Source organism: Gambusia affinis, linkage group LG12 (assembly GCF_019740435.1).
Source record: "Gambusia affinis linkage group LG12, SWU_Gaff_1.0, whole genome shotgun sequence".
Lineage (NCBI taxonomy): Eukaryota > Metazoa > Chordata > Actinopteri > Cyprinodontiformes > Poeciliidae > Gambusia > Gambusia affinis.
This window is the reverse complement of record NC_057879.1, coordinates 3,212,605-3,275,531: the sequence shown is the minus strand read 5'-3', so window position 1 is coordinate 3,275,531 and position 62,927 is coordinate 3,212,605. Positions and strand designations below refer to the sequence as shown.

The 62,927-nt window shown below is 39.5% G+C and overlaps 5 protein-coding genes across 6 annotated transcripts in view; 3 read left to right on the top strand and 2 right to left on the bottom strand.

The window, feature by feature from the left end:
• Positions 1-6,011, top strand: part of wu:fc46h12 (uncharacterized protein LOC568958 homolog) — a 6,301-nt gene extending 290 nt beyond the window's left edge. Inside the window, exons 2-6 of the mRNA XM_044133121.1 lie at positions 1,573-1,745; positions 1,907-2,015; positions 2,577-2,687; positions 3,542-3,620; positions 3,720-6,011. Of these exons, the coding sequence (XP_043989056.1) occupies positions 1,642-1,745; positions 1,907-2,015; positions 2,577-2,687; positions 3,542-3,620; positions 3,720-3,811 (495 nt within the window). The 5' untranslated portion in view covers positions 1,573-1,641 and the 3' untranslated portion in view covers positions 3,812-6,011. The remainder of the gene's footprint in view (positions 1-1,572; positions 1,746-1,906; positions 2,016-2,576; positions 2,688-3,541; positions 3,621-3,719) is intronic.
• A 964-nt stretch (positions 6,012-6,975) lies between these two features.
• Positions 6,976-12,938, bottom strand: LOC122840603 (Y+L amino acid transporter 2). Its single transcript, XM_044133122.1, has 8 exons — positions 12,857-12,938; positions 12,259-12,755; positions 9,953-10,078; positions 9,737-9,881; positions 8,704-8,827; positions 7,941-8,044; positions 7,748-7,844; positions 6,976-7,641 (listed from the first exon to the last, which is right to left on the bottom strand). Exons 1-8 carry the CDS (start codon positions 12,919-12,921, stop codon positions 7,393-7,395), a joined length of 1,407 nt encoding a protein of 468 aa, XP_043989057.1. The 5' UTR covers positions 12,922-12,938; the 3' UTR covers positions 6,976-7,392.
• Positions 12,939-13,823: 885 nt separating this feature from the next.
• LOC122840600 (receptor-interacting serine/threonine-protein kinase 2-like) lies at positions 13,824-32,419 on the bottom strand. Its single transcript, XM_044133120.1, has 11 exons — positions 31,740-32,419; positions 30,193-30,346; positions 28,713-28,868; positions 28,462-28,619; positions 27,029-27,078; positions 26,773-26,934; positions 25,293-25,378; positions 22,997-23,104; positions 20,429-20,528; positions 19,797-19,973; positions 13,824-18,541 (listed from the first exon to the last, which is right to left on the bottom strand). The coding sequence occupies exons 1-11, from the start codon at positions 31,934-31,936 to the stop codon at positions 18,144-18,146; spliced, it is 1,746 nt and encodes a 581-aa protein (XP_043989055.1). The 5' UTR covers positions 31,937-32,419; the 3' UTR covers positions 13,824-18,143.
• A 1,165-nt stretch (positions 32,420-33,584) lies between these two features.
• LOC122840599 (sorting nexin-16-like) lies at positions 33,585-38,627 on the top strand. 2 transcript variants are annotated; one of them, XM_044133119.1, is made up of 7 exons: positions 33,585-33,922; positions 34,015-34,274; positions 35,878-35,964; positions 37,166-37,314; positions 37,388-37,457; positions 37,533-37,669; positions 37,772-38,627. In XM_044133119.1, exons 2-7 carry the CDS (start codon positions 34,056-34,058, stop codon positions 37,911-37,913), a joined length of 804 nt encoding a protein of 267 aa, XP_043989054.1. In that variant the 5' UTR covers positions 33,585-33,922; positions 34,015-34,055; the 3' UTR covers positions 37,914-38,627. The 2 variants fall into 2 exon arrangements, with proteins under 2 accessions (XP_043989054.1, XP_043989053.1); XM_044133118.1 differs by having other exon boundaries at positions 33,585-34,274.
• Positions 38,628-52,060: 13,433 nt separating this feature from the next.
• asip2b (agouti signaling protein, nonagouti homolog (mouse) 2b) lies at positions 52,061-58,466 on the top strand. Its single transcript, XM_044133117.1, has 4 exons — positions 52,061-52,197; positions 52,303-52,422; positions 55,738-55,808; positions 56,626-58,466. The coding sequence occupies exons 2-4, from the start codon at positions 52,314-52,316 to the stop codon at positions 56,791-56,793; spliced, it is 348 nt and encodes a 115-aa protein (XP_043989052.1). The 5' UTR covers positions 52,061-52,197; positions 52,303-52,313; the 3' UTR covers positions 56,794-58,466.
• Positions 58,467-62,927: the final 4,461 nt, after the last annotated feature.

Here is a 62,927-nt window from a genome sequence, read left to right as displayed (position 1 = left end):
TTTCCTGACATATACTACATTGTGGGGACCAACTGTTCTTTGTGGGGACCAAAGCCTGGTCTCCACAAGGGGAAACGCTGTTTTTGGGTCAGGGGTCAGATTTAGGACTAAGGCGTGAATTGAGTTTTTATTAGGGTTAGGTATGTAATGGGTTAGGGCGTAGAAATGAATGGAAGTCAATGGAAAGTCCCCACAAAGATAGCTTCACAAACGTGTGTGTGTGTGGGTGTGTGTGTGTGTTTGGCTTTGAAAATCTCTCCCAATCTATTAGTAAGTGACCAGAACGTGTTTTTCTCTCTCCAGACAGTCGGGGTGTTTGGCATCAGCTGACTCGTCCTCACAGCGTCAGAATTCAGATCTACGACTGTGAATCCAGGATTGTTGTGGGGACCAGAACTGATTTCCGACCAGGACTTGAATTCATGAGATTAGTTAGACGACTGCGTTTCAAAAAAGAAAAAAACAAAAACAAAAACTCAACAGCGTATTTCAGCAGTGTGGTGAATAGATTATGTGAACATGCACACTGACTGGTTTGTTTCCCACAAGAAAAAAAAAAAAGAATGTTTTTTTTGTTTTGTTTTTTGATAATTCCACGTGAGTTTGATCAAAGTTGCACTACAGGAACGATTTGCAAGTGTTTAAACTTTAGCTTTAATAACATAAAGCTACATAATTTTTCAAGTTTAATCAGTAATATTTTTTTATAACAAATTTATGTCAGATCATGATTTCTTGGTTAATGTCAAGTTGTCATAAAGACATTTTGAATAATGTCAACTCTGTGTTAAAAGTGTCATGATTTCCAGAATGACACATTTTTTTTCCAAGTATTTTTACCATTTGGTCACATGATAACAACAAACTGTACAAGGTCTTTTGCATTTGAATTCAGCCCTTAAACAGAATCTAGTGCAACCAGTTGCCTTCAGAAGTCACCTGATTGACGAAGGGAATACGTTCCATCTCCAATGTGGAAACACGGTGGTGGCAGCATCATGCTTTGAGGATTCAGCAGGTCCGAGTTGGTGCTAAGATGGGCGAAGCTAAATCCAGGACAAACTAAGACGAAAAAGTGTTGAAGGATGAAAAAGATTTGAAAATTGTGACTGGGCAATGATGTCACAATATGGCGACAGTTTTAAAACATGTATTTTAAAAAATGTAAGTTACATACTGCAGCTTAAACATTTGGTATGAGGTGTTTGTCCTGACATGCTGTGTTTAGGCGCATTTCAACCAAACATACCAACATTTCTATTGCTGCAGGCACTCCTGATATTTGATGCAAATAACACAACATTCAACATCTTCCACTTTCTTTTATAAATACATTCTGTAAACCTAAGTTCTTTCCTCGTGTTTTCCGTTGTTCCACCAGCACCTGACCTCTGGGCTAACAGCATTAGCTCCCCTTTTGACCTTTTTCTTCTGATCAGTTCCACATTAGGTGTGAATTGGTTGCAGCCAAGGTCACGTCCTGCTTTCCCACGTGTTTTTTTTTTTTTTTTTTTTCATTTCAGGCTTGTAGAAATCCCCGTAACTCGTTCGGGTTCTGCCTCTCGTTTCCAGTTTGTTTCCTGTGACCCAGCTGCCTTCAGGTCCGTCTGACCCGAGGACTCGGAGACAGAGAGCCTCACCATGGACTCCAGACTCGTCTTCTTCTTCTTCGCCTCGGCTCTGGTTGCGGCGGCGGCAGTGACCGCCTCTCTGTCCGGCAGCACTGCGCAATGCAAAATCAAATGGTGAGGCTGATTATTTTTCTAGATTCGGGTGGAAATGTTTTAAGGATTAATCCAGAGTTGTTTGCAGCGCTGCTCCACCCTTCCGTCTCCTTCCAGAAATGAAGCTCTGATCGATTTAACGCCGTCGTTGCGTTTTCTCATCACCGTTCTCTGCTCGGCAGGTTGTTTGGCATCGACTGCGGGAACGTCAGCGGCCGGCTGGTGAACCAGATCCAGACCTGGCAGGTGAAGGGAAGCTGTCTGGATGAAGGGGAGAAGTGCTCCTACGAGGTCAGAACCTTCTCATTTAGCACATCGTTCAATCAGAACGCACCGAGTAGAGTTTTCTTTCCTTTACGTGAGGAGATCCACGCTGTGTGCTACGATCAAAATAACGATCGGACTCATGAAATCAACCGTTTCTGATCAGTCAGACTGATTAGACAACAAAGTTCACAACCTGCAGGTTGTGAGTTCAATTCCAGCTTCCTCTCTGGATTTATACTTAGCTACAAATAGATGGATAATTCACAAAATTAGGCGACCTTAAAAGGCCGCACTGGATTTTATTTAGGGGTAAAATACAACGGCTTGACCTGACGTTGATTTCAGGTGCTTTCACAGATGACATAAGAAATGAAATTAGCAAATTATTTTAGCCCTTGGAGAAAAAAAATTAGTTTGTTTTGGGGATTTTTTTTTTTTTTAGCAACGTTCTGGGGGAACAAAAACTTATCTGCACAGGATCACTATGCAGAATCACACCGACATTCTCACCACGACACCTGAAGGCCTTTGGCTTTGACTGCAGATGTGAAAATGTGCAGACCGGACTGACCGCAGCCCTGTCAGCTTGTGTCCACAGCTCCGTATCTGATCAAGGCCACTCACACGTCTCCCAGAACCAAGACGCTGAACGTCCTCCAGTTTCTCCTGGAGCAGTCCACCATCTGCAGAGTGACGGTAAGCGCGGCGGGAAACTTGGCGGATAAATCGACCAGTTTATTTGCTTGACTTATCGATTTTCATTGTTAATCGGCAAACACGTTCAAGCGAAAAGGGAGCCGGAAGAAGGAAGAATCTTGCAGAAACGTCCCTGTTTCTCAACAAAACACGTTTTTGTGGTCGTATGCATTTAATGAACTCACAATGTCATCGTGTTAACTCAGAGTATAACCTTTTTTTTTTTTTTTAAATGAAGAGATATATTTAAGGTGATTCTGATTAAAGCTAAGCCCATTGAAAAGCATCAGTTTTTATTTAGTTAGCTGTAATGACCTTGATTCGGGTCATTACAGTCGAATCAAGGTCGGCTGTAATGACCTTGGTTCATTACAGCCTTGGTGGATGTTGCTTGTCATACTTTTTTGGAAATGAGGTTCAGACTGGAGCAAAAATGTGATCAATTGCCTTAAAAAAATGTTTAACACATTATAACCTTTATAATGAAATAATCAAAATTAACGCTGTTAAGAGTCTTTGCCTCACTTTTAACATGACAGGAGAGTGCGTTGGTCTCGGTTCCGCTGACCTTATTCTGAATAAAGATGGCCGGATGTTATCTGCTGCAGGAAAGCTATTAACTGCTTACAGCCTTTTTAACAGAACCCGGCTTCTGAAATTCAGAACTACCCGCATCCAGGCCCGTCTAACTTTTCCCCCACAGTCGACTGAAGCGGGACGTCAAAACTGATGTTTCGGTTCCAGTCACACCGAACAGTATTCGGTGCGGTCACTGAAGCCGTGTCTGATGCGGTAAATCAACGGTCCTCCTGAGATTCCTCAGTCAGCTGCTCCCGATGTTTTCTGCTCAACAGGGCGAGGCGACGTCCGAGGGCTCCAAAGACCCGGCCGGCAACGCCACCAACTTCTGCAGCCTGCAGAACCTCGTCAACGGTGACTGAAGCGCGTCTCCTCAGACAGAAATCTGCCTGCTTGTTTTCACTCCTGCTGAGGAATCCGGTGATAAGACGCTGGGTTTCTTCTGTGTTTCAGGAAGCAAGCTGACTGACGCCGCAGGATACAAACAGTTCAGCAACAAGTGGATCTGTCCGGGGTTTGACTCGGCCGTCTGCAGCTTCTCTTAAGACAAGAAGAGACGGATGAGATTTTTTATTGTTTGTACAATTTTCTTTTTCTAGAAGTCTTGTGTATTTGTATTCAGGTCTGTATTTTGCAGAACTTTCACTGCAACATGTTTGGTGTGTTTCTCACATGGAGGCTAATGCTCTGCCTTAGATGGAGAGATTTCATGGACAGCAATTTTGGAAGTCCAAGTGCAACTTAGATCTGCACTTTGACTGGTCCGTTCTATCAAATAGCCATTGTCGCTCTGGCTGAAGGTTTATGGTTGAATGTAGCTGCAGATGAGACCGGTCTCAGCTCCAGTCTCAAGTCTTTTGCAGAATCTAACAGGGTTTCCTATTTTCAGTATTTATCTTCACTTACTGTATCTTCTTTCATTCATTAACTCAGACCAGCTTCCTTACACATACTGAATAACAGCATGATGCTGCCACCACCACGTTTCGATCTGATCAGAACACATGCATCCATATGTTTCGTCTCCCACGGCTTGTGTAAAACATTATATATTCTTTTGGCTTTTTTTTTTTTTTTAAATAAAGTTTTTTTTTGCAGAACTGAATTCCTGCATGATTGAGGGGGCTGCATGCATGCTTTTTCTATTTATCTGTCTATATATATATGTGTGTGATTTTTATATGTAAAGAATTATGAATCCTCTTTCTTTTAACTTCACAATGATGTTCTAGTTTATGTTTGTCTCATATAAAATCCCAATAAAACACATCTAAGCAGAATGATTACCACTTTTGCAAATAAAGGAATTGAAAATATACAGTAAATATTTAGTGAATAAAGTATTAAATTGACAGATATTTCAAATAAAAAAATTTGTTTCTTTTTCTTATTATTTTTAGCCATTTTCACCACCCGTACACAAACAACACATCGCACAAAGAGCAAGTCAGGTCAGACATTAATTTCTGCCCACACATAGAGTGCAGCAATATTCTGAATATAGTCTGATTAATAAAGCAGACACAGTCCACTCAAGACAAAATACACCCGTCTGAAAATACAAAATGCTTCTTCCTTTTAATGACAAAATGTTGCAGGTTTTTGGAGGTAGCATACAGCTAAAGTCACACTGTTGTCCTGGAAGACACTCAGCAACTGAAAATAGATACATATTGAGCTGGTAAGGTGCTTTACTTCGTTCTGTTCCTAATATCTTAAACACATTTTGAACCTATAAATTATTCCTATAGTAACAGCTGTACAACACACACAAACACGTAATGATTTAATTGTGTGAGGACCAGGCTTTTCAGCTCAACCAGCGCCCTCTGCTGGGCGGAAATTTGAATGCAGCCGCACGCTTAAGAATTCTTTAGTCAGTTTTTAAATTACTAATTAGTGTAGCATTAATCAATTAATGCTATTAATGTTACTAAAGATCTGTTGTTGTAGTTTCAATCTTCCGGACCACTCAAGTCTTCTGGTTCTGCTCTGCGTCCCCAGAACCAGAACCAAACACAGAGAAGCAGCATTCAGCTTCTATGCTCCATATATCTGGAACAAGCTTCCAGAAAACTGCAAAACTGCTGAAACACTTAGATTCTTTAAGTCAAAGCTGAATTCCCATTTGTTTAGAGCTGCTTTTGATTAATAATAATAACGATTCTTTAATGAGTAAGTAGGATGTAAAATTGCACCTGAAAATTAAACTATCTGATGTGTTTCTGCCAGACAGATGACTGAATTCTGTCCCTTTCTGTACGAAGCGTTTCAACACGTGTGCTTTAGCGACACATTTGTTTCAAATGTTTCCTTGTAATCCTCACAGAAGATATTCTCGGAGCATACAAAAGTTGAGAAAGAAAATAAATCATCACCACGTTGAAGTCGCTCCTTCTCAGCGAGTCTTTTAAGATTTTAGGCCCTTTTTTTTGTTTTTTGTAAATGCAGGCCTGACGTAAGAAGTAATTCCCACCAACACGTCACGCTGTCCACACAGAGCCCAGGAAGCAGCCGGATGAATGGAGTGGTCCAGGCGCGTCTCACTGTGTTTTGCCGCTTCCCGGCGTTCCTGTTTCAGTGTCGAACTCAGTCAGGCAGCAGTAGAGCAACATCTGTGTGTATTTGGTGACAGAGGCTTGGAGAGAGAGAGACACAGAAAGTTAAGAAAATGTCAGAAACATTTAAGGCATGAATGATCCGAGTATAATCAAAGTGTGGCAAATGTGTAACAAATATGCAAACTGTCAAAAAATTGAATTTCTCTGTTAGCAAAACAAAATTTTCTTTTGTCTTGTTTATTTGTATTGCAGGTCTGTATTTTGCAGAACTTTAACATGTTTGGTATTTCCAGAAGGCTAATGCTCTGCCTTAGATGGAGATTTCATGGACAGCAATGACTCTGGTTGCAACTTAGATCTGCAATTTTGCCCTGGTCCTATCAAATAGCCATTGTCGCTCTGGCTGAAGGTTTATGGTTGAATGTAGCAGCAGATGAGACCATCTCAGCTCCAGTCTCAAGTCTTTTGCAGAATCTAACAGGGTTTCCTATTTTTCAGTATTTCAAATTACTGTATCTTCTTTCATTCATTAACTCAGACCAGCTTCCTTACACACTGAATAACAGCATGATGCTGCCACCACCACGTTTGATCTGATCAGAACACATGCATCCAAATAGAGCAGACTTATGTAAAACATTATATATTCACAACTGTTTTTTTTTTTTAAATAAAGTTTTTTTTGCAGAACTGAATTCCTGCATGATTGAAACAAATCTCAGAAAATCAGTCTATATATATATATATATATATATATATATATATATATATATATATATATATATATATATATATATATATATATATATATATATATATATATATATATATATATATATATATATATATATATATATATATATATATATATATATATATATATATATATATATATATATATATATATATATATATATATAATGGGTATGTTATGAATCCTCTTTCTTTTAACTTACAATGATGAGTTTATGTTTGTCTCATAAAAATCAATAAAACCCATCTAAGCAGAATGATTAATGATTCTTTTCTTATTATTTTAGCCATTTTACATCGGTCAGACATTGCCCACACATACAGTGCAACAATATTCTGAATATAGTCTGACTAACAGTCCACTCAAGACCTGCAACACCTTCCTAGTACAGTATTTGTTTCCTGTAGAACTTTGTCAACCTCTCACATCACTGTGGAGGATTCCTGATCCTTTGGCCGAACCACTGCAACTTCTCTTTCATTCTGTTAAATATCTGAAACTGTCTTTGATCGTTGTCATGTTGATAGCACAATTTTTGCCTAGCATCAAATAGCCTCACATCTCCCCTTGTACGTGACGTCACACTCTTAAGGAAAGTGGCCACTCTGACAAAAAGACCTATGTGCGCGCAAACTCCTGTAAAACTTGTCAAAAAACAGACAGACGTCTAAAATCTCTTTTATTTAGTTGGTTTCATGTGTGCGACACAAATATTTGTGTCGGCTATACTAACAGACAAGAATGCAAACTAAACTTATTTCATCGTAGACAACGATGGATTGCAGCCATCAGTTGGATCGATTGCCAACCATTATTTGTGGATTTGCAGTAACACTTTGTACAAGGTAAGAAGATTAACGTTCATACTTAAGTAAGTAAGATCAGTAAGATGCAAACAAGTACGGCGTACCTTGACTGGTCTGTGTCTCTCTGGCTGTTTGATGCGCAGGTAGATGAGGCCGGCCACAGACAGACCGACATAAAACCAGTAACTGAAGCTGAAGTAGTTGATGAGCTGGAACACATCCTCCACACACAGGAAAATCAGACCCATGAGCCCCTGAAGCCACAGTTAAAATAACATTCAGTTGTCTTTTTTTTTTTTCTTCAGCATTTTTGATCAGGTGTTCATTTGTTTGGATGCAACATGGTGGTGTGCTCCTCACGTTGAACAGCAGCGCCGGTACGGGTGTGTAGCGGTTCAGGTGGATCAGGCTCAGGCTGTCCGGGAGGTGGCCCTCTCTAGCCCCGACAAAGAACAGCCTGCGTTCCACAAACGGGAGGATTAGCAGAGCATACTGCTGGTTCCTTTGACCGCATGAACTCAATGCGAGCACCTTCTCCATGCTTTCTGAGTACCGTGAAGCAGCAATGACGGAAGCGTTGAGTCCTCCGTAGCAGGACATGGCCACCGATATCGGGATGATCCAGTTGAACGAACCGAGCACTGCGTTTCCAAACGTCTGTGGGGGCAATGAGGGACGGAAAACTGATACTCCAATAATACACATTGTACCATTTTTCCCAGTAGGATAAGCCAAGAACATTTCAGTTCTTTCAAAAAAGATCCTACTTTTACTAATCAAACAACAGATATACCATTTAGTGTTTTTCAATTAAGAAAACAGAACAATCTACTCCCTTCTACCTAGTATTATCCCCATTAGCTAAACTAACTTCAATAAAAAAAAAAAAAAAAAAAACATATGGTAGCTTTCTACCAGGCTGACATTTTTATAGGACAATTTGGGATCATATTCCACAGGAAAATAGGGCTGTGAAACCCTAAAAGTTACCCTAAACTTCAAAGATCAGCACCGACTCCGTTTTCTTCATGGCCTTTGTTAATGTCCACAACCTTAACAGGAGCAAATCTTATTCACCCTCTGTGATTGGCGGCATCCTGAGAACTCTAATGTAAACCCTTTAGTGTTAGAGGTCTGAGTCATGCAGAAAAACAACAATGAAACATGAACCGTCCATCCAAAATGTCAGTAAGACTCGCAGCCTGGACACCTCTATAAAAATGTCCTGGTTGCCCCACCGCATTCATCCCTAACTAGAGCAGCTTTATATTTAGCATCAGTGGGACTTATCTCTCGGATGACTGTTTGCTTCTTACCACAGCAACAGCGTCGCTGGCCAGCAGGGACGGCATGTCTAGAACTACATAGTATGCGGCGTTGGTCAACAGATAGATGATGGTCACAATGGGCATGGAGACGGCGATGGCCAGAGGGAGATTCCTGCAACAGAGCCACAGAAACTGATGTACAGAAAAGTACTGTAATACATGACACAACTTGGACTTAGTCGCAGCTTTCTAGGTCTCAGCTTCTACTGAGCTCTATATATATATATGTTTAATAGTGATGCATGACTTATTAGAGGAATAGATTGTTCAGTCTGGTTAGGTTTTGTTGAAGGCATTGCAAGTGATAATTTTGCCGTCTGTTGTGGAAAGATTTCACATTGCAGTGGCTGTTAAAAAAGTGAAGATATCCCTGGTTTTTATGGACCCCTGCAATTCAAAGCGACTCAAACTGGTGACGTTCATATCAACGCTACGCCGGTGGAAATCGACCATCTACGCTTTCACAAGAAACCACTTTTGTTTTTTTTGCACCGTTTGCTCGACCAAATGATCCGCGTTATGACACAAAAGACCCTCCATCCATGAGTTTTTCACGTGTACGCTTTCACACCTCTGGGTGTTAGTGAGAACGTTCACTCAGAGACTCGGATTCAGAAAGTCCCGGTGTGAGAGACTCCGGTCGCTGGAGTCGTGCAAATGTTACGGTTTCTTTGAAAACCGGCTACTTGTAAACGGCGCCTCGGGTTGCAAGATGACTATTATTAGCACTGAACAAAACAGCCACTGTAGAGTTGCAGCATTGCTGTTATTGTATGCTGTAAATACCTCTTGCCAAGTCAAAGAGATTGCTACCAATCTCTCTGAATTTAGAAGGAAATTGCTGGTGATCCGGCATATTGATGCAGCCAACAGCCTTGACGCTGATGTTCTGAGAAGCCCAACTAACTTAGCAACCGTTTCTTGTTAAAGGGATCGTCTGCCAGGGATTTCAGTTTGAGTTGAAGCAAAATGACGACAAACATGAGCTGTTCCTAAATGATCCTGGGCATGCTCAGTTTACCTCTCAGGATTCTTAATTTCCTCCGTGACGAAGTTGAGTGTGTCCCAGCCTGAGTAGGAGAACAGAGCTGAGTAGAGAGCCAAAGCTATGGCTCCGGAATCGGTTGAGGACCCCTCGAACGGACGCTCAAAGCTATTTACGTCTCCTACAGGAAAAAAGCCAAAGATTAAAGCAGGTGATTTCTCGGATGCTTTCCTGCTTTTGGTTTTTACTTACCCGACACTATTTTCATGAGTCCAACGATGATTATGAGGAAGAGGGCCATGAGCTTTGCATATGTGAAGATGTCCTGGACCAGAGTCCCCCACTTCACATAAGCACAGTTTATGAAGATCAATATACCTGGAGAAGCAAAAGAACACAATAAGTCACCCTCATAGCCAAGATGTTAAACTTGCATCACTTTGGTTTCTATACTAAATAATTGCCTATGGGGGAATGAAAATTAACTGTTCTGCAACCAGCCTACGGTCTGTTTGAGTAAAACGAATATTGTTTTTGTTTTCTTCTACGATCTACTGACAACATGTCTCCGAAATTCTAAGCAAAAATTTTGTATTTATTTGCAGAAAATGAGAAATGGTTAAAACAACGACAAAGATGCAGCGCTTTCAGACCTTAATTAACGCAAAGAAAACAAGTGAATATTAATTTAGAAACAACAATACTAATGTTTTAACTCAGGAAGAGTTCAAAAGTCAATACTGGACGGAGTAACCAAGAAGTTTTCAATGAGGTTCAGTGCAGCGGTCTCTTAATTTTTTCCCAGAGCCGTACATTAGCTGTGGATTTGTGTCACTGTTATCTCTATCGCAACATTATCTAGAACCGGATCTAAGCAGGAGAGCAAAGAAAAATTAAAAATATGAAGAACAGAACCAATAGAAGTTGGTAGAAGGGAAGAAGAGGTCAATGTAAAGCAAATCCTCCTGTAGTTACTAAATGACATTTGGTGGGGGGGCCATCTAAGGTGATGGTGTCCCGATTCAGGCCCGGCTGTCAGAAGCCTGAGAATGTGAGTCTGCAGCGGGTGGCAGCGAGTATGATGTTACGAAAACAGAAACCTTTTTCCTGGTAGAGCGGCTGATGACGCTATTATCCTGTAGCCTAAATACTGCTTCTGCTTCCTGGGGTCTCCAAAGCACAAAACCAGGCTGTTAGACACACGGTGGCGTTCTGCAGGACAGAGGCTGCAACACGTACGACCGAGTCTGCCTAATGAAGCCGCAACTCTGACCGAAAGCTTGTGTGTATCGTTTTACATCGAGCAAATTGAAACCAGTGCAACAATTACTGGAAAGAAGCTCAACTCAAGATGTCCTTTGACCCAGGATTATATGAAGCAACAGGAATCTTATATTTAAGCTGAGGAACAATCCATACCTGAGAGACAAGACAACAGAATTCATGCAACAGCTGTTGTTTGTGAGCATAAAGTTCTTCCTCACTGAATGATCTCTGTACGACTCCACACTGTGTCTTATGACACTCTCTTACCGGTTTGTTCTGCCGTTGATCCTCACATCTCCCATTAAAACACGTTTGTCTCTGGGACGTAGAACCCAGAGACAAACGAGACAAACATCCTGATTGACCATCATGATGGTCAATCCCGTTACACCAACATGTTTCTTCTGACTAAAAGTAAAATTAACACTTTTAGACTGACCGGAGTCAGCTGGTTGTTCAACAATAATTGATTATATTTTTTTTTGCCAGTGGCATCTTCTCCTGAGTGTTCATTACCCAATAAATGTATACATGATCACAGCATGATACTTTGACCTTTTTGAATTCTACACCTAAAAATTAACCAGAGTATGAAGAAACTAAGACTGCCACTATGACGAATGAAAGGTAAACTGAAACTAAATAATATTTACTAAATAATGACTAATAAAAACTAGCAAACACTCTCTAAAAATGTATTAAATCTAACAGAATCAGACAAACAAAAAGTAGTTTTATAGTTGTGACTATAATAGTCACAACTATAATAGAAAAGCCAAAACTGTTACAACACTGCTTCCAGCCTGACTCAGTTGTAGCTCGTCATGAGAGAATAACTATCGTAAACACCAGTGGAAACATGCAAAAAGTTAGTTTTGAATGCTGTAATAACAATAGAAGCTTTTCTATTAAATTTTAAGAATAATACGGTTAATTTTTCAACAGGCATCTTTGTTGAAATGTATATTTATGTTGCTTTTTTAGCCTTTATACATTGTAATTTGATCTTTCGTCCTTGCATGAATGGCGCGCTGGGCAAGACCCTTCTTCTTCTCCAAACCCAATCCCCACTCGCCCCCTGTCCACCCAAATATTACACAATAAATCAAATTCACGGAAATGAAAACCAGGCAGCAAACAAAACTTCAACTTTGTGATGTTTATGACCATCACAAAGTTTTTGCACCTACTCAAAACACACCATCATCTCATGCAGAAGAGCGACAGAAGGATTTGCTCAGGGAGCAGCTGACAGATGAGCGGTATTTTCAAAGTCACGCACACATCCTTACAGAGGCACAGGATCTCTATCGGCTGGCAGGTCACCAGGTAGAAAGCGAATGTCAGCGATATCGCCGCCTGGCTGGCCGGCTCGATCAGCAGGATGGACGTCCACAGACGAATGAAAGCCAGGAAGCCACCGAACGACTCCAGGATGTAGGCGTAGCTGGCTCCGGATTTGGGGATGGTGGTGCCGAGCTCGGCGTAGCAAAGGGCTCCGAACACCGAGAACACGCCGCCAAGGGCCCAGATCAGCAGGGACAGCCCAAAGGAGCCGCTGTACATCAGAACCCCCTTGGGCGAGACAAAGATCCCGGAGCCTATCATGTTGCCCACTATGAGGCAGATCCCGTTGATGAGGGAAATCTCCCTCCTCATCTGCATCTTCTCCCGCTGCCCGCCATTTGGAGTCTTCAGGTCTTCCACGGACGCCGCCGGGGAACTCGGGCATATCGTCTGAGACATGACACCGATGGTCTGCCTTAAATCCCCCATCTGTGCTTCAGTCCTGATGTTGAGGTAAAGGAGCAACAGTTAGATAATGGAAGCTGTTTGCGTCAAACAACAAAACTGCAGAATAACAACGTGAGGCCAATGCCAGCAACTTACGGACAAGTCATAAAGCAGGTCGTTGAGGTAGAAACACAGAGTACACATGCAACAACTACAAACATTTAGACTAACAAGTCAGCTCACCTTGTTTATGAGATATGAGCGTTTTCTTGTCCTGGGTCAGCGCGACCTCTCCAAGTCTCCAGTTGGACACGAGTTAGATCAGAACTGAGAGGCAGCGACAGTCGGACGATGTTGCAATGTCTGCAAGCCTGCACAAACACAACTTGTGTTTTCCAAGCACTGGCCAAAGCACATGTTCACGCCCCCCCTCACCCACCTCCATGCCTCCAGTGTGCTATTTTCAGAGAAGCAGCTCCTGCCTTCAGGGAGCCTTTCAGGGCGAACCGAGCCGCCTCTGAGCCCAAATACAGCCCAGACAATGACCAGACCGGTGTCAAAGGTCGGGCGACTTGTTGGTAAGAGAGGGTGTTATGATCAAGGATGGCTTTAGACACAGACCTGAACACAAGCATGCTAGAGGCCAGGTAAGTGTAATGTAAAGAGACTTACGAAGGTCTTTATGTTCTTGATAAGTCACGAGTGTAGAACTGGAGTCCGATCTCCAACTTTCCATTCATCAGAAAAATGATTGAAAAAAACAGTTTGAACAGTTAACGATGACCAGCAAAGTACTCATTGGAAAGTACTGTGGAAGACCCGCGGTGCTGGTTCTGTCGGACCTCAGCGCAGGATTTGATTGTAGCCGCGCTTCCGTTACAAAGGTGCACAAAACTTTGCCAGTAGTTTGGTATTTGTTTAATGTAAGAAAAATTTGCAATTGCCGTGTTTCTGTTAAATAAGAGACACGACTAAAATCATGTGATTAAATTTGTCAACACAATAAGTCATTAAAAAAAAACATCCTCCAACGGTTTCCTGTCGCCGACTTCTTCAACATCTGGTTGTTGAAGAAAATTTGAAAAAATAAATAAACGAAATCAAGCAAAACAGCAGGCAGAGCTAAAAACAGAATATTTATTTGAATTAAGTAAATGATATTGCATTTGGAAAAAAAAAAAAAATGTCTCGGTTGCAGTTGCAGCTACCTAAACATTTCCTGACCGACGACCACGGATACGAACAGGTCAGTTCTGCAAAAAGACAACTCTGCTCCCTTTTGACAAAAACACGCAACTTCACAAATACTTAAAATAATGCAGTTATCACAGAACAGTATAAAATATAGAACAACATATAGGAGTTATCAAATTTGTCACATTTTATTCCTCGACTTTGCTTGATATGTGTGCGAAGAGCTTTTCCACGTTGTTCACTTTTATTAGAGTCGAGACCACAAGCAGAACATGAGGCACAGTTTTCAAAGACAAGGCAATACATGTCCACCGTATGGAAGCATATGGACCTTTCCTGGTCCTTATCTTGGCATTTTAACAATGATTCTGGGGTGACATTGCTTTTTAAGAATGGGACACCTTATAATCTTTATTTATTTATTTATTTATTTATTTAACGTATTGTGATCGAGTCTTGGCATCAAAATACGAAGACATTGTCTGTATTTATTCCCAGAAATGTGACCAAGACGATTCTTATTCCGTCATGACAGAATGTGTGGAAGAAAGTTGAAAATTCTCCCAGCAGTAACTGGAATTTAAGCACCTATTGGAGAAAACGAAGGCCACAATCACCACAGTAAGGCCCTTGATTAAAGTAAAAAAAAAAAAAAAATGGCCAAACACATCATGTTCGAAAAGTGCAAATTGTTGTTTAACTTCATACCATGAAGCTACAAAGTATTTTTTATTTTATTTTTTTAAATGGACTGGAAAATTATATTTAGCGGTGGGAAATCTCGTCTAGTTAAAACATTTTCAGCTCTACAGAAACGGATCGGGGCGAATCGCTGACCAGCTGCTGGGAAACAACCGATCATGCTCACCCACAGGAGCGCTACCAGGTTGCCGTGACGACAACACTTCAGCGGGGGAAGCTATAGGAAGACTCGAAGTTTACCGTTTTTTTTTTTTTGTTTTGTTTTGTTTAGTTTTTTTTTCCAGTGAGCTGATTAAAAATGAAACATCGTTTGAAGCTCATGTGTTATTTGCTTAAACAAGGATAAAACAGGAAGTGAACAGATTACAGTGAATTCTCCAGGAAACACACACAGACTGCTGCTTACAGTAGCAAAAACTAATTATAGAAGATTCTTACATTATCAGCATTAAATGTCAACCAAGTACCGGTAGTCATGTTTTTCAGCGATTTCTCTCTCTAACACACACACACACACACATACAAAGTGTGACTGAATGAGTCATTATATGATAATAATGAGAAACTGATGGAAACCTGATGGCATGATTTGGATTGTTATTACTTTTGCAGGTTCAGTTGTTTCAATAACACAATATATGAATATTGTTCATGGTTTAACAGATAAGATATGATATGATGAAGTGGTCAGTGATAGTTCTAGACTTTAAGCGACAGATTAATAGAAAAAAACAAAAAAGTTTGGTGACATCATCATCGTAGTCATAAGAAATCATGGGAAATGATCCAATTTTTTTCTCCCCCCTCCCCTTTTGTGCATTTACAATAAGATGCAGCAGCAGGAACATTTGGTCAAGAAAAGACTTTCAGATAAATTATACAATATAAACTCAAATCTGATATTTTTAAAAATCCAACCTTTAATTTCTTAATTTTAAGAAAATAATTTCCAACAAAGTTACGCTGTTGGTTTCCCTAACCATCCCTTTAAAGTCAATGCATCTCTTTTAAAGCCTCCAAGACCTTAGAAATTGCGATCCAAGTTTATTTTCAATATTGAATTCAAATAAATAAAAAAAAACATTGTTTATCCCAAAGGGAAATTAAATACCGTAACTTCATCCATGTGTCTTCAAAGTCGTGTTTATTTCCCATCGTGTGCTCAGATTAAAGGTTGGACTTTTCTACTATAATAAGATTTTTTTTTTTTTTTTGCTGCACAAAAGCTTTACTCATATTCGCAAATTTGTCTAAAAATATATTTTACCAGCCCTGATATAAAAATAAAGTGTCTATGAAAAGGAATTCCAAATTTTAGCAGAAGCACTGCAGCTTTGACACCGCTGAACATTTCTGCTGATTGCTGCTAATCACTTTCCAATAGAGGGAAATCTGTTGTATTTACAAAGGTGGCTGCTGTTTGGAGCTGCTACAGTAGAGGAAACGTTCAGAATCAGTTGGACTTTCTTCACAAGTGCCTTTTGGAATAATTACTGCTCTCGATATGGGAGATCTTTAGAAGAAAATTAATTCTGGAGGAGTTCAGAAAGGTGCAAAGCTACATAATTATAGGAATACTGAGTGAGGAAAAGCAAAAAAAAAAAAGAAAAAAAGACTGTTGATAATATATATTACTGGACTGGACGTCAAGCAACTATTAAGCACCGTTGCTAAGCACTGAGTCGGGAAAATGACCAAATCAATCAAAGAATCTGAAAAAGAGCTGCAACGTTTTGCTGTTAACTGTCAAAACAACGGCAACTAGATAAGATCTGGCAAGCAGGTCGGTAACAAGTTTTAATTGAAAACATTTTTTTTGTGAAAAAGTGGGAGGTAGGTCAGTCCTGCTAGCTTGACTTTGAAAACCTTAATATGTAGCTGTGCTGTGGAATTTGGTGCTTCGGTTCAGTGGACGTCAAAATAAGCCGATGTCTGACAGATCATCAGTAGAGCAGGAGTTTAAATGAGCCAGTTCTCATAATCACTTATCAATAAACAGAAAGCCTGAAAACATAAAACTGTAACTCACTGAATGGTTTAATGTTTGCACGTTCTTTTAGTGTGTAGTTCCTCATACACTTAAAAGTAATCTCTGCTCTGTCTGCTAGTGCCGGTTTTTTTTTTGGCTGGTTGCTATGGCAACAGGCGTGTGTGTGTGTGTGTGTGTGTGTGTGAGAAAAGCAGAATACGAGTAGTTTTGAATTGTTTTTCGGCGTCATTTTCCCTCTGCTGTCGTGCGCCGCAACCAGCTCTGGCTAAAGCTTCACCAAAGTTGGTTAAACCAATTTCTGTAAAATAGCTTTAGCTTCTAGCTGTAGCAGCTAATAGGCAGAGTCCAACCCAATAATATAGATCTTTGGTAATGGCTGATCATCTTGGCCCACTTTTAATATCAATCACTCACACACACACACACACCAACACATCTCTTCTTCTGGGTTTTATAATACAAGATTAATAATGACTGAAGATGAATCTGAACTTATGATAACGTGTCTACATATTTAGCCTCTGTATTCCAGACTGAACCCACACAGAGAGAGACTTGAGGGACGAATACTAACTGGACTGAAGCCTCAAAGAACAACCCAGAGAAATAAATACTACCTTCAGATACGACTGCTACTTCGATCTGATTAAATAAGAACCAACCAGGAGGTCTGTACACACTCTGAACACACACCAGTTAGACCCAAACAGCATTTGGTACTACTGCCGCTAATTACACCCTGTAATTACAGTTGCACCGATCCAATATATTGGTCCCAATATTGAAATAAATTCTACATCATGTATCTGTGACAATGTGTCCGATCTATAAAGACAGACCTATTCAGTCTAATTCCATTTTTTTGAGTCCGGAGCAACATCATGCTTTATTATAATTTTTTTTTTACATTGTTTTTAGAATTTCTGATTTCACTTTCTGAACCATTTGAAGGAAGATTTGTTTGATCTTATTGTTTTTGTCAGTATCAGTTTCTTTGTTATTTATTTTACATTGACTGTTTTACTCCTAATTGCAACTGACTGAACAAACAAAAGTTGTTTGTACATGTTTGACCAAAGCTTGTGAAGCAGTTTGTGTATTTAAGTGAACGGCACTGATGCACAGTTATCAAATGAACTCAAATTACTGAATTAAATTGTAATTCAGTATAATTTTTCCGTTTTAAGACAATTAAGCTGTTTTCCTGCATCAAGTCGACAAATACTAAACCTCAGATATCGGTACCGGTACCAGAAGTGAACAAAGTGGATCGGTGCGTCTCTACTTTTAAATCCACCTGAATCCTCTCCAGTCAAAGCTATTTTGAATACAATCCCTGATACAGTCTTACAGCCTTTTGGTTTCATGAAAACATCTCATTATCAGCGTGAATATTGGGTTGGTACCGGTAACCGGTCCCGCTCAGCCAGCTCTTCCCTTCTGACCTTCCCAGGTCAGGAAGTGAATATGAGGTGAATATGTTGAGGCCAGAGCCACGGAGTGTGAACTGTAGTGTCGTGCCGTCAACCTGAAGAGTTTCCGTTTGCTTTCCTGCCGCTAAAAGTTCCTGTAGTTGCTGTAGGACGTGGAGAAGGGCGGCACGCCGGGCACGGCGGCCGAGACGGCCGAGACGGGCGAGCCGATCTCGGGCGGGTACGGCTTCAGCCCTCCCTGGTTGTTCTCCACCAGCTTGCGCACGACGATCCGGCAGAAGTCCTCGTCGTGCTTGTGGCAGTTGTCCAGCAGCTGGCGGACCTTGGCGGTGCGCGTGGGCTGGTTGACCACCAGTTCGTAATCCTCGCGCATCAGCATGGAGCGGGCGAGCAGCGCGTCCAGGCTCTGGTTCAGACAAGCCTCCGTCATCTGGAGGACGATGTCCTCGCGCCGCGTGGAGATCCAGTGGGCGACGGGGCCCCGGGCGGGAGGGGGCTGGTGCAGGGGGGGAGAGCACTCGGCTGCCACACAGAAGAAGGAGGGGGAGATTTTCTGGTGAAATCAGGTGAATCTAAACGGTTATTTGACCCATTTTTGCCCTGTTGCTAATCCGACTAGGGCTGCACCGATAAACCGGCCAGGATTTGATTCCATCTGGGAGATCGGCCGATACTTACAGGGGAAACAAATCTTATCTTAACGTCCGCAAAGAAAATCCAACCACCTGACCCGGTGAGCTGCCAAACTCTAATTTAAGACTTTTTAAGACAATTAGGAACAACATTTAAGACCTATACGACGACAGAAAAGAGAATTGCAGGTTTTGTCTCAAATTCAATCTTCAAAAGCAAAAGTTGGGTTAATTGAATCAATTTAATTAATCGTTTCATGAAAATAATATCAATTATGTCTTCAAATTTTTACTCAAAAGTTTTGCCTGACAAACATACCGCAGGACTAAAGAACACACAGAATCTACAAGATTAAAGAGATAAACAATAAATTAAAACAAGCTCAATCATTTCCATTTGCATGATTTTTCGTTTCTCTCTATCTACCAACAACTGGATGATAAAGTCTTCAGTCTGCTGCTTCAGTCTCAACTAAATGTTTGTTCGAAGATTCTTTTCAAAAAAGACTTCATAATTCATTTTATTTGTCGTTCCTGTTTGTTTTATCGACTCATTTTGGTTATTTAAAATGTCTTCCAGCTCCAGTGTTAAATGTTCATTAGAATGTAAAGTTTATCGATCGTTCAGAATTTGTTCTCACATTATTACGAGGACAACAATATTATTGTCTATTTCAATAACTTCTGGGACAATTTATCACCCAGCAAAATGGGTTCTTGTGACGGGTGAAACCTGTTATTTCCATATTTCACAGCAACTTTTATTGGATTTTTCTTTAGAAGTTTAAGACATTTTAAGTCCTTTGTTTTAGATAAAAGGATTAAAGACATTCTAAGAGCGCACAGACAGCCTGCATCAATCTGTTGCTTACTTCGCAACTTTGTCGCTATATTTAACAGCCTTTTAGAAAAAAAGAAAAGAAAAAAAATCTGAATTGGGAGGTCAGGCTTTTTAAAGATTGTCCAGAAAACGTCAAGAGGTGCATCCCTGACTCTGACCATGTAAACAGAAAGCAACGCCTGGCAACGAGTAAAATAAACTACAAATGGGAGACAGTCTGAACATGCCTGAGAGCTTTCTCTCTCTCTCTCTCTCACACACACACACACACACACACACACACACACACTCTGACTGCCGATACCTTTCAGGCTGAGGTTCTGCATGGCTGCGTCGGCCTCTGTGGTGGGCATGACGGGAATGTTCAAGTCGTTCATGGGCTTGGCGCTCTGGAAGCCGTTGGGAATGCTGACCTCACAGGGATCTTTCAGAGACTGCGGATGCTCCAGGTTCGGAGCGATGAAGGAGGAGGGAAGGCTCTCTGCACGGGCGAGAGCAGAACCAGAGTCAGAACCCGCGCAGAACCCGGCCCGCGTGTTCACATTCGGCTCGGACAGAAGCGAGTTGATGCGATAGGCCGACACAAAGAAGTGGGCAAAGGTAAAACGGACAGAAAATGATACATGGTTTATCATTTTTAGAGATAAACATCTGAAAAGTGTGGCATGCGTTTATGTATCTACCAGTTTCAGGCTGCTATTTTTGCCCATTCTTTGTCGTCATGTTGCACAGAGAGAATATGTGACCATCGGTTCAGGTTCAGACTAATGTCTGGACTTTGACTGGGCCATCCTCCTAACACATGAATAATCCGTAGCTCTTCAGATGGTGAAATTCATGCTCTCCTTATCAGAAAAGGCCTAATGTTATAACCTTGTGTCGGGCCTATCACATAAAGACCTGAGCCAAAGCTTTCTGTTGACGTGAGATTGTTACGTTTAGAGGAAGCAGGACTGGTGCTGACGAGCGCGCCGGGTAGAGAGACGTTTTCTTCCTGGGGGGAGTACAAGCCAGAGCAGCAGGCCTGGGAGGCTCCCTGTTCAGATAGAGCAGCAGAAAGAGAAAAGGGTTTTAATTCACCATAAGTCAACTAATTACATAATAAATCACAACTGGCTCCATCATTTGCATCTGCATGATTTATCGTTTCTCCCTTCCTACCAAAACCAGGATGATTAAAGTCTTCAGTCTGGTGTTTCGGTCTCAAGAAGCTCCTTTTTTTTTTTAAAGTTCATTTTGTTTACAGAGACTTTACAGTTTATGCAACTTGTTGTTTCCGTTGGTTTAGTTTGGATATTTAAAAAGTTTTCCAGTTCCAGTGTTAGATGTTTGTTAGAATTGAAAGTTTATTGATCTTTATTGAGAATGTCTCCCTGCATTGTTATTAAGCCATTTCCATTATATTACTTGAAAACGGTCTTAAAACAACAATATTATCGTTTATCGCGAAAACGTCTGGGACGGCTCGTCATCCAACAGGTCTGGAATTGTTCATGTTTCACTTACAGTGAGGTAAAAAAAAAAAAAAAAAAACTCAGATTGTTTTCTATTGAAATACAGTAAATGATTCCCAAATCACAAACAGTTGATACAATAAAAGTCCAACTTGTTTCGTCTATTTCAATTTTTTGTTTATATATATTAGAGCAAATCAAATAAAGTGAAAAAGTATTTTTGAGTTAAAGCTGCTGTAACTTTTTAAAAAATTGCTGTCTGAAGAAAAGCACAATCCAAAAATGACCAATCAGAGCCAGGAGGAGGGTCTTAACGCTGTCAATCATCCTCATGTACCCACTGCTAAATGTGCTAACAGCGGAGAAACAGCGTTACAGGAAAAACAGCTTATCCACCGCCATCGGTCTTTATGCTAGGTAGCCCTAGCGTGTATGACAGGCTGTGCTAGCTACAGCGTAGCAGGGAAGGAGCAGCACCACACAGAGGGTAATTGACAGCACTAAGACCCGCCTCCTGGCTCCGATTGGTTCTTTCTGGTCAGCACTGGGACAAGAGAGAGGAGCTAGACGTTTTCACAGATTATCTGTTTCACACCCGACTGTCACAACATGGTGGCGGTTTCAACAAATATGGAAAATAAGCTGCTGCTTTAAAGTTTGAGTGGGATTTTAATTTCTTGAGTGAAGGAAGAGGCATCAAGATGAAATTCAATAATGTAACAAGTTGCACCGAAGCAGCGGAAGTGGATTAAAACATTACAGCATATTGACTCCTTGGTGTGAGCCTCAGCAGGAATCTGTTCTGAAGCTGAGCTGCTGCATTCATGAGAGACGAGACCAGCAGCTTTGAGTTGATAAGAAGAAGTCGGCTGTGTAAACTGTCCCGACCGCGGTGTGACCTGCACACACAGCTCACAGCAACAACATGGATTTTTACGGCGCATTAAACAAGACAGACCAGATAAGCTTCCACTCAAACAGTCTGAGCTGCAAGTGAAGCAACTGGATTACACTGGTACACTGGCACCGCTTCTGTCCGTCAGTGAGGGACGGACCTGGATACAGGCTTTCTGCCACTCACAGGGAATATTCATTTATCTGGTTTACTGTTTGTTATGTAGGGACAGGGGAAAAAAATATATATATATTTTTCTATAAACATTGAATATTTAGAGAAAACGCTCGACCCTAGGAGGACATTTAACCGTTAAGTAAAAAGTGAAGAACAACAGTAAATACAATAACATGATCGAAAATAGACAAAGTCTTCCAGACGACTTAAAACAACTGAGATATTTCAAAATGAGCAAAAACTGGTTCATCTTCGGCCAATCCTTAGTGAACATTTTAACATCAGTTATGATCTTAAGGTCGAAGGGCAAGAAGAGTTTACAATAGAAAAGGTTGTCATATGGAGAGAAAGAGCAGACAAACAGACAGACAGACAGACAGACAGACAGACAGACAGATTTGCCCTCAGTGGCCTTTATAATTCTGTGTTCATATTGTTTTTCTTATTTTTTTTATGGATCATACATATAAAAATAGATCAAAAGAGGAGGATGATGATGATGGTGATGATGATGATGATGATGATCACAGTTTTGTGGCCAATCACTGATCTTTAAATAGTCTGGGCTGCCGATTCAGATTTTTCATCTGAGAAAGTCACTAAAAAAAGGTGACAAGGTCACTAAGTTGGTAACAGTGGTCACATCTGCACCCGTGAACCCACCAAATACAGATGTGACCTGGTGGGCGGGGCCAACCGTCAGGTAGGCCTCTCTCATTGCAGAGCAAAGGGAAAACGGCTGATGGTTTCTCATGCAAGCGTCGGCCGATGCTTGCATGAAGGAAATCTGCTCCTGCAGTGTCAAGAGCTTCAAACAATAAAGCTCCACTTATTGACAGAAAGACGAGTCGCTGAATGAAAAATCCGGACCAAAACGTGAATCAAACATGCTCACGTGTGAAAATAAGCCGTTCTTTCTTTAAACATAACATCACCGCCTTTCCGTCAGACAGGTTTCCAGGACGGGTGGATACTAACCAAAGGCCACGGGGTGACGGGCTCCTTCAGGTCGTTCAGAGACGCGGCCTCGTTGCTCTTCTTACACATCGGAGGCTGAGCTGAGCAGCAGCCTGAACTCCGACTCAGCTGTGAGGGAACAGGAAGCACACGGAGACGTGACACACTGCAGACCTCAGTCACCGAATCCAGCAGAGGAAAGGAAGAACCGTGCAGACCAGTGGTGGGCAACTCCTGGTCCTGGAGGGCCGGTGTCCTGCAACTTTTAGATGCATCTTCAACACACCCGAGTCAAATAATGAGGTCATTAGCAGGACTCTGGAGAACCCGACTGATTCAGCTGTTGGATTCAAGAGTGTTGGACCAGGGAGACTCTAAGAGTTGCAGGACACTGGCCCTCCAGGACCAGGAGTGCCCAGCCCTGGTGTATCGGAAGGAGGAAACCAAAATTATAAAGCAGGCGAGTTTCCTGTCACCTAAACAAAGCTCCTTGTTTTAACCCCAGATCAAAAAAAAAAATAAAGGTTTTAGATCAACATGTTTCAAACCGCCACACATCAACCCATTTCTATTTTTAAGAGTGCGGCGACCTCCGCTTCCTCCTCCAGCTGTCCAATAGGACCCGGCGCTCTCACTGCTGTGCTCACACACACACACACAGACACACACACGCAGACACACACAGACACACACACACAGAAAGTAGAAAAGGAGAAGGATGTGTTGAGGGGGGATTTTTGGTTTCTCTGCCTCTGCTGGGCGTCACATTACAGCTCAAACTGTCCCAGATTACACAGTTTGCAATATTCAGTGTCTCTCTGTTCACCTGGGTCAGGAATCAGCATCAGGTGGTGAGAGGATGAAGATCCTCAACTGGAAAAATGACTTCATCCATCTGACTAATAATGTGTGTCATTTACTATGAACAGCGTTACATAAAGTTTTCATTTGAAGTATTTTTTTCCCTTTAGCCTTTTTACAGTTTGTCACATTACAACTAAATTCATAAACATTTTATATGGATTTTATGTGACACGCCAACTTAAATGATTAAATAAGTTTCTACTTCTTCTTTCCGTCCAGTTTCAGGTGTCTGATTGAATTCATGATGTCATTCTTCGCTTCTCACATTTGTCTGCTCTATCTTTCTGTTGTTCTTTGTATTTTGAGTATTTGTTGAAAAGGGACTGAATGTTTGGGATAAAGTGTGGGTTTATTCGTCACACCGTGATCAACGGATTATTGAACTGATTTAGTGTTTAGCGGCTAACTGGAGTAATGAAGCCAAAACTGTATAAAAGTATATATACACACATTTTGTATTTATAATGAAAAAACATATTATGTCTGTAAATATGTTCAAACCTAAACTCGTCAAGCGGGTTTTAACTCCACCTGGTTCAAGTTCTGTAGGAAAAAAAAAAAAAAAACCTCCTATGAATCACCTTTTGATGTCCAGTTATTAATGGGTTAATTAAATACATGTTTAATTTAGATCAATTAATTAATCATTTTTTAGATCAATCCTCCACTCTGCTGATGTTCAGGCCTGTAAATGTTACATGTTGATGTTAGAAGGATCCTTTAGCTGCAGATGCTTCCCGTGTCACTAAAGGAACACAGTTATTGCATTTTAGGCAATAAATGTTTATTTTCTTACTTAAAAAAGGGATTTAATTATTTGTTTACTTGCATTTTTATGTCTTTTTAATATTGTCTAAAACAAGCTTAAGGAGTCAAACAAAAAATCTGCAGTATGTGTTCATTTTTTATCCACATAATTGATTAATCACCAGAGTAATTGATCGAAAATTCGGTTACTAAAATAAATTTTTCGGTGAGCCTTATTTGAAAATAGTAATACGTTTCCCAAGAAAGTAATCCAGTTATTTTACTAATGACCTGTTTTCAAATGTTATCGAATGAAACTGTCTCTTTTGAAAGCTTTTGTTTTAATTTCACTTTTTTAACATCATCGAGCAAAAATGGTCTGAAACGCCACCGTCTCTGATTTGAAGCATTTTGTCGAATAATCAAACTTACTCTCTGAACATCTCATTTTGTTTAAAGTTATACATAGAAGTCTTTCTTCTGTTAAATTATATTCCTGCAAATTTCATCGTATGTAAAAGAAAATGATTTTTGCACTTGCACTCCTTCTGTCCAATAGCTGTATATGAAGAAATGACATGAAAACATTTCAAACATTTCACTGGCAACATGACAAACGTCACCGGCGCGTCCGTCATGAACTTCCACTGCAGTCCGTCCCTGTGCCTTTTAAAAACCCCATGAACACGTTAAAGAAGAGGCTGACCTTTGACTTCTTGATCTGCAGCACAGCCTCCAGGAAGTCGATTTCGTCGAACCGTCTCACCATCGGCTCCAGCTCGATCAAACACGCTGAAAATGAAACGGACGCATCAGTCGGCGCCGTGGAGAGACTTTTCCTTTATTTAGCTCAGATATTTTAAAATGTCTGCGTGTTCCAGTGTTAATGTTTGTTTGAAATTCAGGTTTATTGGTCTCTGAGAGGATGTACCTGCAGTATTATTCTGGTAGCATTATGTTACTTGGAAAGCTCTCAAAACAATATTATCGCTTATCGCAATAACTTCTGGGACAATTTATCGTCCAGCAATATTTCCCACTATAAACCTCGGTCAGATGTCGTTGCCTTCACTTCGTTATTGACCCGTCACACTCTGACTGAAGGACGTCATGCAGGGTTTGACCCAGAAAGCCGGAGGTAAAGGCACCGGGGCGGTCAGCAGGCAACCCTCTGTGTTTTTGAGTAAAAATTGTTTAAAGTTAAGAAAAAAAAATTGAAAGTATGACTGGAAAATTATCTGTCATTGGAATATATTATTATTAACACCTAAACACCAACCATAAAGTATATAAAAAAAAATACAGTTAAAATAAATATCAGTTGCTTCCTCCTTATTAAAGTGTCCAAAGTTTTGTTTTTTGTTTTTTTTCTCATTTAGTCTGATTAGGGGCACAAGTAAAGCCTGGCAGCCCACCAGGCTTATAAAACGAGCCTAAAAAAATAATCAAGTTTAGTTTCAGAGGAAATGCTGACAGGTATTTTTAAAATGTGGCAACATTTTCTCAACTACTTCAATTCCTTGAAGGCAATTACATCAGATTAAAGACAGGTGTAATTTTTTTTTGTTTTGTCTCATTTCTGTTTGGAGGAGAGATTGGTTACAAGCTGATGTTTCAGACTGACGGCTTGAATTGGGCTGATTTGAATGTCTTTTTAAATACCACGTGTTGTCTTTGGAACCCCACATGTCAAAATTAATCAAATAAATGAAAATAAAAAAGAATTGGTAACACTTTATTTGACGGGGTGTGCGTAACACTGACACTGAAAGTCCATTAAAAGTGCCACCTTTGCATTAAAGTGTCATTATTTACAAAATAATACAAAGTTGGCACTTCTAATGGACTTTTAATGCAACTTTTAAAGCAACTTTGCATTAAAAGCGTCATTATTTACCGAATGACACTTCATGACATCAGTCATAGACATTCATAAAGACTCTTTCATGTTCATGACAGATGCTATGTCATGTTTATGACAGTGTCTTATGCACACACCCTGTCAAATAAAGTGTTGCCACAAATTCTTACTCAGACAGGCCGATGTGTGACAGCATGTAACAGGAAGCTAGAACTTCATTTATGCTTAGTCAAGGCAAACTTTCACATGACTCCTGCTACTCAGCGAGATGAAGCGGATGTGACTCGGCGATGTGGAAAATGGGATGCTTTTCGCGCCGGCTTACTGAGGAAGGAGGGCCGCTCGTCGGGGTTGGAGGTCCAGCCGCTGGTCATCAGGCTGATGAGCGTGTCTCTGCTGGGGATGTCGGCGGCCAGGCTGTCCTGGCTGGTGTCGGGTCGCTTCCCGCGCAGCACGCCGAACATGATCTGCATGGGGTTGGTCACCTCTGAGCGCACAGAAGACGCAGCCACACGTTCAGCTCGCCGCCAGGGGAGTCACACATGTGGTTGCCATGGCGGCATGTGGAAATAATGACTCACCTTCGTATGGAATCTGCCTGGACAGGACCTCCCACATGATGATAGCGTAGCTGCGGGGGGGGCGGGGGGGGTCACAGAGAGAAACCGGTTAGGGAAACTGGGAGTCATCTCTGCTCTCAGCTGGTTTTCTGTTCTCCACTTTGGAGCAAGTTTAGGGAAGCGTGACGACTCACTGGCCCGCTTTGTTGCAGCAATCGAATTCTCTTGCTCAAAAGCAGCAGGGAACTCCCCTTCCCCCCCCCCCGCAGAGAAAAGTGAACTTTGTTCGTTTTTATAGCAATTATTTCCTCCCTCATAAACTCTGTGGCTGACAGCGTTACCAAATCCTCCCTCGTCACTTCTTTGTTCTTGACCTCACATGACAGCTCCGCTCCGCTCAGCGTTTCACTCCGACAGGCAGGGGATCCACCTTCCATAACTATGGCAAAAATCTGAGCTGCTCTCATGAGCAGCCGGAGCCTGTCGTTCTGATGTCTACCGCGCCCTGCCAGAGCTCGTAGATCTTTATCTGTTTCAGTTTGTGTCACAATCACCTTGTATTGTAAATTGTTCTTGTGTATCAGATCAACACAAAGCATTAGATTATTACACTGGTCAACAGTTAAAACTGTCTGGGCTTTTTCAATGTTTTGGGGTCATTTTTATGAGCTGGATCCAAAAATCACATTGGTTTTGGTCCACCTGGTCAACTTTCTGAACTACGGAGCAACATGAGCATCAAAATGCATGACCTGTTCTCACGTCTGGATCGGTTTCCTGAGAATCTGGATCAGTGAGTGACGAGCAGGAGGAGAGATTCTATCAGGCCAGGAAAGAGACGGAGAATTTCACACAATGAAGACGTAATGTTCACTTCACATGTACTTACCCTCATCAGTATTTATTATTCAATTTACAGAAATCCAAGTTTGTTAGAAAACTTTTTTTTTTTCTCCGAAAGCCTTTTTAGGATGAGAAATATTAATGAAAATGAACTGATACTGCCACAAAAATATCATCAATTTAGTCAAAAGATCAGATTTCTCTAAATCAGACCAGATTGAGAAGAGCAAGGAAAAAGAAGACTGAATGTGTTTTAGTTGTTCTTCAATGGTTTTTCTTCGTTATTTTTCCCTTTAATTTGACGTTCTGCACCAAATTAACAACAGCTGCATCTCCAGGTTTCGTTTTGTCAACAGAATCGTTCTCCTGCGGCAGTGCAGCTACGGCTGCCGAGGAAAAGAATCCTCTTTTTGCCCTCCAGCAAAATTACCGGATGTAAACCACAACACGTCTGTATAAACTACACATAAGTCGGAAGTTGTAGTAATGTGACAAAATGCAAAAATCAAAGTGTGTGAATAGTTTTCCAAAACACCATAAATTCCTAACCAGGCTAAGAAAGAATCATCAAGCCGACTGAGTCAACCGTAGCTCCAGCTCTGAAGCCTCACCTGTACATGTCATGCTTCACGTCGGCCCGCCGGGTCTTGGATGGATCGTACTCCTCGGGGGGCATGTAGATCACGGTGCCCTCCATCTCAGTGGGCTTGGACCCGGAGCCTTTACTCACAGACAGCTGCCGCCACTTGGACAGACCAAAGTCTGCGATCTGGAGAGAGGAAGAGCAAAGAGCGGCGAGAGTTTCAGAGCTCACCCGCTGCACAACTCTTCTGCCAGCGAAACCTCTGTGACAGCAGCAAACCTTCACGTGAAATTCTCCGTCCAGCAGAATGTTCTGCGTCTTCAGGTCGTGGTGTAACAGCGGCGGGGTCATGTTGTGGAGGAAGTTGACCCCCAGGGCGATCTCGTACAGAGTCCTCAGGCGCAGAGGCCAGGCGAGGACCGGGTACAGCTCCTTCTGTGGATGGAAAAGATTCAACGTTCCCTGATGAAATGTGATGCAAGAGCCCAAACCACAAAGCGAGAGAGAATCTAATGTGGATTAGCTCATGTGGGAATTCCCCAAGACTCAGTTGAACTCCTGATTTCTGGACTGTTTCAGAGTTTCACCAAAGACTGGAGGCGTCAGTGTTTCACTTTTATTTTCAGTTTCACTTACTGGCAAGCCAAGGCAAATAAAAAATAAAAAAAAAGATAAAAGGAAGGGCAGAGTTAATGACAGATGATAGTTGGAGCAGGAGAATAAAGAGTACAACCAACACAGTTACAAAAAATAGGAACTGTTACGCTAACTAGATAAGCTGAACTTCTGCAGTGCGGGACTTGTGGTACTTTCATATGGCACGTTGCCATAGTGATGGGAGAAGCAGAGCAGTTCAGAAATGAGAACAGTCACGGCTGGAAACCGTTCTGGTGCCACGTTCACTAAAGAAAAGGGCTAATGCTAATGCTAATCACACAACATTAACTGGTAGGCCTGTCGCAGTAAATCAGTGAATCACATAAAGTTAAAACCAACTCAATAATTTCCATTTGCTTGATTTATTGATTTTCTCTTTTCTATCTTCCTACTAAAAAACTGGATGATAAAACTCCTCAGTTTGGTATTTTGGTCTCAACTAGACTTTTGTTTCTGGAGGCCTATTTTGTTTACAGAGACCTCATAATTCATAACATTTGTTGTTTCTGTTGTTTGTTTTTGTGGTTATTTTTGGATATTTAAATCGTCTTCGAGTTCCAGGGTTAAATGCTCATTGTGATTTAAAGTTTATTGATATTTTTGAAAATGTGTTCTTGCATTATGGTCATTACCGTTACACTGCTTGAATAAAACAACAAAATTAGTGTTTATTGCAATAACTTCTGGGACAATTTATCCTCCAGCAAAATTTGTTATTGTGACAATATGTAGTCCAATATATAAACTGATCAATGCATCAAATTTAACTAAATGCGATACACTATTTATAAAATGTATTTATTTTTAAGTCGTTTATTTTAACAACTTTCTTGACCAGAAGCTCCATGTTGTCCTCACTGTCCCAGAAAAATACTAGAATTTCCTAATTTTCTAATACTCGAGTATCGTTTATGCTATTACGACTCTAGCAGCTCTAAAAGTCTTAGGGTACAGCAGTGAAGGGCCGGTTGTCCCGCGTGGCTTAAACGCATCGCTGCTCCAACGCAGCCGATTCTAACCCACCAAGTTCTGCTAACGAATCCCTCCTTCACCATCCAAACCAGAACCGGAGTCAGAGCTAGCCGGGACGCCGTGCGGTTACCTCGTGCAGCAGCTGGTCCAGAGAGCCGTTGCTCATGAACTCTGTCACTATGCAGAAGAACTCGGGCTCGTTGCAGATGCCAAAGATCTGGATGATGTGGTTAAACCTGGCTTTGTGGAGCACCTCGGCCTCCTTCAGCAGGCACTTCCTCTCTCTGAAACACAGAAAGACTCAGGTGACCTCTGCCCCTCCAGCCAAAACGCTAAGCACACATTCCCAACAGCGAGATAAAGAAATGTATGCAGTCAATCGACTTTTTTCTTTTTTTTTTGCTAAACTTCCGTCTAAATCGACTGTTTGCAGGGTAAATACCTTTACCCTCTATTGAAGTAAAGGTATTTCTTTACCTTACCTGAGAAAAATCCAGTTTTGCCCTCAGTCCAGCTAAATCCAACTTGTTTAGACGCGCAAATGTGAAATGACTTTGAAAAAAACAGCAACATAGAAATTTGACTAACGTCTATTACATTAAATATCTTGTCAATCTTAAAGAGCAACACTTTGACTTAAACTTTTTTGGAAAAGCATAAAACTTTGGCAAAGAGAGGATGAATCATTTTTCTTTTATGAGATTATGTTTTGTGGAAATCAAGATTAAAAACAGTTTTCAACCTAAGGACAAGAAAAACAAATTTAAGTGTCGATAGTGTCGTTCTGTTTGCAGAAACTCACAGAAATTATTCCAGGAATAAAACTGCTAACCCCTGCATTGTTATGATATCGATATGTTTAAAATATTAGCTGGTTCTTTATTATTTTTCAAACACGTTGTCAAAATCCAGCCTTAAAACATTTAATGTCACTTGATTAGGAGCATTTATAATATTAATAATAATAAATAATTAAAAGAATGCTTAAATGATGAGCACTCCATTTTTATGTAATCATCAACACTATGATTATGCATTTTGTTTGCTTTTTGGGACCGCCTCCTCTGAATGTGTTGGGACTGTAGAGAAGCTGAAAAGGGAAGCACATACCACCGGATGTGGCACAGCAGTTCTTTAAGTGGGCAGATTGTGTCAAATAGAAACTGCAGCTTATCTAGAAAAGTTTCCCACGTGCAGACATGAGTAAACATGCCCATATGATCCTAAAAGCTAAGAGTGGCCATCTGCATGTTTGGCTTGCCCAACTTTGAAGTGACAGTCTGGTGGAAAACCCCTGAAAGCAACAACCACAGGCAGGATGGTGGCAAATCATTACATAATTTCACCATATTTTCTTTAGTAGTCTGATAAAAGTGAAAATATGGAAGAAATTCTGATTTTCAATAATGTTGCGATTCTCTATTTATTCCGGTCGATGCAAACTTGAAAGAAACACCATGAAGCATAGTGGTGACAGAATCATGATGTGGGGACGCTTTACTTTATTGGGTGTTCGTTATTTTGTCCGCCACCTGAATGAGTTCTGATCTAATTTGCAGCTATCTAAGAACTTTGTCCAGCGGAAACTGAATTTAGCCTCCAATTTAACTTCAGTTTTAGAACGTTACCTCCAAACAGACTTACTGCACTAACAACAACATTGACACGGGTAGCTACCTTTCTCCGACCGAGTCGAGCTTCAGGCACTTGATGGCCACGGTGGTTCTCCAGTCGGAGTGCTGCGCCTTGAAGACGGTGCCGAAGCCTCCTCTGCTCAGGTAGTACAGATCCGTCAGTTTCTGGTAGGGGATCACCGGCAGAGTGCTCGTTAAGGTCCCGATGTTGACGCAGCCCGCGGCCCCATGCGGCTCCATAACGCTCTCTAACAGGGAGGTATATGCGGACTGGACAGGCTCAGCCTCGGGCAGACAGCAGAACTGCCTCTTGCGGTAAAACGCAACGAGGAACAGCTATCCCATTTACTCGCCTGCCGAAAGGTCGCGAATATTAGTGAGCTAAGCTAACTACAGGTTGAAAGAGAGGAGCCAGGGACGCTGTTCAGCGATTTTATTTTTTTTTACCTATTAAGATAACATCATAACTGAGCACGTACGCGTTCAATTCTCGGTTTATTGATGTGGTACCGCCCCGGCGACTCAGCGGAGGGGGGAGTTAGTGCAAGACGGAAATAAAGACGCCGCTGCGGGAGCTGGGCGATTATTTAAGAGAGCCACTTTCTGTGCTGCCAATGACGACTCATTTCCGGGTCTGTGTGATATGTTCAAGTCTGTAGGACTACAGGTATTTCAGCAGTTAAAATAAAACGCGTGGGGACGTAGTTCATGTTATCGGAGGAAGCAGACGTTATGAATATATGTAAGCCCGTAATTTCTAATAGGACGTGTGTGCGTTCTTTTAATAAAGACAATATTCGTGATAGTTGCTCAGTTCCTTTTATTGTTCCAATTTCACTTGAAGTAAGATATTCCTCCATTTGCACAAACTGATTATCGGGGGGGGTTTCAGATGTGCGGGAATTTCCCGAAATTGGGGTTTTCCTCAAAGGTGTCAGACTGAACTTGCATTCAGCCATGTGACTGCTTGTTTACCGTGAGTTTAGAGAAAATGTCAACGTTTCATTGGTTTTTCAGGTCTTGTACTAATATTGAGATAGGCCCTACAAAAGAAATAAACTGAAAAACAAATAAATTATTTTGAAATTTGAATCTCTCTTCAACAAATAAAAAATAATGATATTACATAAACAAGAAATGTTAAAAAATACATAAATAAATAAAAAAAGATTGAGAGAGTTTTTCCACCAGTACCATATAGGATTAGAAATCCAATGCCATATCAACAAAGTCTATGATTTGAGATATGGCCCGCTTTAAGATATTTTGGAGATTGAAAACTGAGGAAAATATTAAAGCTTGCTGAAGTATGACAAAGATGGAGGAAGACAATTTGGATTCTTGGTACAATAAAAAATTGGGGCCATCATGCAATTTTCAAGCAATATCCTAATTCTAACAGACAAAGCTTGATGGTGATGAAAATGGTTATCAGGATATTAGGCTGAGTAGGTTTGTGTGGTTCTGTCTTCGAAATAGACACAGTCTTTGTAAAACTGTTTAAAAGTCCAGCAACTCAAAATAATTCGATACTGATGTGGTTAAAAGATGAAGTATTTTCTTTTGTGTAAAGGTAATACACAAAATTGTACCAAAGTACAAATTCACAAGTTGCTCAACATTCTTCATTACAATTTTTTTTTTATTATCATTTTTGGTGACAACTTCATTCTCCTAATATTGGAAATCTATTCCGGCAATATTCTAACTTTTATTGTTGGATTTTTATTTTTTTATTTTTATTTTATTCTAGTACAATTATGACTTGTAACACTCTCGTGACACTACATTTTTCTACATTATGATATTATTGTCATAATATTATCACTTTGTTCTATTGATTCCATTTTTTTCTTAGCTAATGCTCCATTGTGTCCTAGAAATGATTTAAACATGAAAAAAGGGCTAGTTTTAGCCTTTCCTTTGTAAATATAACATGGCTGAGAAGTTTCTCTGAAGCATCCAGTTAATTGATTTGAATTAGCATTTAAAAGAAACAGGAAGTCCCTCCTGTCTGGCACACAGAAGCTCATGACTGTGTGTGCATTGACCCTCTGTAATAAACGCGTGTAACCCATAAGGTCAATAAATTCCTCGCTACACTATAACTACTGCTTACTCAACATCCAGCCACATAAAGTGGCCTGTTGTTTTTGATGAGTCAGCGAGACTATCCCACAGTTCGGACGAGGAATGAAACTGGGATTAAAGCGGCTCTAACTTGAAGTAAGTAAACTTACCAGAATCCGTCAGGATGATGTCCTTGTATTTATTTCTCATTGTGGCTACCAATGAACTTATTTCCTGTGTGTTAACAGGTGTTCACTTAAAAAAAAACAACAACAAAAAAAGCAGTCGGATGGCTGACCCGTTTGTTCCAGTCCATTTAGCTATCAACTGGTTCATAGTGAACAGCTCCAGTTTGAACAGAGGGGCTTCTCCGCTCACTGTAGATGAGGCCTGCAGGAGACCCAGAGGAGAGCAGAGTGACAGGCCAGGGTACACCGAGGAAGAGGAGACACCCGTCAGCGCAACTCTGCTGGGTTATGAGATTCTGAAGGAGAGGGAAAAGTTCACGGTAGGAAGTCCAATCCCAGATAAAGAAAATAAATGGGAACAGTAAATATCACAGTAGAAACATGATGAACATCAATAGGTAATACTTCTGATATAATATTCAATATTGTCTTCTAAAAAAAAAAAAAAGGCTTAAGTCATTTTTTCCTCAAAAGATGATTTAGGCAGAAAAAGAAGGACTTTTGTCAAAAAATTAACGAGGCCATTATTCTAGGACGAAGATGAAATTCAATATATAGAGTATTCACTGAATTACCATCCAGAACCGCACAGCATTCTGGGGGACGTAGGCAGAGGAAAGGCCTTAGCTGCTCAACTTCTTACGGACAGCTAGGTGAGATTGGTGGCATCAACCAAAATCACTGTTTCCTTGGTTACCTAGCAACAACCAAAAGAGTCACAGCAGCAGTTTCAGGTTTTTATCACCGTGACTTAAAACTGCTCAAAGAAGAAAAAAATAATAATAAAGCAACGAGTGAAAACTGTGGATAAAACAGGAAATGATGTTGCCAGTATTTCAGATATTAGAAAAAAACACCTAATCAATAATTATCGATATATGAAATGCTGATATGGTGATACATTTGTCAGCCGTATCGTCCAGCCCTACTGTATCATAAATGAAAATCAAGAAATCTGTAATGACATGCGCTTGCTCTTTTCCTTTTCTTACTTTTGTCTTTATGGTAATTCTTTTGAAGATTTATTGCAAAGTTTAGTCGCATGACCAACATTTTTACAGGAACATTCCCAACCAAAAGTTTTGGAAAAGATTCAGATGCCAGCTGTGTAATTTTTTTATGTTTTAGTGTTTGTGATGGCAGACGGGGGGTGACATCATATTTAGATTAAGAGAAAACTGATCAGATTTTTTAAAAATGAATTAATTGTCTAGTTTTGGCCAGTTTATTTAAGGATCCCTCATGTCTGTACTGCAGTAGAAACTATTATTTCTGAGGTTCACACCACAAGCACAAAAACAAAAATTACAGACATTACAAAAAAAAAAAAAAGACACCACAGAAAAGCCCAAAACACACAAATAAAAACCAAAAAAACAGAAGTTGATAGCCACAGCTGTTCCAAAGAATGCTAAAAAGTACACTACATGTGTAGAATTAACAATAATTTCATATTATCTGACTATGTATTATAGATTTTTAGATTGCTGTTAAAGGGGGTGGGAGTAAATAAGTTTGTCTTCTTCCCACTCCGTTTCAAGCTAACTGGATTCTGAAGAAAGTATTATTACATAAAAGAAGAACTTGACCCAGAAAATGTCCTGTTCTAATATTACTGAATATATGTGTGAATAAGTGAAAGCATATGTATTTGTTTTTGTTTTTACCTACTCAAGGGCATCATGTACATGTTTTTCTTTTTCTACGGCTAAAAATAAAGCAATAAACAATAAACCTTTCATGACACCAGGTAATGTTATTTAAAGGCAGTGAGTAAATGAAGTGGCTCTATCCACAGCTGATTCAGAATACGTCACAATGGGTACATGTGTAAAATAAGCATAAAAGCAAAATGTATGCCTACAATACTTTATTTCGATATTGATCACTCAATGATTCCATAAAACCCCATCTGTTTTGTAGGTTTATAAGATTCTTATAAAGAGGCCTGAAGGAGGCAGCTGGTTGATCTTCAGAAGATACGCAGACTTCTGCATACTCAGAGATCAGGTGGGAGTTATTCACACACACCGACCGCGCAATTCCATGGCGGTTGACCTCGTACGAAGGTCACGACCTGACAGGGCGTGAAGCCAAGAGCAACACGAAGGAGGAGGTTTAGCTTCTCTACAGGTTAGGAATCGGTTAGGAGCAGGTACAGTGCCGTGAAAAACGTTCCCTCACCGATTTCTTCTGTTTACATTAAGTTTTCACAAACACAGTCTGAGTAAATACAAAATTCAGTTTTGTTTTCCCCTCCAGGGGGTCTTTTGTGGGCTCTAGTGTCCCTTATATGACAGTAAGCTGACAGGAAAGGGGGAATCGAACCCGCGACGGCCGTGTCGAGGACTCAAGGCCTCCAAATGTGGGTTGCACTATCCCCTATGCCACCACAGCACGCCCCCCAAAATTCAGTTTTGAAGGCATGATTTGATTTATAGAGAATATCCAAGATTTGTGAAATTTTGATACTCAGTTTTTTTCTTATTTATTTATTTATTTATTTATTTTTGGCCTGACTGTTATGGTTGCTACTTTTGTGCAGTCTCTATCTTATTGTCAAATCACAAGCACTATAACCTGCAGTGATTTAGATGCTCTTCTGGGTTTAAATAACACATTAGAGTGTTTTCCTTGAGTTTGAAAGTCATAGAGACAAACGGCTTGCAACCCTTTCCCAACTCTAAATCTCTGGATTTTTTTTATTTTTTTTTTTACATTATGTAAAATCCACTTTTTTTAAACTTCACATCATATTATAATGTTATTCCCTCACCAAAAACATACTAGAGTGTTGTTTTGTTTCTTTTATGCATGTTTGAGAAATCCTCTTATCTCCATGGCAACCATTCAGCTATGTAAAATGCCATGAAGGGCGAGGTTCCTCCTCAGAGCTGCAGTTTCCAAGCTTCAGAGCGCCGGCCTCACAGAGCAGCCGTCCTCTGCGACTCCCCCACTCAGCTCCTTCAGACTAGCCAGCATCAATTAGCAAACACCTCGGGGAATTACGCATCTGCTGTGCTCATTTTAGGAGCTGCTTCTCAGTGCAACGCTGATAAAGGGTTAATAGAGGAGCCATGTTGTGATGACTTCCTGAAGGCGGTGTTTCAGAAAGAGCAGAAGTTGAAACCATTGTTAAAACGTTTTGTTGACTCTCTGTAATCAAACACCAAATATAGATTTTTCTCTCTTATCTGTGTCTCTGTTGCAGCTCAGAGAGCTGTTTCCCGGTTTCCATCAAGCGCTGCCTCCTAAACGACGATTCAAAGACAACTATGATGGAAGTTTTCTAGAGAAGAGGCGTTTCGGACTGCAGACTTTTCTGGAGAATCTGATGTTGCACAAAGATATTAGCACAAGGTACGATCCCTTCCTGCAGACGGCACTTTGAGTCGTCTTTGTTCAACTACTAAAGAGATCTCTGGTTTCTCAGCGAACCTGTGAGATATTTTCTCTCCGTGGACGACCCATCGAGTCCCTTTTACAGTACGGAGGAAAGCAGGGTGAGTTTAGTCTTTTCAAACGGGTTGAATACTGACTTTCTGATTCAGTTCAAACGCTGTTTGTCTGCCGAGCAGGCATTTCGTGAAACTCTGGAGCAAAAGAATCATCGTCTCCTCAGAGAACTCCTGGAAAAACAGAGAGAAGCTGACTCGTTAACCAAGTCTTTAGAGGATAGAGAGAACTACATCGACCTGCTGTGGAGGAAAGGCAGGTAAAAATAGTCGACTTCGTAACGTTGAGAAAATCAGAAAACCCCCACATTTTACGGAAAAGATTCCTCTCAAACGTCTTACGCTTTGCCATTTGTCTCTAGGGCTTTGAACGATCCAGATTTGGAATTCCATCTACACAAAAAGGAAGACACAAATGTGAATGAACAGATGCACAATCTGGGAATTCTCAGAATGACAAAGGAAGTCAGGGAAGAATTAAATCAAGACACAAACTGGAACTAGAAGCTTTTTATCCTGAAATCAGCAGTAAAGAAAAAAAAAGAAACAGTTATAAAAGAAAATGTATTGAAATAGTCTTTTTTTTTTTGTTAATGTTCTTGATGTGCTGAAGCTTAAATGTTTTTTTTTCTTTCTGTACCACTGATGAACAATAAAGTCAGGGCGCAGCAGCAGTAATGTGTGATTTACCTGGGATTTTTAAAAAGTGAGATTCTGTGCAAAGATTGTGAACAGTAAATATATTACTTGCAGTAGGTCAAGTCTACAAAGATGGAAACTTTACTATTTTTATCACCTTTACATATCTTAAAAAGACTTGGATTTCAGAGTGGATGACATGAAAAAAGGATTTTATGTAGATTTCCCTACAGAAATGCAGATTTCCGAAAGAAACTAACAGAACTATAAAAGCTATATATATCCCAAATTGAAGCTAAATGCTGTTATTAAGTATTTTCAAGAGTTGTTATGAATAGTAATGCTTGTGGGCAGGATGGATTTCCAGTGGCAGTCAGTCTTGCGTTGAATTTGAATAAGCCTCTGACTGAAGAAAGTCTCATGACTGTCATGACATGCTAACAGCTGGAGGTCAACTCCAGGTCCAGGAATATCCGTCCAAAAGTGCTGGACCTCGATCAAATAAAGATGAACTAAGGCTCTTCAGGAGGAACAAATCAGAACCATCATAACAGAGCTACTCCATGTTGCCACGACGAGCGGCGCAATTAAACAATTTATCAATTTTGTGTGGGTTGTGTTTGATAAATTTTATTTTCGGAATTCGATTCTGCCACTAGCAGTAAGTGTGTTGCATGCACATCAGTAGGAGAGGAAGTAAAGGTGCTTGTTAGCTGACTGCAATCATTTTATATCCACAAACGGTTTCAGTGTAATTGTTTTGAAGACTGAATATTAGTGTCATAATCCATCAGTTGAAGTCAGCACAGGTGACATGTAGGAAATGACCACAAGGTGGTGCTGTAAATCCAAGAGTGAAGCTACTGAACCCAGAGGCATGTTGGCGATTCTTTAAAGCCGAAACAGGACAATAAGCAGAAGTTGTTGTTGTTGTTTTTTAAACACTTTCGAAACAATTTAAAATTGGCACATTTATGTCTGAAAGGAGAACTGATTCCTTCTAGTCCTGTTGCAGGCCTGAATGGCCTTTTCACGCCTCTTCACTCGAAAAATATCCAAATACAAAATAAACCTCTGAAAAGGCTTTTAGCTGCCGTTCAGGACATTGAAAACAGCTGCTAGCTTTAAAGAAAGGACTCCTGTGTGGGAGTCTGAAATAACAGGTGAAAACATTGACTATCAGGATTCGAGCCGTACCTCAAATCAATGAATTAGAATATGTTCACTGATGTGGATTATCTTTTGAAAATAACTTTTAAGTGTTAAAGCTGCTTTTAACTAAGGTCACAGTTTTGCATAGTAATATATATATATTTTATTAGTTTGATGTAATACTAAAATCTTAAATATTGTCTTTTCATTAGTTGTAAACAGATATCTGTTACCGTAGGTAACCTGTCATTACAGCAGACAAAAATCAAATGTGGGGTACCACCAGGTTCTATATCCATCTATGTATCCATCCATTCATTCATCCATCCATCCACTTATAGATAGATAGATATATAGATATATAGATAGATAGATAGATAGATAGATAGATAGATAGATAGATAGATAGATAGATAGATAGATAGATAGATAGATAGATAGATAGATAGATAGATAGATAGATAGATAGATAGATAGATAGATAGATAGATAGATAGATAGATAGATAGATAGATAGATAGATAGATAGATAGATAGATAGATAGATAGATAGATAGATAGATAGATAGATAGATAGATAGATAGATGCTTCAATGTCTAATATAATTTTTTAATTTCCACTATTTCTCATGTCCAGTTGTAGAAGCAGAAGCTCTTTTGGTCAGATTCTCTAAGATATTAGTAAGTTTGTCGTTTTTCTCATGCTGTTTCTCTCCCCTTTAGCTTTCATCCCTGCTTGCTCAGCGTGAAAAACAAGTTGCGTCCAAAAAAGACGTGCTAGCGCTGAGAATTGTTTTGTCCCATTAGCCTACTTTCAATTTTTTTTTTCCCTTTTCTTTCGCTGCTAAAAACCAATCTGGGATTGGCTCCAGGGCCCTGCAATCCTGAATCCTGATCCAGACATAAAAGATGGATAGATGTGCTTTTGTCTCACTCAATAAATCTGCTTCATCTGGGAGCCTCTTGTGCACCTTTTCAGCTGCGTATTTCTGTTTTTCTTGCGTTCCCATTTGCTGTTTTCTCCAAAGGAAAATCTTGGCATTTATGAGTTCTTAACATTTATTGCTGCGATGGCCAAGTGAGAGGATCCGTGATTTTTAATTTAGATGTCTGAGTCTGCCATAATCTAACTGTGGCGATCCCATTTTTACAAGTAACATTTGACAAAAAAATTATATCTTTATTTCCAAGAAGAAGATTGTAAATATTGCTTCATCAACTACTTTTCCAAAGCTTCTTCAAGGTTTTCCTCCAACACTGACAACATAATTCATCATGTTCTTCTGAAAAGCTTCTGGGCAGGAAAAAGTCAATTGATCAGTTCTTAAAAATATTTAAATTTAGAGGAGAAGGAAGACAACTCTGAAATAATCTATCACTCGTTGTCTTAAAAAATCTAAGTCACAGCAAGAGGAAGTCTTCTGAGTGGCCTATGTCAGCTGGAGGAATGTTTTATTTTATTTTATCTTATTTTATTTTTTCAGAAAAAGTTCAAAATCCACTATTTGCACTTTTCAATGAGAACAAACAGTCTAAAAAATTTGAGTCCAAGTATGTTGAGTGTCAGAAACTTCACAGAGCTGAAATCCAGTAGGGAAGAATTTTGAGGACCACCAGAACAAACCAAAGCAGATGTCAGTAAACCAGGATCATGTCCTGGATAACTCCGCTGTAATAAATAATAATAAATATAATACACATGTATCAGAAAAATGCATTTGTGGGTCGGGCAGCAGAGCTGAATGTTTTGGTTTTGCCCTCCCTGCCAGCACCAAACAGCTTATTTAACTACTGAACCTTGTTCACCTTATCGGGTTGGATGATCGTTTTATGAAACTAGACTTATTGGTGACTTAACTATTTATTCATTTAACAAACAAAACTTTTAGTATTTTGTTTTTTTATTATGACTTTAAAAAAAGAAAACTTTTATTTTTTATGTTTACCTGCTAAATAAATAAGCTAAACACACAATACTTTAATGAAATAAGCAAAGCAGTCAGATTTCTTTAGACTAGTGACACAGGAATCATCAAAGAGTTGGAACAAAATGTGTCTTGCAAAACACATCCATCTGTTTTTCTAGATTTTTTTTTTTTTTTTTGTGTGTGTGTGTGTGTCTTATTATCAACAACATCAGGATTTTGCGAACTGTTGCTTTATTTTGTCAGGTTCATTAAATGGGCATCACCAAGTCTGCATTTTAGTAAAAGCCACTGGATGTTTTGGCTCCCAATGATTAAAAAAATAATAATTAAGTGAAATCAAAAACAAAAACCTGGATGGATACTTTGTGTTGCACCTTAAATTTTCCACGTTTAGCTTTTAATTGTTTCTATCTGACAGTGGCTGTACAGCACTGTGTGTGTGAAAGATTTGAAGACCCGTAAATGATCACATATTATCACTTTCATAAAATAATAGCCTAAGTCATTCTTTGACAAAAGGTTATTTATTTATTTATTTAGTTTTTGCTTAAGGCATGATGGACGAACATTGTTGTGATGACATGCTGAAGACGGAGTGTCAGAAGGAGCAGGAGTTTTTTTTAAAAGAGACAGAGACCCAATTTCAAAGCCTCAAATTTCTTTTAAGTTATTTTTGACAGCATTTCTTTACCAACTGAAAAACTGTGCAACTGAAGGTGACACAGTTACTTGACCGTGCTATAAAAGTCATACTGTGTGCCAAGAAAATCCACAATACTGCTCCCTTAAAAAAAAAGAAAAAGAAAAAAGTAAACGACTAGTATTTACTAGTGTGCCTGCTGAGGCTAATGGGTTACCCCAGGAGACGCCACATCAAAAGAGTTCAGTGACTCTGTGGATTCAAGTGTTTGCAGATCAGTGCCTAACGCTAGCTTGTTGTGTGAAATGTGTAGAACTGCAGCCTTCTTGGTGTTACTGGTATAACCGCTCTTGTGGGTCAGAACCGCCTGAGAGCATCTGCTCTTGATCTTGTCTTGTGAAAACAAGAACATTTTGCCCACAATTGAAGCACCCAGGCTACAAACTAAAAATCATAGCTGCGGCTGCTGTTGATTTTTTCTTGCTAGGTGGCTTCTCTGGAAAGTTGGCTAAGCTTTTTTTTCTTTTTTCCTTAGCTTAAGCTGAGGGAAAAAGTTTAAACCATTTGGCTGTGACCTCGTCTGTAAAGAAACATAATTAACATCACATATAATTAAAACATAGTAAAACTCTGCGGGTTGGAAACAAAACATTAGACAGATGGTGGAATCAGAGAGCAGAAGATACAAGACGATTAAAGAGCAGCTTTATGCTTTAGGAAGTAGCATAACTATAAATCAGTTGTTCATAGAAATCTGAATTCCAGCATAATCAATCATGGGTGGGATAGCAAAAGTAAAAACAATCAGCAAATTAACCCAACAGTCAAGCAAGGACAGACCTGGTGTTGGTGTTTGGTAAAGTACCAGCTGAGAGTGAGCTTCCTTTACAGAATCAGAGACCCCACACACACCAAAGAAAGATACACTTAATGTTTTACAAGCATCCTAAATACTCCTGGGATGAAAACAGACCAATCTGGGGTAATTTGTTTGCGAACTGGATCCAGGTTTGGACTGGACCGATCCAGGCCTGGGTGGATTTCACTTCATGGGGTTGTGGCGTTGAGCCAGCATGTTCCGGTTCCATACATAAATACATGTGTTTTTGTTTAGTTTGTTTACTGTGAAGTAATTTCTCTTGATCTATGTTTGTCCCCCAGCCAGAGGAAGAGAGTCAGGACTACACTTTGACTTCATTAGTCATTTATCCTGTATTGTTTTTATGTTTTTGTTTTTTTTTTTAATCTACTCAGAATCTGCTGGGCGACAGCAGGCCTCATGGGCTGTAAAACTTTGACGGTCCCTGTGATGGCAAGCATGCTTTCTCCTCCCTCTTAGCGAGTCCTGCTGTTCACAGGGCGAGATGTTTGGTGTGGTAAGAAGCTACTCTTTCACAGCTGTGTGGAAGCTGGACATTTTTCACTCTCAGACTGGAGCCAGAGAGTTAAGGTCGACTTGTGTTTTTGGTTTAGCCGGTCCCCCCTGAAGGCAGGTGGAAGCTCTTCTCGCTGAGAAATAAGTGGCTGACTTCCAGCGGAGGATCAGAAGTGGGAGCCACTAACAGACAGAGACCTTGTCCAGACTGCAGGGATGAATACTCGGTGTTAGAACAAAATGGGAATCATTAAAGAGCATTTAGCTAGTGCTAGCTTCAAACAAGGAACCAGGAAGTATCAAGACGTGTCAGCAGAGAAGTCAGACTTGAAGTCCTCTCGATTAACTCTCCTTCGCAGTTTGAATGACTTACTTCTTAATAATAAAAATTCTTAAAAGAATTTTGACTAAATTTGTAGTTTAAACGCCTTAATTCGATCATATCTACTTCTACTGAGGTTTGAAAATCAGTCACTGTCCCCCTTTTGTCCTGATGAGAGAAGGCTGTGTGGATAATAATAGTCACCCCACTGCTGACAACTTAGCGTCTTTGTGGCTACATTTAGCAATCTATCAAAAAAGAAAAAAATTATACCAGAAAAAAACGACAATTGAAAGGCCAGGCTTTTTAAAGATCTGTGATCGGCCAGAAAACTGCAATCGGTGCACCACTAGTCAAAACAACTAAGACACGAAGACTAAGAATTCCTTCCTTAAACAATGAATTAACTGCTCATGCTTGGCTTCGTGATGACGCCTCTTTTCTTTCAAGATTGTTGCTGAATTCCCAGCGTAAATCAGGAAACTCTGAACACCTTTCACCCATGCCGGCCCTTTAAGGGCCTTCTGAGTGGGGCCTGCTTCATGTCTCGTGTTTAGGAACACGCTGGAACAGTCCAGGTGGCTTACGTCAAACTTTTCAAAAGGTGCTGTGATGCATGCCAAATCAATTCTGGGTTGCTTTACATTTAAATGTAAGCAATATCAAGGCTCTAAAAGGTACAGTAGAGGTAAAGATTATCAGCTTTCGTTTCTGGTATTGTTTTACTAAATCAACGTCCAGAAATAACGCAGAGCAGGTTCTGGACTCGGTTAAAACCAGACCCAGAAAAAGTGGATGATCTCCCTCTTGGGCTCCTGTGAATCAGAGCGGTGAGATTGTGAAATTAGTACGAGATGATGGCATCCAAAATTTTATTGCATTTCTTCTGTCAAGAAAAAAGACAATTGAAAAGAGAAGCATAATGCAAATACAAACTCCTCACAGTTTTCTTCCATCACACAAGAAATCTACCCACTCTTACGTCACTGTGCACACACTTCTCTATGGAGAACTGACTGAATTCAGACACACTTTGAGCATAACAAATCCTGTCAAAACATCTTAATTTTAGTCTGGACTTTGATTAGACTTTGACTAGAACTTGGTGTTCTTTACGGTAGTTTTGGCCTTGGCAATCTCCCATAGATGACATTTTATCTTTTATTAGAGGGGAAGTATTATGTAAAGTAGACTGCTTTGAGTTTTACATTGTGTCACAATGCCATTCCTGGAGTTTTGCCTTGATTCTTTCATGCCTGTTTGAGGAAAATTTTAATCTCCATGCAAACGCTCAGCTGCGCAAAACACCTGATTGCACCTAGCACCACCTTCAAGGCGCAGCTCCTCCACTGAGCTACAGTTTCCAAGCTTCTGCCTCACAGAGTGACTCCCCCCATGCAGCTGCTTCATGGTCAGCAGCAATTAGCAAAAACCTGCTGGGCTCTTTACCAGTGTTCCATTAATGAAACACTGGTAAAAAAAAAAAAAAAAAAATGTTGTTAAAGAGTTAACAGAGGAGCCATGTTGTGATGACCAGAGTTTTAGAAAGAGCGGGAGTTTTTAAAGAAACAGAGGCCCAATTTCAAGGCGATAAATTACAAAGTTGAATGTCTTTTAAGTCATATTTGATATATATGTCTAAAATAAAACAACTGATGTTAACATTGTTTCTTGGTTGTTCTATAAAATGGTGCTTTGTGTGTGAAAACACATACTGCCCCTTTAAGTCATGAACCTAACAGAGGCATGTGAGGCCTGCCGTGTTTTAACTGTTCGTCCAGGTTCTTCGGTGACCTCCTGGATGAGACATCGATGTGCTTTTGGAATAAATTTGGTGGAGCGGCCTCTCCCGAGAAGGTTGACCACTGTCCCATGGTTTCTCCGTTTGTGGATAATGCTTTTCACTGTGGTTTTCTGGACTCCCAAAGCCATCAAAAATGATTTTCTAGTCCTTTCCAGATTGATGTTTCTGATTTTATTTCTCATGTTTCTCAATTTCTTTAGATCAGTTCATGGTGTGTGCCTTGTCATGTTTTTCACCGTCTTCATGTTGTCAGACAGGTTCTATTTATTTCTTCTACAGTTCCAGCTGTAAACAGGCCTGTGTGTGATTTGAACTCAGCCGCCCAAAAAAATGTCACTGAGTGCCATTAATTTATGATTTAACTAGGAGGCCAGTTATATTTAGATGCAGGCAAAGTTGGTTTGGAAAGGATTTTTCCTCCACAATGCAGTTCTTTTTTTTTTTTTTTTTGTGGATTTATTCAGGTTATCGCTGCCTGATATTGAAATCAGATTGACGATCTAAAACATATGTGTGACAAAGACGCCAAAAAAAATAAAATAAAATCTGCAAGGGAGCAAATACTTTCTCTCAGCTCTGTAGGACATACTTCCTGCTGATTTTTCTTGAAAGCTCCAAAAAGTTATCAGCAACTGACAAAGAAACGAGTCTCTTTCCTAATAAATCTAAGGGCTAAGATTGAATGCAGACTTTGAAGAGAACTCTGCATGATTCCAGGACTCAGTCCTGAAGAACCCATCACCAAGATGGAGCATCAGCTGTCCGTAGGAGTCGATGAGAGCCAGACAGGGTGGGCTTTACATGCGCGATGAAGAAAAAGCTCATTCTGAACTGCTACAACACAAGGTTTTCCGTGTATCAACAGCCTTTATCACTAACTTGGAAATGAATTTGTGTTGCACACGAAGAGAAAAGAAGGGGAGCACTCGCAGCGTCTGAGGTGAGGAAAGGTTGAAAATCTTTTTAACCACGTCACAACTGGAAAAACATCTGAGAAGAACGGATGGATGGATTTTACATCCTGATCGTTACACTTCACTGTTTGCATCCTTTTGTGTTTTTCTCTTCGACCACGAGAGCAGCATTTCTCTGCGAGATATACTACTCTCCTGCTTTCCATCTCCATCCTATGTGTCTCTGGAAATCATGCGAAGAGCTTGAACTGCAGGTCCAGATCATTTCCATCCCAGAATCCTGCAGGCCTTGTGCAGACCACTTATATGAGATTGTACAACTCCTCTTCAGTCTTAGTTCAGTTTTGTCCATGCGAAGTTTTCTTTTCATCTGTGTCTTTTTTTTAGATGTTGTCATGGTTGCCTGTTAGCTTCTAGATGTCCAATTAGTCTCATGTCTTGCCAGTTTCTTTCTGCTGCAAAAGAATCCATCCATACTCTGGAGAAAGTTTGCAGCTATATGGCAAGTGTCCCAAGTGGAGAACTTGGTTTTAATCTCCTGTAGCATTTATAGGCAAAATTATGGATTTTCTTCATTTCACTTTCTCTGTCTTTTTTGAATGTTGTGACAATAGATTCTGATATGTTGCGTTCCAGCTCCTCTGCCCACCAGTACAAAACATTCTTTGTCTTCCTCATATTCAGCTAGCTTCAATTGGAAACTTAGAATATTATCTAAAGTAATGTAGCTGCTATCGTAGCATTTTTCTGCTTTGTGCTGCTCTGATTCAGTAACTGGAGTTGGATCAGAGTCAGCATGGGAAAAGAAGTATTGCCATAGTGACATACTGCAACATCCACGACCCATTTTTTTTCTGGTGTTGAAATCCAAACAGGAAGTATCTGCTTAAGCAGCCAAGCTCTACCCAGTGTATTGGCCAAAACCAACAACATCAGATGTGTGAGCAGCCAAAGACCGTATGCTAATCAGTGTTTATCCTGATTAGCATACCCAAGCTGTGGGCTGAAATTTCTCACCAAAAAAAGCTGAATTTAAACACAAAGCTTAGTATTTTAGTGGTTCCTTTACATCTTTAACTAGCATATTTTAAAATAAAACAAAATTCTCTATTTTCTCAGAAATTGATGATTTCTACTTTTGCACCGTTTGTGCTCCACCAACTTGTTCCCACTTTTGCCGTGGTGCGTCACATAAACTGTTTGTAAGGGTTTTGTTTTTTTCATCACTAGCCAATTTGCAGAGACATTTGTTTTAACAGAAGTAAAATACGCTTTTTTTCCAGGTTTGGATTGGTTGGCATGTTTGACAAATACTCCCAGATAGAGAAAAATTTTATTCTAATCCAGTTTTGACACAGATTCCCCAATGACTCTTTGGACTTCTTAAAGTCCTTTGGACTTATCTTTCTTTTTCTGCTCATGGAAACATCGCAAAATCCATCTTTTGCCTGTGCCTCTTATCCTTGCATGGTCACATGGGGCTGGTGCCTATCTATAGCAGTGATTGGGGAAGGAGCAAGGTACACTCTGGACAGGTTGTCAGTGGATCCCAGGGCCCTCAGAAACATTTCCAAATAAAAGCACGATACATCACTTTACCACAAACTGTCAGGGTAAGACTTCCAACTCTGAGCCCCCCCGAGCAGCCCGATTCCTCATTCAACCTCAGTGTGGTTTAATAAAGCAATCTCTTCTTTCCTGTCGGATGCTTGTGGCTGATTTCTCTGTCTCTTGCAAAAGTCGAGTGACAGGTTTTACAAGCAAGTGTGTCTGTAAGGTTGTAGATCATAGCTTTGCAACATCAACATTTTTTTATTTATTTATTTTTTAAGCCTGACTGATTTGAGAATATAGTGCTCTTGCCCCAGGGTGAAGCCGTGTCTGTGTTCCAGTTCACAGGTTTCAGTAACAACACTCCACCCAGCATTTGACGTTAAGCTGAAACAGACAGAATTTCGGGATCGTATGGTCTGGAAATTCTCATCCATCAAGACTTTCTGGATGCCACACGGGCTTCCTGCTGTTTTGGAGGAGCTGAACCTTTCTGCTGAGCAATGTGTATCAAACACTGAGGCCTTTCTCTTGCTCCAGGCCAGTGAGAGGACACTAGGGAGCAGTTTTGAGATTCTTGTATGACTCTTTGTTATCCCTATAAGACATTGATACCAGACATGTGAAATCAACGAACAAATTAGAAACCAAGAAAGCGAATGATGTCTATCAGTTTGGAAAACGTTACAAAGAACTTTCTAAAGCTTTGGTAGTCCAGAGAACCTCAGTAAGGGTCATTGTCCACAGATGACGCATGGAACAATAAAGCACAATGCATCACTTTACCCTGTCCAGGGTATAGAATGTCTTTATGATTCCCAAGACTCTTGTTACATCTCATTAACCTCAATGTTTTAGAAAAGCAATCTCTTCCAACAGGCGATCATGGATGCTTGTGGCTGGTCTGTCTCTTGCAGAAATGACAGGTTTCTGCTGAGCAATGTGTATCAAACACTGAGGCCTTTCTCTTGCTCCAGGCCAGTGAGAGGACACTAGGGAGCAGAGAAGTTGGTCTTGTGTGTGATTTCCAGATCTTTGTTATCCCTATAAGACATTGATACCAGACATGTGAAATCAGCGAACAAATTAGAAACCAAGAAAGCGAGTTTGGAAAACGTTACAAAGAACTTTCTAAAGCTTTGGTAGTCCAGAGAACCTCAGTAAGGGTCATTGTCCACAGATGAAAGCATGGAACAATGGCACAATGACTAACCTGTCCACAATAGAATGTCTTTATGATTCCCAAGTTAACTCAATGTTTTTAGAAAAGGAACCATCTGATGGAATCATCATTTTGCCTTGTGCAGAAGGAGAATGTCTGAGTATGGCTGACCTTAAGACCAAGCAGAACATGTCACTGATCAAAAGCACATCATCACTATATACATTTAGATATAATCTGATTGGGAGAAGTGTGATCAAAAAGACCTTTTCTGTTCTAGCATCACAAACAAAAAACTGCATCGTTTGCCTAAGTCTTACTCTACTGCGACCAATGATTGCTTGAGATGGGTCACTGGGTCTTTTCATAGAATATGTTCATTTAACACTCATGAATAAATCCTACAGTTTACACATTTGTCTTAATTTAAGAGTGCAGCCAGGCTTTATGTTTTAAGCGTATCCTTTTGAACAGCATCTTTTCGAACACATTTATAGAGATTTGCCTTAGTTCTTGCCTGATGGCAAGCCTAGGTGGAAGAAAACATCTTCATTTGTCATAATAGAAAATTGCTGGCAAAATTGCTAACAATCACTCAGTTTTATCCAAGCAAGTCTACCACTAATAAATCTTTTTCCCGTCATGCTTTTCAATTTTGCATTTTTAATCAACATGGAATAGGCCACAGGTTTTTTAATCAATATTGTAGTGATTCTCTTTTAAGACAACACAACATCTTTCAGATGCAATTGAAGTCACTAGCATGTAACATAAAACAGATCTTATTGTTTTAAACTATGAGTAACCAACAGGTAACTCTAGAAACATTAAGCCACCTGAATTTAAATGTTACAAATTGCAGTGATTGTTGGTAAGCAACACTTTACATCTTTGCTACAAATGAACATGTAATGTACGTTTCATCGTCTTATTGTTTTAGTACAACATCTCTGAAAGATGCCACAGTGAAATGTTACAACTGGTGGTATAGGTGGGCTCATGTGAAACACACATGACAGATGTTAAAACATCTGTGTTTCATATTTAATCTCTTTCAAAGTATTATGAATTGAAGAATGGATCATTGTCAAACTATGTATTTATCCACTGATTTCCATCTGTGTTATGCTAGCACACATACAGCAGGGAAAATTCACACCAGATGCCTTTAGATGTTTATTACATCTAAAGTAATCAACACTTACCAATGGAAAAAAAGAGCATTTACTTCATAAAACAGGTTGTGTGCAATAAAATGAAATGACAAGTGCTGAACATGATTCATACTTGCAGAAACTACGAATTGTATTCTTAAACAATTTACTCCAATGTACAGTACAGACCAAAAGTTTGGACACACCTTCTAATTGAAGTCAATTAGAAGGTGTGTCCAAACATTTGGTCTGTACTGTATTTTGGGTTTTACAAAAAGTTATAACTTGCCTGATTCATTCTAGCAGCTTTATTTTTGGTCTCTAAACCCAATGGAGATTTTCTTTTCCAGTTGTTGCATTCAGATTCTTGTTAACAATGTTGTTAATCTTTTCCTCCATCATGAAGTCTGTCATTGCCACAACAGCCCCACACCATGATGTTCTCCCTTCCAAAACCCCTGTTGGTGCGCTGCTATTCCTCCTACACACTCGGTGAGTGTGTGTGAGTTAATTTAACCCCGTGTTCTGCAGCAAACTTTGAACAAATTTCAACATGTTTTTCTTTGACAGTGGGGAGTATAGGGGCCACTGAAGTTGAGTGAACTGATAATTGTTTTCAGGTAAAAAAAAAAAATTACCTGCTAATTCCAGTTCTTTCTGAAGCTCTCTGTAAGTGGCCCTCATGCAAGCCATCTGATTTTGTGAAGTGCCAGTGTATTCTATTTTGACTTCTGTGTCATAAATCTGTAGAGAAACACCAAGGTAGTGTCCCTGTAACATTCCAAAGACTATAAAAATGTCTATTATCAGTGCTATGCAGCAATGAAGTTGCAAAGTTCTTGATAGCTAGTCATTGCTTTCAGCCATCCTGACATGCCTCTTGTGTGATGCCTTGGACATCAATTAGGAGTAAAACTGGCTGATGTTATTTTGCAGTTCGAATTGGTCTTAAAATGTTGACAGATTTGAGCTTTTCTGGCTATCTTTGCAAAACAGCTCTTGTTTTCAACACTTACCGTACTCCCTGTGTCAATCCTTTTCGTTACACACATTTCATGTACTAACTTGCTCTAATTTCTTGGGTTGCTACTGACAACCGGTTGGATTTACACGTCCCATTAGAAATGTACACGCCACACTGAAATTATTTGCTCACCACCCCGTATCATTGGATTAAAGTGTTCTAAAGTGTCACTTGAGGGGCCAACTGTGTATGAAATGCTGCACCTCAGCATGCAGACTGCTTCCACAGTCTATCGAGTTTGCAATATTTACCACTCAAGAATTAAATTCCATGACATTACTGTGTTGATTTACAATAAAGAATTATCTGATAAATGTTACTTTTGAGTTATTTCTAAATAAGCATACTAAATCTAGTTTAACTTTAATTCTATTTAAATTTTGAATCAATTGTCTTTCTTCCTCATTATTTTGTCTGAATAACATAAATCTAATAAGATAAAATACTTCTCTTCTCTCCTCATCCTCCCTGTACTTCTCATTTCTCCAGTAGTCTTTTAGATTTTATAAAAGCCAATGTCCTTTTCTATCTTTCTTTCTTTCTCCCATTGTCCCAGAAAACCTTTGCAAGTGTTTTGAGGTAAGTGGCTGATTAGGATTAAGAGCTGATAATGACATTTTCATAGCATTCAAAATTTCAGAGACACTAAAATTTGGGTTTCAATTGTCTAAAAACCCTCAAACGTCAAAACGTACAAGAAATAAAGGCTTGGAATATGTCACTTTATGCGTTATAATTCTTTACGACATACGAGTTCCACTTTTGAGATAAATGAAAAGAAATAGCTACTGCATATTTACACTGCATTCTTTTTTTTTTCTTTTTTTTTAGATGTAGTAGCACCTAAATAACGCATTGGTTAAATAAAACCCGAAACTCACCTCTGTTTTACCTCCGCTTTACAAGCTGCCTCAGTAATACAATGTTAATAGGATGTTCGTGTTAAACATGGAGCAGCACCCACAGCATCACCTCCCGCCGCGTCTCGAGACGGTAACGCGGGGGCGGCGCCTTTTCGTCGCTCGCGCTAGGCCTGGGTAGAAGCTCAAGACCTCGTCAGAGTCGCACACAGAGCCGAGCCTTCAAAACCGAAGATAAAGGAGAGCAAACAAAAAAAAAAAAAGTAGGCTAACCGACGCTTTCATTTTCACCCTTCACTTTTTCAACAGCCGCGGACACCCAGAGACGCATTTTCTGAGTGTGAGGGGGATTTTACTATCTTCAACAGGTTCCAGCGCCATGAGAAGGACCACCGGCAGACACTTGTTTTGCTTGCTGCTGCTTTTCTTTCCGCTCTCGTGGGCAGAGGACACGAAAAAAGACGCGAGGAAGACCGAGAATGTTACAGGTGTGGACGTTGAGCAAACACGTTACAGCTGGCTTTGTTTTCTGCTGTTTATTGTCCGTAATAATTGTGTGCCTGAGGGATACGTGGTCTGCGGAAATTGTGGATAAATCCTACATAAAACTAGGCATTTCTTTAGTCCGTCTGACAATATATGCTTGCATCTCACAACAGGCAAACTTAGAAAAGTCTGAGAAATTAGCTATTTTCTCTCTTTATGTGGCTTAGACTTAATTGGCTACACCTGCTTAATGACGAACATTTAAAAGCTCACCTGTTTAAGCATGCGGTATTCTGGGTTTTATCAATCGAACTGGTATCTCACATAAACAATTGTTCAAAATTTACAAAATATATTATTGTGGGGTCTGAAATAGCATTGTTTAAAGTAGAATCACTCAAACAAACAAACAAACAAACAAACAAAAGAAAATCCCGAAAAATTGTAGATGTACTTAATTCGCACATTTTGAAAATTTCATTTGACTTTTAGCTAAATAAATGCGTCTGATAGAGCAAAATTCGTTTATAAATCAAATATTAAGTAATTTTTATTGGTTCAAATATACTTTAACGTTAAGGTACACCATTGAAACAAAACGTTTGCAGGAAATTAAAAGACATGTTCATTTTAATGTCTACAGTTAAATCAGACCAAACTGGTTTCGTTTCAGGTCAGTTAGAATTACTGAAAACTTTTTCTATTTGCTGCAATAATGAGAGAAACGTGTCAGGTTTAAGTCTTTAAAATCAAAAGTTTATACACATTATTCTTTGGTTGCATTGCCTTCAAACTCTATGACTTGAGTCATAAAAAAATGGTTTCTGACACTTTTATTATTTCCTTAAAAAACACATCACACCCACATAATATAACTTTTTATTTTTGGACTCAAACGCATGTTGTGAAATCCTACATTTCAGAGCAAAACTGACTATATGAAACTGTTGATAATTACAACCACTTTGATAAAAGTCTCTGTTTATTCTTTCCTATTTTTTTCACTCTTTACATAATACAGATAACTTATCATGATCTCATTTTTTCTAATAAAAATAAGACATTTGTGAATGTTTAAGAAATTCTTGTTTGCTTTTTGCTATAAAAGTGAGTAAAACAGGATAATATTTTTTATACTTTGAATGATAATTTGTTCAGCACTCTAAGCATCTGCTTCAGGCATCGTCCCAGAAATGTTCCTTTAAAAACTGAATTTTGTTTTGAACTTTTGTTTTGTCCAAATTTAGCCTAGGCAAACAAAGATATTAACTCGGTCTGAAAAGTGCGGGTGTTCAATCATCCACATCACCCACGCAGGCGATGCTATCAACAAAACGTTTCCACAACTTTATCCGATCACAGCTCTCACTGTGTGATTAAGGTTCTACAATCTGGACCAATACCACGCAGATTCACTGGGACTGAATTTCACACAGGTGAAGCCTATTTACTGATTCAGTGACTTTAGAAGGAAGTTAAGGGTATCAGAGTAAAGGGAGTTGAATGCCAATACACCACACGTTTTACAGTTTCATTTGCTAATTAATTCTGAAATCCACGTGTCATTTCCTTCTGTTTCACTATTCTGCACTGCTTTGTGTTTGCCTGTCCAATAAAATCCCAACTGGATATTCTGATTCTTGCCGTACTAACAGTGTGAGAAAGCTCAAGGGGTTTGAATACGTTCGATGTTGAAGGTCTCTTCAGTTATGATCAAAACATTGTGAGGGTGACTACATTGATTTGCAGCACAGTGTGTCCGTTCGTATTTAAACAATGCTACGCCGTTAGTCTGTGGATACCGGTCCAACCTCTGATGCTCAAAGTATAATTAAATTAAGCCTTGACAACTCTCTTTAGGAGATGCTAACCAAAACATCTGCTAACATATTTTCCTCTGGAGATGAAAGGAGCATATTCTTAAACAGACGGGGTGAAGAAGTCCTGCCTAATGACTGAGTAGTTGTTTTCCCCAGAGGACTCCACTTGCACCGATTTTCACATCTTCAACTCATTAATGGCGAGTGTTTTTTGGCCGCCTCGGAGACAAATGTTCATCTACTTTGGCTCTAAATTCCATCCCTCAAAACAGATGTAAGGTGCCAAGTTCTCTGTTGCTTTTGCCCACCAATTATCTAGCAATTCGCTGACCCCTCGACGCCCTGCTAGTTGGTGATAGGCCAGTTTAAATGAAACCCTGTTCTTTCCGATGATTAGGTACAACTTGGCCTGTGGGGTTGTTTCTGTTCTCTGTCATTATTCTCCTTTTGTTATGAAAGGCTAATGTCACGGGCGTAACAGTAAATAAAAATTTTAAAAAATTACAGTTCAGTATGCATCTACCATGGTTGGTTTCAAGTCGGACAAGAATGTAGGCAGAACCGGAGGCAGGAGGTGAAATGGAGGCCTATAATTATGAAACCATAAAAGAAAACCCTTCTCCAGCAAAGGACGGTAAGAACCAATGAGTTTCTACTGAGGCTGAGGTGTAAATGACAAACAGAAGAATAAACTAGGAAACTGAGCACAAATGGATAAACCTTTTATAAAGGTAACACTATCCTAACAATAAAGATCACTGGGAAATATCTTTATTTCCCAGTCCAGTAGGATAAACCCTACTGGATATAAATAAACTACAAGATAATGATCAGATAAACTTTGGGAAACCAAAGCCCAAAGTTCCCAGGATCATGACAGTATCCAGTATCCTTCTCATCAACATAGACTCCTCTGGATGTACAATATTTTAGAGTTATTTATCTACTGCTTGTCCAGAGATTAAAGCTTTTTTGGGAACAAATATAAAATTCTGAAATTAAGATGGTTTGATTATAAGTGTTTGAATTTTAAAGCTGGATGTCCTCAACCACAGTTAGGTGCCAGTGAGCCTTTTAACTGATTACTCCATCTACACAAATCTGGTCAAACATGTAAAAACAACTTTAATTTGTTAGGTCAGTGAAATTAGGCGTAGAACAGCCAATGAATGTACAATAAATAATAAAGAAACTGAATAAAACAATACACTGACTGCCGTGGTCAAACATGTAGAAATAAACTACAACAAACCTTTTTTTCAAATGGTTCAGAAAGTGGACCAGATGTAGATATATATATATTTTTTCCAATATGGAGACCGATACAGAGATTCATATTGGATCTGTGCATCTCTAAAGACAACCTGCAAGAGGTCCACAGAATCTCCATTCTAGTGTCATTTCTTTTAATTCTAGCATTGAAATAATGCTTAATAGTAAAGTAAAAAAATGTTTCTTGTCAATAAGACTCTTTTCATCTGTGATCTCTCTTCCTAGTTTGGGGACAAACTAAAACAAGACGACTCTTTGCGAGGCATAAGATTTCTCCAGCAGAGCAGACTCACATTGTAAGTTTTCAATCTTTTTTGATTAAAGCAATTTTCTTGGAGCACATAAATACTACGCTGACAGCATTTACTGTCAACATAGTACAGTAAATACTGTACGCCTTCTTGTTAGCTAACTAAAGTTTTGCTTTCTTACACTGAACAAGAAATAAAGTTCCCTTATTCACCAACTCCTATCAATTACCTTTTTCCCTGTAAATCCTTCCACTAATCCTGTCACGGTAATAAACTATGTTGGACAATAAATCGTCCCTCTAATTATTACAATGGGCGAAAATATTATAATACATTGTCATATTTCTAAAACAATGGCATAAGTTATATTTTCTCTTTTCAAAAACATTCCAAAAAAATCACTTTTGCCAAAAAGAAAAATTATTTTTTTCCAAAAGTAATACATTTTAGGAAGGTGATATTGAGAATGCTGTAATAATGCCAGTTTTCCCTCCAGAACATCAATAAACTTTCATTTTTCCAAAGAACACTTTACATTTCAACTGGAAGACAGTTCCAAAATAAAACACAACCAAAAACAATAAAACAAAAACCTCTTACAACTGGAAGCATGACTATAAGGATTGTCTCCGCAAACAAAACCGCCCTTCAAAAATATTAATCATCAAAATGGAAATTATTGAGCTCATTTTAATTGATCACGTGATTAATTAATTAATTACTTATTGCGACTCGCTTACCCTTCACACAACGTACAGCCGAGTCGACTCCAGGCTCTCCCCCTAGTTTATTCGTTTTGCACAGATCTGAGCTCCTGTCTCTATTCCAACATGCCACGTTGTCACCTTCACTGCCGTTTCAGAGACACAAGTCCCACATCCTGACCCCGGCGCGGCGCTGCGGCCGCCTGATGGAGAACTGCTTCTCACACTTGCCTTGCTGCGACCCGTGCGCCTCCTGCCGCTGCCGGCTCTTTAACACCATCTGCCACTGCTGGAGGATGAATCCGCTCTGCCTGAAGAGGACCTAGTGGCGACCCAACGGTACAGCTCAGCACACACTTGGGGAGTTTTCTCTAATTCTGCTTCAACGTGACCTGAAACATCATCCAACGGCAGAGCGCAGTCGCTGTGAATAAGCTAGTGAAAATGAGGGAATGTTTCTAAGGAGATGTAGGATAAAAGAAAAGCTAAGTTGTCATCACACGCAGCATTAATAGGCAGATAAAGACTCAACACATAAGCCTGCTATATCTCACTAAAAGTGTACAACGTTGCCTGCATAAACGATGATTCTTGCCATTTCTCTGTAATAATTAGAATAGGATAAGTTTATGAAACAATTCTGGCTCATTACATAACAATAAAGCGTCTGTTAGCTCACATCAGTGTGTCGCCTTACAGAGACGAGACAGAGAGGCATCCTGCATGTTTTAGTTCTCTCCCTGGTGGTAGTAACAACCTTTCCAGCATGTCAGTGTTCTTCTTAGGCCTTCTAAGGAGCCATCATTTGATCCAGGTGCGTTAAACCAAGGAGAGAACTAAAACATGCAGGATGCCACTTGTACACCACTGGTTTAATGCATCACTGCTGCGCTAAGATTGCCTTAAAAACAGGGATGGTGTTCCTATCAGAAGGGGGTGGCCAATAAAAATCTTGACTTGTGTCATTTTTCATGTTTCTAAATAATAACATGTTGACTGTGACTGACTTTTAGGCATTGCTGCTTTTAGGCATTGCACAATATTTGCATATTCTCTCCTGTCACTCATGTGGAGACTCCGACATTTACTGTACGACTTCAGCATCTTTTCTTTAAGACTCACAGCAGAAGTGGTGTGGAAAAACTAATTTCATGTACATTATCATTCCTTTATTGCTTGCACTTTATTATTTGTGTGTGGTTTTATGAGTTCAAATGACTTTATATTTTTGCTATCTAATAAATATGCAATAAACTCATGATGTCATGGGGTTTGTTTTGAGCTGAAATGTAAAAAAAATAAATAAAAATTGCTAAAAAAACATCCTAAAAGAAAAAAAAACACAATTTACATTGTTGGGAAAATAAGCTTTCAGATTTCTTTTATTTTTTTTTTGTCACACTCAGATGTTTCAGATCATCCAATATATTTTTATGTCAAAGATAACATTACTAAATACCACATGTAGTATTTTAGCAGGCAGGGTTAACCGTTTTTCCATAACATAACAGGCTAAAGTTTTCATTATATGGTGAAATTAAACAATTTTAACATCATTTAATGTAGGCCGTATTAAATACTGACTAAAAACAATGGAAATTGTTGTTTGTTCACATTAAACAGATATACCATTAAAATATAGCAAAACAGGAACTTTAATGCAAGATGAAAAGCATAAAACTTTATTGTTTTCTTTATCACTTCCTTACCTTCGTAGCGCATCAGTAGTTTTTGGTTGAGAAGTTGGTGCTGCTTTCCCAGGCAGCTTAGCTGACTGAGTGCTTTTAATGAGAAATGTAAGGAGTAAGCCTGTCACTTATAAATCTTGTTGGACAATAACTTGTCTCAGAAGTTATTGCAATAAACTATAATATTGTTGTTTGAGACCATTTTCAAGTAATGCAATGGTAATGGCACAATAATGCAAGAGCACATTCATAAAGATCAATAAACGTTTAATGCTAATGAACATTTAATACTATAACTGTAAGACATTTTAAATATCAAAAAAAAAAAAGAAAACAACCAAAACAACAAACAATTAATTATGTAATCTTTGCAAACAAAAAAGACAGTTCTTCAAGAAAAAGGGTTGGTTGAAAAACGTCAGTCTGACAAAACCCCCCCAAAAAAAACAATAAATTATGCAAATGGAAATTATAGAGGTCATTTTAATATATGATGCGATTAATTGGTTTATTGTTTATTGTGACAGGGCTAGAAAGGAGATTGTCATGTTTATATAATTTAAAACAAAAATGCAGACTCTGTTTGGACCGTTTCTCTTCCCCGTTCTGGTATGGCCCCGCCATCTTTATTTCTTTATCAACTGGCTCCACTTTAGGATGACCAGCGGCGACCTCTGCTGGATGGCGGCCACACTACAACACTGAAAGAAGGACTAAGCGGATGTTATTTGTTAATAAATAGGATCTAATTTGATCAAACCATTGATCAACAATTAATCATAAGTCAATTAATTGTTAAAATAGTCATAAACCAAAAAACAAAACAAAACTCCAGAACATGTAAAGCTCTGGAGGCCTCAACAAAAACCAATAGACCAACAGACACGCCTGTCTTACATTTGGCAAATAGCATCACAATGATCTCCAAGACTTCATATCAGCCTTAAAACATGTTAACTTTGTAGTTTTTATTGCTTTGCTGCTTCACAACCTGCAGCTCCTCAGCGGAAAATCTTGAAGGATTCAACGATCTATTTGTGGCCTTAAGATGAAGCACAGATGGATTACGTAACAAGACCACAACAGGAAGTACATCAGCACGTTTATCCTTAATAAAAAAAGACTGAAGGGTTTGGAGAGAGCTAGTCAAAGTTCAAATTACTTCAGTTGAAATGGTGCAGTGCTAGCTTAAGCATGTCTTTCATGCTCAGAAACCCTCCATTGTGGCTCAATCAAATGTTTTCTGCAAGGTAGAATGGTTTACAAATTTCTGTACGTGAATTTAAAAGACTGTTGAGAAAACAGCTTTTTGCATTTAGTCAGGTTATCTTTGTCTGATAGTTTCATGATCTAAAACGAATACAGGATGTTTTAAAGAAGGCAAATACTGACTGTCTGACTGAAGGCAAAATGAAGGAAGGATGGCTGACTACACCAGTGAGATCATTTAATGGAACACGATCTAGTGTGTTTCCCATGTTCCTTTCACACTCTCAAACATGAAAACCCGTTCATGTTTCCGGGCAGAGCATGAGAAGAAAGATTGACTTGAATGTGTCAGCAGGGGAGCCGTGAAATGACAGACGCATCGTCTGTCTTCTCCATCAGGAAACACGTTTCCTTTGTGCTGCTGCCAGACTCATTTGGACTCTCGCTGTGTGGACAAGTATCAGGAAAGTTCAGGAATTTCTTTTGTCACGGAGCAACTCCAGAGCTCTCACTGAGGTTGACCTGGACGATTTTACGACATGTTTGGGGTTTCTTGGGAGAATTATTGAGCAACTTTTAGGATGAGATCTTCAATGATGAAATGTTAGGAAGAACAAATGTTTTTTTTTCTTTCATTTTCAAATTGTGTAGTAAAAGACAATAACATTTTCTGGTTACTTCCATTGATTAACCTTGATTTTTTTTTTTTTTTTTTGAAGATCATTCTCAATTTTGTTGAGAATGGTCAACAAAACAGAAAATATTCCTCCTAAAATATTAGGCAATTGCACATTTTACATTAAGGCAAAAACCATAAATTGTTTTTGTTTTTTTTTAGAGCTACAATAATTTGTTCCTTTCTGTTCATCAAAATATTGGAATTTTTATTTATTGCAGAGTAGGTGAAACAGAAGACTTCACGGTAAAGTAAATTAGAATTTTTGTTTATGAAAAAATCAATTAGGGCTGGGACTTTAACAAGTTAATTTGGTTAAGTAATTGCACAAATTTTAACAGGAACCTTTATATGCAGCCGTTTCTGGTGCGCCCGTAAATCTGACGCACAAGCGATGGATAATGAAGAAATTTGTCTTGGTCCACTGAGGGTCAATATTTGCTTAAAATAAAAACGATACGATGGAAAACACTACTGTTATCTTCAAGTTGCGCTAAAAGGAGCTGCTAGCCTATCAGCAAAGTTATTCAAGCCTACAATAGCATCTCCATGCAAAACATTAGCAGCACGGACGCTAATGCTAATGCTAGCATTCACAGCCCACATTTCTAAACGTTTTTTTTTAAATATAAATGATCAGGGGTTCCTGAAACACTCGAGAGCTGAATAATAGCACTTTGCACCAATCTGATGATTGAATAACAGATTAAAAGCTACATACATATATATATTTGTTGAGCTCATATTTATTTAATAATTTAACAACAAAAATAGTTTTTGAGTATACAGAGAATATAGAGTTAAATAAAAAATTGTTCATTGTTTCTGTACTGACTTCTACAGGCATTCAGTTTCATTTGATTTTATTGGAAATGATTGAATTTGCAATAAATTCAACCATTCTATCGCAATTCTGTGGTTGTAATGTTAAGCAATGCAAAAGGAACAAAAATAAAGTTGAGAATCTGTCAGTGATGTTGAAACAGTACTGGGCATCATTACAGTGTGAGTGAAGCTTCCTGGAGGATCTGATTTGAAGAATAAAGGCTGGTATTCCAACCACAGCCAACTAATTTACACTGGTTTAATATGACGCACTGGAGCATGAGCATTCTATTTCCTTTTATTTTTACAAAGTATTATATACACCGTTATTGGCTTTTTGAGGCTCTTGAGTAAGAACCCGTGTCTGTTTCAGAAGGAGCAGCAGAAGACTGCTGACAGGAATCACTTTATTTATCCAGTTTCTTCACCTGGAACTCATTTATCAAGGAGAAGAGCTGAAATGTGTTTCCCAGAAATTCCTTCTGTGGGTGAGAAAACAAGAGCGGCTCCAAAAATAAGACCACATTAAAACTTCTGAATGTGGCCCTCTGGGTGTTTTTTTATTTTATTTTTTATCATTTAATCTTAGCTTTAAAATGAACAAGAAGAGCACATTCTCTTCTGTTCTTGAAAAGACGCAACATAGCGTAGAATTGTGACGATGAGGGAAAGCTATTCGTGGTTCTGAAAGGTTTTTCCTTGATGAATGATTTCATGAAAAGCGTGGCGTGAACATCACCTGTGTGTAATTTACTCTCAATGAAAGTCCAGCTGTTCTGTGAGGTTACATAACATCATGAAGCCTCGTGGAGAAGGAACACAGCAGACATGCCAGGGAGAAAGTAGTGAGACTTAGCAGGTTTAGGTTCTCCAACAATGTCCTATTTATTATATATATATTTTTTAAAGTGATTATCAATCAATTCTATTTTAATATGTAATGAACCCTAAAGTTCCAGCTTGAAATAGAGCAACCTTACAGCCCTCAAAATAAACTTGTTAAACAAAATAGAAACTTCCTAATACAACTTGTACGTTTGTGAGTTGTAAGCCACGCCCCTTTGCTTCAGCTTTCCCAACAGCACGGTGCGCAAACACACAACTTGTGATCGCTACTTATTGACGGTTATGATGAAAAGTGACAGTCATCCATGATGATCAGAAGTGGTTGTGTTCATTGCCAAACTGTGATCTGACAGACGCTTCAGGTGTCTGAAATTACCTAGCTGTAGCCAGCTACGCTTTGGACCGAACAGAAAACCTCCACCCATCTTTTCTTTCGCAAGGGGCCAAACTTTCTTCCATCCATCCATCCATTGTCTGAACACCCTCGGTCCCTAATGGGGTCGGGAGGGATGCTGGTGTCTATCTCCAGCTGCGTTCCGGGCGAGAGGCGGGGTTCACCCTGGGCAGGTCGCCAGTCTGTCGCAGGGCCCAAACTTTCTTGTAATTCTTAAAAAATATATTTCAAGTCTGGTATCAGACAAATTTAGAGGAAAAAAGTCAAATATTAACTGGGCAAAACTGCAAAGGTCCAGCACTGTGAAGGGGCTTAGCAAACAAAAAGAAGAGTCCATTCATTTACATGGCGCCACTTTGGATTTATTACAATAAATCACAATAAATCAATGTTTATGAGGAGATTTATTAAGGAGTTACTCATTAAAGCTTTTTATTTTGAACCTTAAATCTTTGTAGAGGTGTAGCAGAGATTAGATCAGTGAGACTGAACAAAACTCGTACAGAAGCGACATTTGAATTTTAGTTTTACTTCTCAACAGTTTGTTCACTGAGAAAAACGTCTAATGTGCATTACTAGTCGTTTTTGGTCCTGAGGCTTGAAGGTGGTTTAAATACTTTTTAATCCATATTTTACTTTACATGTAAAGTAAATATTTACTCCCTTCCTAAAATGTAGCAAACCTGTTTCATAAGAGTATCTTCAGTCAGAGGCTACTTCAGATTCGCTGCAATATAGACCACTAGAGAGCCTACCTGATCACAGCTTCAGCATCTACAACACTTGGAAGAACCTTAGATGGTATGACTAACATTTCATTTT

Bases quoted from the DNA above. Each gene is read 5' to 3' on its own strand.
- LOC122840603 (XM_044133122.1), bottom strand. From the start codon at position 12,921: ATGTTTGTAGTTGTTGCATGTGTACTCTGTGTTTCTACCTCAACGACC. The intron at 10,079-12,258 runs GTAAGGATGTGT...TTGCTTCTCCAG, and splicing joins GATAGAGATCCTGTGCCTCT to GTATATTGATCTTCATAAAC. The intron at 9,882-9,952 runs GTAAGTAAAAAC...TTTTTCCTGTAG, and splicing joins ACTCATGAAAATAGTGTCGG to GAGACGTAAATAGCTTTGAG.
- LOC122840600 (XM_044133120.1), bottom strand. From the start codon at position 31,936: ATGGAGCCGCATGGGGCCGCGGGCTGCGTCAACATCGGGACCTTAACG. The intron at 27,079-28,461 runs GTGAGGCTTCAG...CCCCCCCCGCAG, and splicing joins GTGAAGCATGACATGTACAG to CTACGCTATCATCATGTGGG. The intron at 23,105-25,292 runs GTCAGCCTCTTC...GTTCCCTCACAG, and splicing joins TGCAGATCAAGAAGTCAAAG to CTGAGTCGGAGTTCAGGCTG.
- asip2b (XM_044133117.1), top strand. From the start codon at position 52,314: ATGAGAAGGACCACCGGCAGACACTTGTTTTGCTTGCTGCTGCTTTTC. The intron at 52,423-55,737 runs GTGTGGACGTTG...CTCTCTTCCTAG, and splicing joins GAAGACCGAGAATGTTACAG to TTTGGGGACAAACTAAAACA. The intron at 55,809-56,625 runs GTAAGTTTTCAA...CTGCCGTTTCAG, and splicing joins CAGCAGAGCAGACTCACATT to AGACACAAGTCCCACATCCT.
- LOC122840599 (XM_044133118.1), top strand. From the start codon at position 33,951: ATGATGTCCTTGTATTTATTTCTCATTGTGGCTACCAATGAACTTATT. The intron at 37,315-37,387 runs GTACGATCCCTT...CTGGTTTCTCAG, and splicing joins CACAAAGATATTAGCACAAG to CGAACCTGTGAGATATTTTC. The intron at 37,670-37,771 runs GTAAAAATAGTC...ATTTGTCTCTAG, and splicing joins CTGCTGTGGAGGAAAGGCAG to GGCTTTGAACGATCCAGATT.